General features: G+C 40.7%; 4 protein-coding genes and 1 pseudogene across 8 annotated transcripts; all 5 read right to left on the bottom strand.

Annotated features, from left to right (window-relative positions):
* Positions 1-325: 325 nt before the first annotated feature.
* On the bottom strand, positions 326-10,150 carry BAAT (bile acid-CoA:amino acid N-acyltransferase). 3 transcript variants are annotated; one of them, XM_087714865.1, is made up of 5 exons: positions 9,735-10,146; positions 8,500-8,984; positions 7,032-7,234; positions 6,237-6,360; positions 905-1,083 (listed from the first exon to the last, which is right to left on the bottom strand). In XM_087714865.1, the coding sequence occupies exons 1-5, from the start codon at positions 9,902-9,904 to the stop codon at positions 1,037-1,039; spliced, it is 1,029 nt and encodes a 342-aa protein (XP_087570991.1). In that variant the 5' UTR covers positions 9,905-10,146; the 3' UTR covers positions 905-1,036. The 3 variants fall into 3 exon arrangements, with proteins under 3 accessions (XP_013908004.2, XP_087570991.1, XP_013908003.2); XM_014052529.2 differs by lacking the exon at positions 6,237-6,360 and having other exon boundaries at positions 326-1,083; positions 9,735-10,140; XM_014052528.2 differs by lacking the exon at positions 905-1,083 and having other exon boundaries at positions 4,056-6,360; positions 9,735-10,150.
* Positions 10,151-24,029: 13,879 nt separating this feature from the next.
* CCDC86 (coiled-coil domain containing 86) lies at positions 24,030-31,144 on the bottom strand. Its single transcript, XM_087714845.1, has 4 exons — positions 30,786-31,144; positions 29,632-29,761; positions 27,320-27,394; positions 24,030-24,623 (listed from the first exon to the last, which is right to left on the bottom strand). The coding sequence occupies exons 1-4, from the start codon at positions 31,016-31,018 to the stop codon at positions 24,504-24,506; spliced, it is 558 nt and encodes a 185-aa protein (XP_087570971.1). The 5' UTR covers positions 31,019-31,144; the 3' UTR covers positions 24,030-24,503.
* Positions 31,145-34,940: 3,796 nt separating this feature from the next.
* LOC106546211 (membrane-spanning 4-domains subfamily A member 12) lies at positions 34,941-46,850 on the bottom strand. Of its 3 annotated transcripts, none has more exons than XM_087714829.1 (7): positions 46,597-46,850; positions 43,067-43,248; positions 41,949-42,065; positions 41,337-41,393; positions 39,466-39,612; positions 37,843-37,959; positions 34,941-36,689 (listed from the first exon to the last, which is right to left on the bottom strand). In XM_087714829.1, the coding sequence occupies exons 2-7, from the start codon at positions 43,244-43,246 to the stop codon at positions 36,681-36,683; spliced, it is 627 nt and encodes a 208-aa protein (XP_087570955.1). In that variant the 5' UTR covers positions 43,247-43,248; positions 46,597-46,850; the 3' UTR covers positions 34,941-36,680. The 3 variants fall into 3 exon arrangements, with proteins under 3 accessions (XP_087570955.1, XP_013918492.1, XP_087570962.1); XM_014063017.2 differs by having other exon boundaries at positions 46,642-46,847; XM_087714836.1 differs by lacking the exon at positions 46,597-46,850 and adding an exon at positions 46,246-46,386.
* Positions 46,851-56,795: 9,945 nt separating this feature from the next.
* Positions 56,796-57,585, bottom strand: LOC148049508 (olfactory receptor 9G4-like; annotated as a pseudogene).
* Positions 57,586-58,530, bottom strand: LOC106547170 (olfactory receptor 9G4-like). Its single transcript, XM_014064238.2, has one exon. It carries the CDS (start codon positions 58,525-58,527, stop codon positions 57,586-57,588), a length of 942 nt encoding a protein of 313 aa, XP_013919713.2. The 5' UTR covers positions 58,528-58,530.
* Positions 58,531-60,948: the final 2,418 nt, after the last annotated feature.

The raw sequence follows: 60,948 nt of genomic DNA, 5'->3' as shown, positions 1-60,948 counted from the left end.
TGGACTTAAAATGTAATCTTTTTGTAAATGTAAATCATACTAAAATAGTAAGAAGGTAAAAAGGGAAACAAGTGATTGAATAACTTTATAATGCATGTAAATCAGCATCCCAATAGAACCAAGCATGGTTTACGTATGTCCTACCCTGAGATTAATTAGGAATCCTGCAGGTGGTAGCTGCTTATGAAACAAGCTATTTATTACAATAGATGCAACACATTGAGGTCAAAGGATTCATTTCAAAGCCAACATAATTATAATTAACTCATCATTTTATTTGAAATAAAAATTTATAGAAATACTCTGAAATTCACAATAGACCCAAGGCAATCTTTTTCCATTTCCAGAGTCTTGTCATGGCACATGATTCTTACTCTCTCATTATCTTTATGACACCTGCATTATGAGAACCTAATTTCTATCTTCTGAGTAGGCTTTTCTGATAATATTTGTGCACCCAAAGAACCTATGAAACCTGCATTTTTTCTGATATCATAACTTTCTAGCAGGGCCAAGATGGAGCTCAAAAAATTTGAGGATCTCCTTCCAGGAATGTTCCTCAGCTTTGGCATGAGGCTTCATCTCCCCTCCCCATATTGTGGGTATAGGACTACCCCGGATAGAAGAGATAAAACAAATTGGGGATCCCGGTGGTTCTATCATATGTCCAGCCCCAGGGTAGGGTAATAATCTACAGTTAGTTCTCCCAAACTTCTTTGCACGGCCCAAAGACACTTCAGCAAATTTCCTGCTGTTCAAGCTTTGGTCAGCTTCTCCTACCACAAGGAGAATGTGACCCTGGGCTTTTTCCACGGGAATGGCAGAGACTTCATGAACTGAATCCAGAGGATCTCCCATGACACTGAAACTGGACATCAATTCCATTTCATTGATAAGAATTGCCTCTGCCGAGTAGGGAACAGCAGGGATGTTGATATCGCGAAAATGGAGGGGTGCACCATTCATACTTGTGGCACCATTGATGCAAACTGCAGCTGCTATTTCCTCTAAGAAAGTTCCCATGGCTAATGCAACTTCAGCTCCTTTGGACAAGCCAATAACTCCAATTTTGGGGCCTTTTACCTGGGTGGATAAGGGGAGAAATAAACACATAGGCAAGGTTAAAAATAGTTCATGGAAGCTTGAAAAGTGGTTATGCAAACATAACCCAGAGGAAATGGAAATTCTTAATCCTGATCCAAACATTTATCACAAAAGCCTAAATACACAGAATGAATTTGTCAATGGAAGTGATGGAATTTTACCGGGCAAAATATAAACCTGCCAAGTGTTTGGTTTTAAAATGTGGCATTTAATATGCCTTTTCTGCCATCAAAATCCTCCTGTCTTGTGTAGTCATAAATAAGACTACCCGAGACTCTTGTGAAGATAACTGGGTCTTGTTTGAAGATTTAATCCCTTTTAGTATTTCCTGCTTAATATGGCTGAGCAATTATTGATAAATATTCAAGATTTTACAATCAGATGGACACACTTCTGTCAGTCTGAATCTGTTCAGTTTAGTCCTGTGGTGGCTATGACATTGTCCATAGCACTGTCCAGTCTTGAAGTGCCCTCAACAAGAGCTCCCTGAAGTTCCCAATCTGCCTTTACTAGGCAATTCAATTCCACTTGACTCACTAGCAGTGTGCTAAATCACATCTTTCTCACCCATCTAAACAAAGTTGCTTCTCTCTCCTTATTCTCACTGCTGCCAACTGGTGGAAAGAGATGCTGCTCTAGCAAGCCAGTTATAGTTAAACTGTATTATGTTTTCCATTAGAGTATACTTTCCCAGATTATTAGTGAGCAGAGCCAAGCAGCCACTGACTTAGTTCTGAGGGACCGCAGGAGAGTGGTAGAGCTGACCGTCAGTACTTCACAGAGGTTTTGTTGCATTCTAAGGCTAAAGCTTTTGAGATTTGTGTACATTATCTCTTTAACAAACTAACAATAGGATGAATTTTAATTTTCAGATAACTGAAATAGTATCTACAGCAACTTTTATGTTTAGATTGTTCATTCTCATAACTATCTGTACTCTGTCTTCCCGGGCACCTAAATAAATTATAGAATTAAGATAATAATGCTATGATTCCTTAAAATAACTATAGTTATCTTAATTCTATTTTTTTTAAAGACATGTATCCAAATATCCCTGTTCATGCTCCACTCTTGTTCCCCCCCCCCCCCCAAAATCATAATTCTTAAAGTCCTGGTTTCAAAACTGACTGCCTTATCTTGATACTTTAAAGTTCATTGTGCAAAAGGAGGAATGAAAGGACAGGAAAAAAATAAAAACATTTGGCCCATAAAAAAACAAAGACTCCTTTGAGTTGATCTTGACTGCCAATGACATAAAAGACATGTTGATTAATTTTCTTGGCAATAATAATAGAAGCATTCACCATTGCTGTATTATCTAGTATTTTTCAACTTCCGTTTAGCCTATAGGTGCTTAGTGACCATTCAAAGTTACAACATACCCCTCCTCCCCAAAAGGTACTTACGACTACAGATGGGAAGGCCTAGAAAAAACCTGGAAAAATTGTGGGGGAAAGGTGTTTGGAAAAAAATGGGAACCCCCTCCCCCCCTGATCCCCTCCTAATTTTCCCAGGATGTTATCCAAGCCTTCCCATCTCTACTTATGTCTTGGATTTTAAGTTCCAATGACTCCCCCACCACCACTCCCCGTAGTTATGTGATCACATTTTGGGTACTTCACAATTGGCCACTATTTATGGCTGTTTACAGCAACCTGTGCTCTCATGAGGACAATTTATGACATTTTTTTTTTGCCAAAAACTGGGATTTACTTGCAATGTATTAACTTTTTAAAAATTTTATAATTGTAATGTACACTGAAGACCACATTTAATTGCAATGACAATAGAATGAACTAAACTAATGGGTTCCCTTAATCACTGCAATTTTTTTTTTATAAAACTAAGTTTTTCATGAGATGACCTGCATGATGATTGGCACAATTTACAATCATAATTTGGGCTCAGTCACAATCCTAGGTTGAGGACTATCTGCGTTGCCCTGAATTTTTTTGATTGTCTCCTATTTAAGTATTGAACATCTTATCCTGCTTAGCTGCTTTTTTTTTTGAGACCAGCCAAGGTTAGCTAGGTGCTGTCATCTAAATGGTTTAGTTAGATACATCCAGTTCTAAATCACACCCTTCAGAATAATTTACAGTAACTGACCACATTTCATTGATAATCCCAGGTGTTCTTGATGCCATTTTTAAAATATGCAAATCTGGGAGAAAAGCCTTGAATGTGTAGGCCTATTTCCAGAAGTCATATATTTCACTCCACATTTGTGTGACAATGGTCAGTTTATTTTTTGGACACCTAGTATGACTGATATTGGCATCTGTTGGCCTCAAAAAGAGGCATGCCCCATCTTCAAAACATTTCCTTAGATATTTCCATTTGGGTACTAATCAGGTCCAACTTTATTTGGCTTCCAAGGACAATTAGTGCTGCTACTTGTTAAAATGAGAATTGATCCACGCAATGAAATAGATTCTCCTAATTTAATATAAGATATGAAGTTAGCTTTGGGTTCAGTTGAGAAGCCTTTTTTTGTTTCTATTGTAAGTGAGGCTTTCTTTTGGATAGGAATATGGAGGGGGAAATTACTGACTTCATTTTACAGTTGAGCACTTGTACTAAAGAAATACCAATCAGCATGAGACAAATAGAAACCTGGAAAATCTATCTATCTATCTATCTATCTATCTATCTATCTATCTATCTATCTATCTATCTATCTATCTATCTATCTATCATCTATCTATCATCTATCTGTCTGTCTGTCTGTCTGTCTGTGTGTGTGTGTGTATTTCTGATAAATAAATGAAAGGAGACTAGTATAGATCTATTTCAAGCTATTTAGCTCTCATCAACTAGCCATACCCTTATTGGGATTTGAACTTAGGCTATTTTACATGTCAGGCAGTTATAATGAGCCACAAGCTCTCCTCCCTTTTCTATGTTCTATGGCTAGCTGATGAGAGCTAAATAGCTTGAAATAGATCTATACTAGTCTCCTTTCATTTATTTATCAGCAAAACAAATCAATACAAAAATGGTTTTGGTCTGGAAGGCTCCTAGGGTGGAGCTGAAAGGCAAAAGGGAAACAGTATGTTCCCTCCAATATTTGGGGCATACCAGGTGCCTTAACAAAACATCTCTCTCTATGTATATTATTTGCCCTTTACTACAAAGTAATATTTCTAATATGTACTTTACAGAATAAACCATGTGATAAGGATATTCTCATCTCGGGATGGGTTGTATCCAGAATCGCAGGAGGATGAGCTCCTTCCTCAGGGGCAGAGACAACATAGCGTTGAATCTCTGGTATGTAGAAAAAGGACAAAGGCAACCCCTCCCTGGCAGTTCACAGGATAAATCTAATAGTCACACAGAAAGTGTTTCAGTCTGGAAAAATTTCTGTCTATTGGTGAGTAACAGTAAAGAAAGTATTCTGAAGTAGTGTACTCAGTGTCAGTGGAGATTCTCAGTCATCCAGGTCATACTTGTCTCAAAAATGCTTTTTGAAAAGGCAACTGGACTGGGTTTTTTTTCTTGAGGAAGAATAATGAAATGTTTCATTTCTCCTGAAACATCATCATATGTGATGGCAGGGGGCGGGATTAAAGGATAGGTACTGACAGTTGAGACTGGATGTTAGTGGTGGGGGAATGGAAAGGTAAGTTCTGACCAGATGGTGAAGTACTCTGAATACTCCTTGTGTCATCCTTGGTTCCCTGGGGCTGACAATGAGTTCCCACATCACACTAATAAAATCCAAGCAAATCACTTTTTGTTTTATCATGGTTTGTATTCTGTGGTCCTTAAAAAGGTTGATAGTTTGTATTCTACGGTTATTGGCATTTTATGTTAATCAGGCAGCAATGGCTTATCCAACAAACTATGGATCAGTAAACCCTGTGAAGGCTCTTTTTGTGGTTACAATTACTGCCAAAATATCACATTTTCAGATGATATTAACCTGGTTGAGAACTGAATAGAAATAAAATTCAGAATTACCTACATAAGTCAAATAAACCACTGGTAAAAAAATATTTTTAAAAGAAACAAAGGTGAAATTAAGCATTTAGAAAGCAAAATTCAGATGCATATTTATGGGATGGAAGATATTTGATTTGATACTAATATCTCCCCCCCCCAAAAAAAACCCAATCAAACCCCCAGCTTAGAATAGTTGTTGATTGAAAACTGACATAGCATTGTGACGCTATTTTAAAAAAGAGCAAATGTAATTTACTTTGTACCAGAAGAAATGTAAGTTCCAAATCTGAGGAGGAAATGTTCCACCCTTTAAGAATTCACACAAACTGTTTTAATTTCAGAGAATGGCAAGTAAATGTTATGAAGGTAAAATGAAGACTGTTGACCTGTGGAGCGTTATGAAAAGCAAACGATGGATGGAAGGATGGAAGAGCATTAGGAAGCCCACAGAGAACACTAATGTCTGTTTTCTTCCCAGACTGTGGGACATGTAAACATGTGAGGCAGACTATTTGAATGTTCTGAAAAATTTCCTAACACCAACAGCAGTTCAACAATGGATCTAATTAGTTGAAGAACTACAGGACTCCCCTTCATCTAAAGGTTTTAACTTTAACCTGCACAGAGTAAGAAAACTGGAGTTCATGGCCTCAATGTATCCACCCAACTGCATAATCCCAAAGGAAACTAAACAACCGGGCCTTTCTTTTATCATAAACTGCTATTCTGAAGTGGCCCAAGATGAAGCTTAAAAAAATTCAGGATCTCATTCCAAGAGTGCTCCTGGGCTTTAGCCTGGGGCTTCATTTCCCCTCCCCATTGGATTGGGATGGGAGAAAACCGAAGTGGATAAGCATAGCAAACTGGTGATCCAGGGGGTTCTATCAGATGTCCAGCTCCTGGATAAGACAACAGGCTACAATTATTGTTTCCATGTTTCTTTGCTCGAGCCATGGCTGCTTCAGCAAACATCTTGCTATTTAAACTTTGGTCAGCTTCTCCCACCACAAAGAGGATGTGTCCCTGGGCCTTCTCCACAGGGATGGCAGATACTTCAGGTGCTTGATCCAGAGGATGTCCCAAGCAATAGAAAGTGGATGCCAATCCCATTTCATTAATGACAACCTTCTCAGATGGGTAGGAAGTTTCAGGGATTCTAACATCATGAAAGTGGAGTGATGTACCAGTCATTCTTGTTGGACCATTGATGGACACTGAAGCCACTACTTCCTTTAAGAAAGTACTCATGGCCAATGCAATTTCTGCTCCTTTGGATAAACCAATAACTCCAAGTCCCGGACCTCTTACCTAGAGGAGCAGAGACACATACAAAAATTTAAATTAGTTTCTTCTTCAAAACAATGACAACAAACAATATTGAAACTATAAAAAACAGTCTTTTAGTGCACATGCTATTTTACTGCAGTTCTACATCATTCCAAAATGAAAAGTTGGTCACCTTCTCTTTCGGTCAGCCAGCCAATATGTGAGAAGAAAATACGACAGAGAGGAAGCCTGACAAAAATGTTGTTGCTTTTATGAATCAGCTTTTTAAAGCAGTGCACTTTTAGCACGACTCTCAATCACATGTTTTTGCATGTCTTTCAGCTACACATAAAGAAGCCTAAGGAAAAAATGGTATGCTTTAATGAAAACCAAGTGGGGTGGATGTTATGGGTGTCCACAAAATGAGCATTGCAACATTGAGGGGTCAGCCCTGCACCTTTTCTATGTGTATGGGATATCACATTGCTCATACAAAAGGTGGCAATGCAATGCTGCTCTCATCATTGTGCCCTCAGGAATAATGCTACTGATCAGTGCTGTGCTCATGATAGACCCAAAATGCCTTTAGCTTGTCATATCTTATGGGTACCTAGTTTGTATGAAGTATTCTGCATAGCAAATAGAGAATAAACTCTAGGATCTTTCCTGAGTCTCAACAAGAAGTTTAAGAAAAGATACAATCTCAGGCATACCTTAGGATTTTTCAAGAGTAGTCTGGATGCTTCCTCAAAATACTCCAGATCTATTACTTCCAAAGTCTGTGGTAAATCATCATATGCAAAGAAAGCCAAAGCCAGAACTGCAAAGCCTTTACTAGCCAATAAACCAGCTCGAAATTCTATTAGTCCTCCAGCTCCACCGAACATGTCAATCAGTCCTGGAAATGGCCCAGGGCCTGGTGAGGCAGAAAGGGAGAAAAAACAAGGATAAGTAAAGAAATGAAAAACGAAGAGTAATATCCTTTTATCAAATACATTATTTTCTCTGATTTGGGAATAATGCTTTTAATGATGTCTAAAACTGTTTGCTTTTTTTTATAACTATGTCATACTACTGGGCCACATTTAATTTTCACTCAGTTACTGTTGCAAAATCTTTTTCATAGGTACCGTTAGCAAGCTTTGTATCTCACATGGAACAACTTGCCTCCAGAAGTTGTGAATGCTCCAACACTGGATATTTTAAAGAAGATGTTGGATATCCATTTGTCTGAAGTGGTGTAGGGTTTCCTCCTAAGCAGGACTAGAGGTTGGACTAGAAGACCTTCAAGGTCCCTTCCAACTCTGTTATTCTATATCTTATTTGTGAGATGCATGAAAGACTTTTCGTTGTCTCAATTAAGTTTCTTTCTGTCATTTTTGTTCCTTTTCTCAAACTACTACATCCATGTTCAATTTTATCGGTATCTTCTAGGGCATCAGCTATTTCACCTAATTCTGTGTTATCTGCAGATGTGAAGAGCATTCCTTCTACCTCTTCATCAAATCAAAGACATTAATAAAAAATATTGACACAGGATGAAGTTTGCAGCACTGAATTCAGTATCTCACTTTAGTTTCATGAAGAATCATGATTAAATGAGCATCTGAATATTATTTTTGAATTACTATATATCCAAACTGACGTGTCACTCAATCGCAATCATCCTGCCTGCTGATGAGAATGTCATACTTTGTCAAATGCATTGGTATACAGTGTTGTATCTACAATATATTCATAATCTATGAAAGACGTTAATAGAAAGTAAAGATTAGTCTGATACATGCTAATGTATAGTAATGGGTAATAACAGACTCTCATAACTGGGGCAGTGTACAAATATTGTAAATTAGTACTACTGAAAATATATAAAGTTTAAATATTTCTCCAAGATGCTAACAAATTCTTTCATGATCTACTCTAGAATCTTCCCAAATATTGATGCCAAATTGACTGATTTGTAGTTCCTCAGTTCCTCCTTTCTGACAGTATTTTTGTTCTTTAGTCATTTAGTATTTCACATATTCTCTGAGAGAATTTCAAAGATAATGATTTAATGAATGCTCGCTAGAAAGTCTGGGCACTACCACCTTAAATACATTTGGAGGCACCATCCATTGCAAGCAAGAGATTGAGGCAATAAAGAGAAGTGGGAGAAAAAACAGAATTCAGTTTCCTTACCTGGAGGCAAGAAGAGGGCTCCCCGGACCCGGCCGCACTTAATGGAGATGCGTTCCACTCCAGGGGCTGCATACCATCGTTCCACAGTGCAAGTAGCCAGTGGTTCATGCATTGGCAAGGGCACAATCACAGTAGAATTGAAGAGGCTAATCTGAACATAGAAGGGGCTGCCTGTCACATCACGTTTGAGCAGCCTGTGGAACATCTTCTCAGCCTTTAGAGTGTAAAAGAGGCCCATGGGCCATACACCTGTATAGTTACCTCCCAGAGCAGAAGCCTGTGCCACATCCACTTCTCCATTCTGATTGGCTTGGTAAAAGGCTCTGGCTACAAACTTCATTCCCTTTTCATCTGTCAATGATGCATGTAAGGTCACAAGCTGGGAGGGCGCCAGGCCAGAGGCATAAATCTTCACTGGCAAGTCAGCGAGGGAGACTTCAGGAGTGACACTGAGGTGGACCATAGCAGCCAGTTCTTGAGAGTATCTGGGGAAAGTCAGGTTCCTAATGATATAAATTTGCGACTTGTCTCCTTACCACTCCCCTCTCAAACCATGCTGGTCCTCAATCTGTGGTCAAAACGTCATCTACATTGCTCTGCCAGTCCTATGTTACAATGCTAAAGTATTCCAGAGGTCTCTGTTTCATTAACTTGTTCAGACAGCTCATAATCTCAGAACCCAACTCTGGGACCAATTGGAGGATTTTATAAATGCTCCTAAGTTTTTGTGTGGGATGACATCAGTTCAAATGTAGATTTAATCTACTTTGGATATCTTTTGTGAACCTGCGTCTACAATTCCCTAGTTGGCATCAACAGGTTTGTAAGATTATCAAAGTATCAGATCAGTTTGCAAGATTATCAAAGTATTGTTAAAACCAGCAGGAGGGAAAAGGAACAATAAGCTGCTTTGGATATACACCTGAGTGCGATCATCTTTCCAAAGGCAATTCCTAACTTGATATTTTTGCAGTTCACTAAGAATACATCAAGACAATTAAACAAACATTCCTTTAAGCTAACTCCCTCCCATCAAGCAGAAAAGGGAAGGACAAAGCAAAGCTTGCCAGCATTTTGCATGCCCCTCACCTTCAAGTTCCTGCTCCTCAAAGTGAGCCTCTGAATTTGCCAGATTGAAGAACCAGCCTCATGTAGCCACTTTCTTTCTCTTCTCTCAGCCGTAATGGAAAGGCACAGTGCAATTCTTTCTCTCTCACCCACTTCAAATACAATACCTTTCAGCTCCAAACTTCTTCAGAATCAAGGCTTGCTGTGTCAACTGACTGCTAAGGAAAAAATAGACTTTGGGCAGAACTCCGAAGTCCTTTCTGCTCTCTACACCAAACAGTGGCTTAAAGAGGATCCAGTGAAGATTTTGGAAAATAAGGAGCTGGATCCTCACCATGTGACTTGAACTAATTCTCAGGGTGATATAAAAGTTGGAATGGAGTTTAATAGACTGGAACAAGCAATTTGAGAAAGAAATGGGAACATACTGTACAGTATTCTATTTGTAACTGTTTTTTCCCAGAGTCACTTTACAAAGTGTTTAAATAAATAATGCCTTCTTTTAATCTTTTAATGCCTTTAAATATGCAATAACTAAAACAAGAAGGCATTGTCTGAAACACTTTCTGTAAAACAGACAAAACTCTGCAGTTATGTGCATCAAGAAAGCAATGACTCCAAAAGAGCTCACATTTCAGTTCTGGTTTCACACAAAAATCACTATTTTAGGAAGCAGTTAGAAATATTACCTCCCACCCAGCCACACCAATGAATCTCAGCAGACCCATAGTGAACCAGAAAGCCTTTAATGCCAAAAGAATCGAGCTTACATCAGGAAACTATGGTATATTCTCAGTTAAAAAAAATGTACTGTCTAAAAATGATCCATCTAGCCAAATTAACAACATTTATAGTCATATATAATAAATGCCATTGATGAAAAATGTTTCAAACATCCCATGAAAACAAACATTTCTATCAGGTGTTGTAATATAGTTCCTTGTGTAGGTATAGGTCACCCATGGCCTAGTTCATACTAGGGCTTGCAGAGTCACGCTGAATCACACAGTTACATGAACAGTCAACCGCTTGCATGGGGAAAGATCCCTTCTGCATGTCCAGCGATGAAGAAGGAGATGCTGCCTTTTAAAAAACAAAATCATTCCGGGTGTGTGTGTGCAGGGCAGTTTCTGCTGTCTGAAACACACATACACAGGGATGCAAAAATATCGTACCAGAAACATTCTTCCGGCCTAAACGACCAGGACTCACTATGCAGCCTCATGTAACATGAACTATGTGAGCCAGCTACTCCCACACATGCCCTTTCTCCCCCCTATGCTGTGCTGTAACTTTCTATTCCCTCTTTGCCCACCCTTTGCCATGATGTGATGTGTAGAATGCTGTGATCAGCCCTGTCAGATGAAGAGGAAAAGTCTTTTTGACAAAAAGAAAATAAAAAAGTAGGAGATGTTGTAATATAGTTCCTTGTGTAGGTATGGGTCACCCATGGCCTAGTTCATACTAGGGCTTGCAGAGTCACGCTGAATCACACAGGAGAAAACAAACTCCTAGAACGCCATAACATCCTGATAGCGCATAACATAACATTCTGAGATGTGCCCTACCATTGACGTCCAGGATTTAACCATATATAGACTGAGCAGTAGATTAGAAATTGTACTTTTACAGGCTGTTTTTAACCACATGCTATTGCTCCTCCTGCCTTTGTCCTATCTCAATAAAAGGGGCTCTCAGACCCCCAATCTGGGTCGCTCCATCCCGAGAAAGGTTGTCTCCTGTCTTTTCTCAACATTGGCCTCATGGCCTCCATCAATAACCAAGAAAGAAAACTCCTAACTCCATTGTTTGTAGAATTAAAATACTTTTACTGGTTATGAAAAGATAGCAGCAGAAAGTAAAGCAAGATCTGAGCTAGAAAGGCGCGAACAAATACATATCAAATGTTAACCCAGCCTCTTCCCTCCAACAACCCCACCCCAGTGTCCAATCTGCAACTCCCTTAGGTCTCATGTGGGGTGCATCTCCAAAAGGCATCATCATGTTGGTATGCAGGACAGTTGGCCTTGACCAAGTCCAAACACCAGCCACCAGCATGTGCAGAAGATGATGAGAAGAAAACTCCCTTTTTCATATCATTCCTGTACCATTTATTTCCATCCCAAATACCATTCCCCCACCCTCCCCATTTCTATGGCAGCCAATAGTAAGTAAGCAAAGCAGAGGCTGACAATTCCCCAACATATTCCAGGCAAACTCCTATATTTCCAAAATTAGAACAGAATGACCCACTTCCCCACCCACCAAACTAAACAATTTAACAGTAAATCACAGTAATAGGATGCATAAACCTTCTTTGGAAAACTGTATGTTTTGGAAATGTTAGAAGAAATGCCCATATGGGTTCAGTTCCAAGTGGGTTAAAGACACTGGATTCATGGAAGTTGTTTGGAAAGGTTTATTGATGATTGACAGGATAGTTTGAAGTACTGGGGGAAAAGGGAAGAGAAGAGTGCCCTGGTTTTATGCCCTCTCTGGGCTTTTGAATTTGAGCTTGTATTCTGACGGATTGTCAGACTCCCATGGGGCCATGCAGGGGCAACTCTGTAGGCTGTCCTGAGTCCCAGGCTTGGTTGAGCCTTTGCTGGGTGATGATGTAATGAAAGGGCTTTGGGATTCCTATTATGGCTCTGCCTAAAAGAGGTACATGTTTCTTATGTAGAATAGACTGGCTCAGGCCTTAATGGTCCATTGACAAAGGTGGGGGCCTGAGTTTCTGCCTCCCTTTTAGGGGAAACATTCTGTCCTTTTAATATTTCCTAAAATATTTCATTTTTCTAGGAGAAGGGTGGGTGCTAATTTCCTACAGAAACTATTCTGTAGGAAAATCATTATCTTTGAAATTCTCTCAGAGAATATGTGAAATACTAAATGACTAAAGGACAAAAATACTATCAGAAAGGAGGAACTGGAGAACTACAGAAACTATTTGGAATAGTACCCCACTCAGCTAAAACAAATTCACTTTTTAGATAAGAATGTGACCATGTTGAACTATCACCCAAAATGTTCAAGGGCACCATGGTTTTTGTCATGTATTCTAGGCAAGATAACATGATTTGGTGGGTGTTTTTTGTATTTGTTTTGATATATGAAAGTTTGCTTATAATGCATAAACAGAATCTGCTGTTCCAGAATGTTTTGGTCATATTACTTCCAGTACTGTGCTTTTAATGACTGTTGAGTTTGGGCAATTATGAAACCATCATTTTACTTTGAACCTGAGTGGGAAGCAAATTTCATTCTTATAGGACTTGTACTTTCTTGGACTTGTACTGTAACTGGTAGTTTTGGTTGGTTTGGTTGATTAGGAAGTTGGCATTTTGCAGTTTTCTAAACAAAATTTTGCTTGGAATTGGGTTTGCATTGAGCTAATTGGATAATTTTTATCTTAAGATCTACTTCAGGTTTTTCCCCCAGGTGAGCAATATTTCACAAGTTGACTGAGATAATGATATTCCTATTGAAATTCTAGTTATTTTGATCCTAATGTTGGGTGAGCTTAAGTCGCTATGACATACAATTCCTTTGTTTCCAACATTTTAAAGAATGGAGTGATTAATGAAGTTCAATTTTGTTCCCATTTATTTTCAATATATTCAAGAGCATCAATCTATTTCAGCTTAATTTGCTTTTAGGCTTGCTTCCATGTCATCTCTTTCTGCTTCATTTGAGGTTTAGAGCCATAGACAAGCAGATTAACAGGAGGAGAAATGGTTCTGGATTATCAATTCTCCCCACCACATCTCCAGACTAATTTTTTAGCTTCCCCAAAAATCATCCATAATCAAAAATTGCATATCAAGTGGTGGGATTCAATTTTTTTTTTACTACCAGTTGTGTGGGTGTGGCATGGCTTGATGGACGCGGCTTGGTGGCCATGACACGGGAAGGATACTGTAAAATCTCTAATCCCACCCCACTCCCGGGGAAGATTACTGCAAAATCCCCATTCCTTCCCAATCAGCTGGGACTTGGGAGGCAGAGAATAGATGGGGGTGGGGCCAGTCAGAGGTGATATTTACCGGTTCTCCGAACTACTCAAAATTTCCGCTACCAGTTCTCTAGAACTGGCCAGAACCTGCTGAATACCACCTCTGCTCCTACCTGGAAAGGTTTAAATTCATCTCTGTAGTTAATGTTGTAAAACTGAGAATCTATTCCTATTTTTATAGTATTCATGACATTTGATCATTCTTAATCTCATTCTGAGGAGAAAGGAATATTGGGATGCACCCCATAACTTCATGTTTTCTAAAATCCAGAAATAGGCCTAGAGGTCCAATTTTAATATTTAAAGGGTGCGGAAATAAGTGAAGTATAAATGAGGAATCCTGTATCCCTGCTATGTAACAGTCTTCTCAACAGATTCCCTCCCATGCTTTTTTTTCCGTAAAAATTATTACTGGCATTATTACTGCTGAACATTTTTTTTTAGATAGCTTCTTTTATGGCGTTTTGATTTCTATCATTTCTGTTCTACTTATGGACCTCCCTGAGGAAAGAGAGATTTCCTTGCCTTTTGAGGTAATATTCTCAGACATGACCATTCTCCAAGACACTATTATTGCATCTTTATATTGCCTCTCCATATTGCATCCACATTGCATCTCATCCCTCAATTTCCATGGCCTCAAACGTCCCAAATCCCCTGGTCTCTAAAATCAAGGTTAAGCACGCCTTTTCTGTTTCTGTTTCTGTTTCTGAAGATACCCCAAGCTGGGTACTGAATGGCTTGTACAAAACCGCTTCTTTCTATTGTACTTTATCGCTGATTTTTATTACATTTTTTAAAGCTTGAGGGATGCTTTCCTATCAGAAGGTGTGGGGGAGTAGAAGAAGAGAAGAAACATCTTCCCTAAACACTTCAAACTTTTTAATGCTGCCATTCTGTTTGCAATGGATACGTGACCTGGCTTTCAGTTTAACATTAACAACATAGATTGCAAAACAATATCAAGTAAATAAAATGGAGCAACAAACTCTCTTGTCTGTTTAGCTTAGTGGTGAAACCTCCCCAGTGAGATTGAGATACTTCAGCAGCCACCCTCCCACTCAAGCACTGGATGTTTCTTTCACTCTGGAACATGAGATACTATGATTTTTTCCTCGGAGTAGCTATTGGCTGTACCGTACATGAGATCAATCACTCAATCTGCACCACAAAAGCTCTTGCCATGAAAAAGCAGTTGCCCGAATGGTAGGTAAGTTTTGACAAAGAGCCTCAAACTCACTTTTCTCCAGCACTTTTCCACAATTCCCACGTTTCTCTGCTTGCTTCGTTTGCTTGGGATCCAAGCTCTTTTAAACACCACTTTATAAATTAAAAATCCGAGAATGAGATCTTGATTAACATGGCCTGTTTATATTGGCTTATCAAAACTGACTTGTGGTAATCATTAACTGAAAGACATAAACTATATCTAATCCACCCACTGTAAAATCCAATATGACCCTGCGGACAATGGCCTTTCCTTCTTAAATGTATCATTTAAACTTAGCTACTCCTAGATCCCCACTTTTTTATAGCTCTGCTTGAACTATTTTTCCAGGTCATCATATTTATGAGAAAGCAAACTGAGAAATAAGAATAGGTGTCTCTATACATCCTAGATAATGTTGATTACATCATTTTTTTTACAATTTTTTTATTTTTATTAAACAAGCAGCACACAAAAAAAATAATCATCTTACATTATATCTTGTAGAAAGTGTGACACTTGGTTACAATTAGCTTTCGTGCATCTCTTCCACAGTCATTACTTACATTCATATCAAATGTCAATATACATCATTATAAAATGCAAACGCTGCATTTTGATTGGCTAATATCTAGCAGTTGATCTGGATCTGGAAGTCCCACGGTATCTTAGCCCTTTTATTCCCCATGACTTTCTATGAAATCTCCCATCTGGTGTTCCTATATAGAATACCAGCTACTTAGTCATGCTGTTCAGCATATGTTGCTCAGTGGTAGGATTCAATTTTTTTTTACTACCGGTTCTGTGGGTGTGGCTTGGTAGGTATGGCACAGGAAGGATACTGCAAAATCCCCATTTCCTCCCGATCAGCTGGGACTTGGGAGGCAGAGAATAGATGGGGGCGGGGCCAGTCAGAGGTGGTATTTACTGGTTCTCCGAACTACTCAAAATTTCTGGTACCGGTTCTCCAGAACAGGTCAGAATATGTTGAATACCACCTCTGATGCTGTTCCTATTTTATACTCTGCTAGTTGGATTGTCTTTGAGGCCTCTCTACATAATCAGTATTTCAGTCCAGCCGTTTTGAACCACTGGGAGGATTTCCCAAGCAAACTCAGCTATGATTTGCAGGATCTTGTGCCACACCCATAATGGATGCATGCACGAACAGCCCCCCCCAACTCTTGGGCATTTTTTTTCGCCCTCCCGAGGCGCGAGGCTTTCTAGGAGCCTGGGGAGGGCGAAAACAGCCTACCCCCCCCTCGATGCCCTCAGGAGGCCTCAGGAGCTCCCCCCACCCCCGTAAACCAGACAGGAAACCTGACCAGGCAAGCCACTATTAATATAGTTTATTGTAAAACTATATTAATAGAACCTTGCCATTCTGAAAATACGAATCTCCTTACTCGGTTGTTTTTTCTTCGTTACAGTCAGATCAATTTAGGGTGGGTCCTACCTAAGTTTCTTTCTCTGATGTTAAGCAGCTTATCTAATACCGCTTTTGGCAGTCTTTTCTTTTCCTCCTCCCTCAAAGTGAATCACTCATACCATTACAACATAAAATACAAGGGGAGAAAGGCTGAAATAAAAGATCATTCTTATTGTATAAGAGCCAATTGGGTGTAGTCGTGAAGTTGTTGGCCTGGGAGACTGTTTACTCCAGTAGTGCCTTAGGTATGAAATCCAGCTGCATGACTTTGGACTACTCACTCTGTCAGCCTACCCACTTCATGGGGAGGGGGATAGGAGGCAGGTCTTAGGTGGGCTTGCTGGCCTTGTTCTCAACTTTCATTTACCGTAGCTTAAAAAAACGGGCAATCAACTGGACCTATAATTATTCCCTGATAAAAGAAATCTTAGCATGGGAGTTGCCAAACTGTGAAAAGCAATGTGTAAGAAGCAATTACTTCTTTTTCCCAATGAAAGGGGTATTCTTGTTCTTGTTATTACAACATATGAAATTCTGCAGGTGTGCCTTAGCAAGCCAAAAGAAGCAAGTTAAACTGGTTATCATTTGAATTTAATAGCTGGTATGAACTGGCACCAGATTTCTAGACCTCATTTTTAAAGTCTGAAAGGTACAACTAGTATTTGCTCCCAGGCATGGATAATTTCTTATTTTCAGGGAAACAGTTCAGTAATCTGCATTTTGTTTTGATATTCTCATTAACTTTCATCCTTCTAGTATAAAAAAAGTGCCATACTTATCTAGAAAATGTTATGTATGAATTCATTCATTTATAGTTTGGCCATTCTCAGACAACAATCTAATCTTTGTGCAACATCTTCAAATACTCAAAAAATCACCTTCGCACTGCACGTTTTGTTTATGTAAAAACCTTTGTGTTTGTTCAGTCTAGCATGGCCCAGCCTATAACATTGTCACAAGTAGATATAACTTTTTATTCTGAATAATGTTCAGAATAATCCTTGTAATCCAGATGATGTTGTAATGCTTTATTTACAACAATTGAATCTAAAATTTCTATTGCTAAGTTGAGTTTTGTCTCATTTTACTTTTTTTTGCCACAAAGTGAATCACTGCTGTTGTTAAATTAGCAACCGAGTTGTTAAGTGAATCTGGCCTCCCCATTGACTTTGCTTGTGAGAAGATCACTAAAGGTAATCACATGACCCCGGGACATTGCAAGTGTCATAAAAACATGCCAATGTCCAAATTTATGAATTTTGATCATGTGACCATAGGGATGCTACAATGGGTCATAAGTGTGGAAAACAGTCATATGGCACTTTTTTTGATGTTGTTGTAGCTTTGAACAGTCAGGACTATCTCTAAAAGGAACGATCCTGAAAGTAATTATTTTAGTATTCTGTCTTAAGAACTTGCAGGAAAATTTCAAATGCTGTATATCTCATAGGCAAAGCCAGAAGAAACATCATATGATTTATATACATAGATTCAAATAAATATTAACCAATATAACAATTAGTTTTGTTTTTTTAAATTGATAAAAACAGGTGTATACCTCCACCTTTATACAGCAATGGTTATAACCCAGTAAACCTTTTGTTATAAAACTGCTTCCTTGGTAAATAGCTGATAAGGAAGTGCAGGATTAAAAAGAAAATGAAGAATGTGATATGGATTACATTTTCTCAGAATACTCAAATGTCTAGTCCTTAGAAAAAGAGTCAGTTGTAAATGTTATCTCTATATCAGATTTCCCTTAATTAAGTATATATTCTTCACATTTCATTATACCTGCTATAGAGCAGAAAATGTTGAAAACATTAAAATTTGGATATAAATGCAGCCAAAAGCCTCTACTCCCCCTCCCCCCGATTCCCAATGTGCTTTGCTGCAAGTTGAAACTGACACAATTAAGTGACATCCACCATTCTCTACGCAGGTAGTCCTCGACTTACCAGTTCATTTAGTGATGGTTCAAAGTTACGGCATTGAAAAAAAATGACTTGTCTGTTTTTCACTTACAACCATTGCATCATCCCCATGGTCACGTGATCAAAATTTGGACGCTTGGCAATTGACTCATATTTATAATGGTTGCAGTGTCCCGGGGTCATGTGATCACCTTTTGCAATCTTCTGACAAGCAAAGTTAATGAGGAAGCCAGATTCACTTAACAACTGTTTCTAATTTAACAACTGTAGTGGTTCATTTAACACCTGTGGCAGGGAAGGATGTAAAAGGGGGCAAAATTCACTTAACAAATGTCTCACTTAGCAACAGAAACTTTGGGCTCAATTGTGGTTATTATGTACTCCACAGAGTAAGCACATTTTATTTTACCAAGAAAAAGAAACCTAACATCTTTTGTTTTTCCTGTAGTTTCGGCGGGAGGGGCTACAACAGGGTTTAGTCACAGCCTGATTGGTCCAGAGACTGAGGGATTTTTCTTAAGTATCCGCCTTTCCCTCTAGGCTTCTAGTTTCCCTCAGTCTTTGGTCCAAGCACTAGCTGTGGCTCCAGCGAGGTACCATTAAAACTTGCTGTTATTTAATTCAATTAATTGGATATCCTAATAATAAAGACTGACTGCGGCCAGAAGAGACTGTCTCCAGTCTCACAGGGGAAATGGAGGGGCTTGCCTCCTACCCTGCGGCCAGTCAGAGAGGTGCCTGATTCCTGGGAGTGCAGGGATGGCAGTTTCTCTAATAGCAGTCTCGGCGGCTTAAACATGGCTCCTGGCGATTTAAAGATCAAAGTTTTTCTGCCGCTATTCAATTCTGCTTCTCAGCGCCGCCGCCAGAGCTTCGCCGCGGCTTCAAAGAGCTGCCACAGCTTGATTAATTATCTGGAGGGCGTGCCTATTTAAATTCGCCAAACGGTGCGGTGCGGCCCGTAAAAACAGGACTGCGAGTCTGGGCGCAGGAGTCTCAAGGGCTTGGCTCATCACAAGGCTAATCCCTCAGAGCCATTAATCCGCGCGCTGTGATCGCCAGAGTCATCGCCCCACAAGGCACAGTGGCCATTTTTGGTGCGACCTCGTGGGCGGCGGCCAGTTGCCGCAACACCAGCAGTGGCCTGCTAATCTAGGCCCGCAGGCTATCGGGGCATGGAGAAATCACGGCCACACTTGAGGCTGGTGAGACAGTGCTCCTATCCAGTACCTGCAGTGCGGTCAGTTATCGAGGCTGGCAGGCGCCCCACAGTCCATCCAGCAAGCACGTGAGGCATGGCTTCCACAGTCCAGAAACCCATGCAGGTCCAAGGAGATCTAAAGGAGGAGGGCCAGGGCAGACATAGGCCCAGGGCAGCAGCCTCCAGGCCTACAGCCAACCATCGCCCTTCCAGAGCAGCCACTAGAGATGAATCCAGAAGACAAAAAGCCTTGGAAAAACAGGTGGCTAGGGCGGAAAGACTGGGTCAGGCGGTTAGGCCTGAATCCCCCAGCAGATCTAGATCCCCAATTGGGCCCCGCTCTCACAACTCTGGATCGCCCCCTAGGGGCTTCAATCCTTCTTCCCCCTCAATCTCTCCTGCAAGGCCTTGCAGGAGGGTGGCCTCTTCTTCACCCCCCATCTCACCTAGAGCTTATAGGGAAGGGGTAGAGGACCCAGGAGAAGGGGGATCTCGGGACTACCTTCCAGCAGCCCAACTTGCCCCCTGGGGGCCTCTGTCCCGGGGCCTTTTCAAGGAAGATTTGGAGGATTTGGACCGGATGCCTGATAGTATTAGGAGATTCATCTCTGCCACTATATCTAGGGGTATTTCGTCGGGCCTATCCCAGAAGGACCATTCCTCCCAAGGGGTGCCCAGGCCACCCGCAGTCTCCGGGCGCAGGTCCCCTTCCTCTTCCAGGGGACAGGATACTCCTAGACCTCCTTCCCCTTCAGTAGTCAGCGAAGGTTCCATCTTGAAGGAGGTGACACACCCAGACTTGGGGTTTTCAGAGGATGAGGATTCAGTTTTTTCAGAACTCCCAGCATTACCAGGCCTCTTTCCTCCCCCGGCCTTCAAACCTATGTTACATAAGGCCAAAAAGACTACCGAGATTGGCACTGGGGTCCCTCCAGTCTCCCAGATAAGGAGGAGGTCCCAGCCCCTCCCATCTTCCTAGAGGTGGTCAAAAATCACTGGGCGAGGCCTTCCTCCTTGCCCAATCCGGGGAGCAATGATAGGCGTTGTTACAATATGGAGCAGGCCTTCTCTCAGGCCCTGCAACTTCCCACGGTAGATGCCCTGGTCGCCCTTCTTGCTAACACATTTACAGTAGTCTTGGGCGACGTGGAAAACAAATGGAAGCCAGAGGACAAGTGTGCGGAGCTTACTCTCCGTAAGAATTTCAACACTTCTGTCTGGGCCATTAAGGCGGCCGCAGAAGTGCCCTATTTCAACCGCACGAGGGTCCTGTGGCTGCAGCAATTGCAGGACCGCATCCCTATACAAGATGAGCATCTTCACCAAGACCTCACTAAGATCATCTCAGCTACCCAGTTTTCGGCAGATGCCACCATGGATTCCATTAAATTCATGTCCAGGGCTCTCTCCACCTCTGTAACTGCGACGAGACTCCTGTGGCTCCGTAATTGGCAACTGGACAACAAATCCAAATGGAACTTGGCAGCAGCCCCCTTCACCGGTCTTACCCTTTTTGGGGCCTCCCTTGATCCTATCCTTGTGGAGAACAAGGATAAGAAGGTCCTACCTTCTAATTCTAAGAAGCCGGACTCCCATCCGTCCTCGTATCATAGGCCTTTGTCCTTTAGGCCGCCTGACCAAGACTACTGCCAGCAGTGGTATGCTCCCTACAGATAAGACAGACAGAGTCAGCGGCTGTTTTACCAGGATAGGAATAGGTATCAATCCAAATGGCCCTTTCATGGAGGGGGCGGCCATTCCTTCTGCAGGGGGAAATGACTCCAATCCGAGTCAACCCATAGGTGGCCACCTAGCATCCTTCGCGGATCAGATCACCTCAGATGCCTGGGTCAGGTCGACAGTCAGGGAAGGTCTCCTCCCCTCCCTCGGTGCTCTTCAGGATCTTCCCTCCCTCCAGGGACCCAGAACGGTGTCACCTAATGTTTCTGGCGATCCAACGTCTGCTAGACATTCAGGCGTTCGAGCCGGTCCCACCGGAGGAGTACGGGCAAGGCGTGTACTCCAACCTCTTTGTCGTCCCGAAGGGGATGGAGAGCGATTCTGGAGCTGAAGCGCCTGAATTCACACCTGATCTACCGGCGCTTCAAGATGTCTTCTCTCAAGTCCTTATTACTGGAGATCCAATGGGAGGACTTCATGGCATCAACAGAGGCATATCTACATATTCCAATTCGGTCAGCCCATCGCAGATTCCTCCATTTTTCCCACAGGCGTCGTCATTTTCAGTACAGGGCCCTTCCATTTGGCCTGGCCTCTGCCCCCCACACGTTCACAAAGGTCCTGGCGGCGATGGTGGCTCACCTGCGCCTCGACAACATGCTTGTCCTAGCCCATTCCCAGAAACAGGCAATTTTGGACCTGGAAGTCACCATCCAGGCTCTACAGTCTCTAGGGTTTTCCATCAACTTTCCTAAGAGCCATCTTTCTCCATTGACAAAAGTCCTACCCTTAGGCACAGTGATAGACTCGAGATCAGGGCTAGTTCGCCTTTCCCCAGACTGCCTGACAAGCCTACAAACCTTGGCACGACACGTCCGTGCATGTTGGTCAGCTTCCATCCTGAACTTGGCCTGCTTACTGGGCAAGATGATGTCATGCATAGGTATTGTCCTGTGGGCCCGTCTACACTCCCAAACACTTCAGTGGAGCTCATTCCATTGCAACGACAGCGGATTAGCAACTCCACACGTTCCATTCCACTGTCACCAGGTCTCCGCTGGTCCCTGAGGTGGTGGCTGTCCCCATCTTTGAACCATGGGGCCAAATTCTGGGAGCCGGACTGCAACTCCATCATGACGGATGCCAGCCTCTTTGGCTGGGGGACTGTGATGGAGGCCAGCCTGGCGAAGGGCCAATGGTCGAAGTCCAACCTGTGCCACAACATTAATTGGCTGGAACTGAAGGCGGCTCACCTGGCCCTTCTTCACTTTCAGGACTGGATAACTAACCGACATATACTCCTCCTGACAGACAATGTTGCTCACATAAATCATCAGGGGGGGACTCATTCCAAAAGCCTGTGGCAGGAAGCTCAGAAGCTCGGTCAATGGGCAGAAAAGAACTTGGTGTCCATTATTTCAGAACACATCTCGGTTATCACCAATCACCAAGCCAACTGGTTGAGCCGGATGACAGTTGATCACAGGGCGTGGCAGCTGTTTCCAGAGATATTCCACATGATCTGCTTCCCTTTCGGCAATCCACTGGTGGACTTGTTCGCCAGCCCGAACAACGCTCAGATTCCCTGATTCTTCTCCTGCTTCCCTGCACGCAATGCGGAGGGCACGGATGTTCTCAGAAGCCCGTGGCCCCCCCCGGTCTCCTTTACGCCTTTCCTCCCCTTCCCTTCATCCAGGGAACCCTGAGGAAAATTGTGTTGGAAGGGGCCCATAACATTCTGGTGGCCCCGTTTTGGCCGAGGCGACCTTGGTTCGTGAATCTAGTCCAACTATCCATTTCTCCACCCTGAAGGATTCCCCAGGAGGCTGCCCTGTGCCAGGGGGTCTTGGTTCACTGGGAGCCCCAGTGGCTCCAGCTGATCGCCTGGCACTTGAGCGGCGCCTCCTGAGGGATGCTAGCCTGTCTGCTATCGAGGCAGCCAGGCAACCATCGACCACTCAAATTTGTAATTCGACATGGTCAACATTTGTGTCCTGGTGCAAAGGTTCCACATATCCTTGGCTTCAGCCTCGGTCTCCCAGGTCCTCAAATTTCTACAGCATGGTCTAGGGTTGTCCTGAGGCTCAACCCGACCTTTCTTCCAAAGGTTAACTCCCTATTCCATATGTCACATGAGGTCATTCTTCCAAATTTCTGCCCGTCTCCTTCCCACGAGGGAGATCCTGTGGCACCGCCTGGATGTCCACCATGTCCATCGCATTTATCTAAGGCGTACATCTTCCATCAGGCGATTGGAGGCCCTGTTCTTGTCCTACCACCTAGTACTCTAGGTGCTAGGGTTTCTTTGGCCATCATGGAGGCCTATCGGGCCATGCATCAGGTTCCACCGCTGGGAATTACTGCCCATTCCACTAGGAGCACGGCTATCACGGCCACGTGGGCTACCAGGGCTCCACTGGAGGATATTTGTAAGGCAGCCACCTGGGCCTCACCATCTCCCTTTATTAGACATTATCGCCTAGATAGTTTCGCTTCGGTGGACATGGCCTTCGGGTGCTCCAACAGGTGGCGACCTCCCCCCCCCCCCCCCCAGAGTCAACAACCCGCCCTGGGACTTAGCTTGGGTATGTCCCTGTTGTAGCACCTCCTGCCGAAACTACAGGAAAAAGAACGTTAGTCCTTACCTGAACGTTTCTTTTCTGTAGTAGAGGCGGAAGGGACTACTTCCCGCCCATAGATTTGATCAGATGGGGTCCGGGCAGTCTCTCTATGTATGTGGTGTGTTTTCCTTACATAATGCATTCAGCTTCTCAATTCGACTTTTGAAACTGGGAGCCTAGAGGGAAAGGATACTTAAGAAAAATCCCTCAGTCTCTGGACCAATCAGGCTGTAACTAAGCCCTGTTGTAGCCCCTCCTGCCTCTATTACAGAAAAGAAACGTTCAGGTAAGGACCAACGTTCTTTCTAGCTTAAGCGTGTATTACTTATATGTATTACATAATATATACCTTGCCCTTATCTAGTAAAGATCTGAATTCTGTTATAGGATGAAAGTCATAGGGAGATGCGAACTACCAAGATTTTACCAAGTCCTCCACAATCAACATAACCCATGAAGAGATTTGATGTACCATATATTTTTCCTCAAAGTGAAGTTTTTTTAAAAATTATTTTCTTTTCATGGTTAAAGAAGAAAGGTAAATTCTGGAAATTACAAATCATCCGGAAGTTGTAGATTTTGCAATAACTCCTTTAGGGCTTTCCCTCATTTTCAAACAAATATTCCAGCTGTCCTCCCCACATTTGTTCTTTTAATACCAAAGCTATGAGATGAGAAATTATTGGAATACATGAACATATTTTGCAGGGAAGGTCCTATTGCTGATTGGAAGAGGAACCAAATAAAAAGTTGTAATACAGCAATGTCTCTTCGTACACTAGATTCTGTCTCTCAACTTTTGCACTTCAAGAAGTCTTTCAATGTGCTACAAAAGGGACTTCTGCTCTTTTATTGCTTGGCTGCTTTAGGTTGTGCCTTGGAGTTCTGCAGCAAGGCCAGTGTGTCTCGCTTCTCAATGCGCCGCAAATGTTTCTTCTTTGCACGCTTCAGTTTCAAGGGATTTCGAATCTTAAAAAAAAAAAGAGAGAGAAATATGGTCTTATCTCATGCTCATTTAAGACTTAAAAACTTTTTGAATGAACTTTTTGAATGAGCCAAGGTGGCGCAGTGGTTAAAAGCAGCACTGCAGGCTACTGCTAGATCAGGAGGTCAGCGGTTCAAATCTCACCGGCTCAGGGTTGACTCAGCCTTCCATCCTTCCGAGGTGGGTAAAATGAGGACCCAGATTGTTGGGGGCAATATGCTGACTCTCTGTAAACCGCTTAGAGAGGCCTGAAAGGCCTATGAAGCGGTATATAAGTCTACTGCTATTGCTATTGAATAGCAATCAATCAAGTTAGAGGCTTCTAGAATGTTATTGCTATCAGTTTACAAAACTTCCATAACAGAACCAAACACAGGTTTTCCATAGAAACCTTGTTAAAGGCGCCTAAATCTAAAGAAAGCAACAGATTAAACTCTACACATGTAAGAGGAAGATAAAGAAAATGTGGAAGTAGGATTGGCACGTGCCTACACCACCACAAAAAAGTTCCGTCGTTTTGTTATCTGGCAACAGACATTTCATTTGTCAACAGTAAATGGAAAAACAAGAAATACAGCCAGCCCATCATCTCCACACTTTTTCTTTTCCTGAAATAAAAGGTACCTCCAAACAGCTACTATAAGACATTGTAAATAAATAGCATACCATATTTTTCGGAGTATAAGATGCACCGAAGTATAAGATGCAGCAAGGTTTTGAAGAGGCAAATTTTTAAAAAAAGTAGGTAGGTAGGGAGAGGGAGAGAGTAGGTAGGTAGGTAGGTAGGTAGGTAGATAGAGGGGGAGAGAGAAATACAGTAGGTAGGTAGGGAGAGAGAGAGTAGGTAGGTAGGTAGATGGAGGGAGGGAGAGAAATACAGTAGGTAGGTAGGGAGAGAGAGAGTAGGTAGGTAGGTAGATGGAGGGAGAGAAATACAGTAGATAGGTAGTAAGAGAGAGAGAGTAGGTACGTAAGTAGTTAGGAAGAGAGAATAGGTAGGTGGAGGGAGAGAGAGAAATACAGTAGGTAGGTAGGGAAGAGAGAGAGAGTATGGAGGTAGGTAGATGTTTCCAGGTGTATTTATCCATGTGTTGGAGAAGGAAATTGCTGACAACCTGCAGCATCTAAGACATGCTTCTGCTGGCACAGCACTTGATCAATGTAATTCTCATCAATCACTCTAACTAAAGAGCTTTCCGAAAGGGAAAAAATTAAGTTTTTGCACTCTGCAAACCTCCTCAAAAGCCCCGTTTTTTGCAAAAATGAGCCTGTTTTTTTTTTTTTCCAAATAAAGGCATGAATAGTCTTGGGGGGGGCTTGCAGAGTGCTCCTGGTGGTGGTGGGGAATGAGCAAAAAACAGGCCTGTTTTTTGTCAAAAACAGTAGCACGCACAGCCTTATGGAGGCTTATAGAGTGCTGCTGGTGGCTGGAGGGGGCCTCCAGCAGCTCTCTGAAAGCCTCCACAAGGGTATGCATTGCCATTTTGGTGAAGTGGCGGTGCTTCAGGAGGCAAAAAAATGCTGTATTCGATGTATAAGACACACCCAGATTTTTAGCCTCTTTTTTGAGGAAAAAAAGTGTTCTTATACTTTGAAAAATACGGTATATCTTCTTTCTTCGCTTCTAATTTTTTATGCAGAAAGCAGAGAAAAATCATTTAAATATATAAGAACCTGAATAAAAACTAAAATAGAGATTTACAATCATGTTCCTATAGTTATCAGCCTGCCTATGACGATCCACTTTTACTGGCATATGATTCCCCATGTTTGTATGCCTCTGACTTTTTCCATGTTGCAAAGTTGATAGTTATGATCTCCCAATAGCATAGAAATCTGTTCTTGGTGGTAAAGTATTAACATTGAAACATAGCTGTCGGCTTGGACTCTGAAACTAACTTTCACTTGGATCAGAGCCCAGATAATTGAAAGAAAGAGCCAGATGAGCTCTACTGACACACTATCATCATCAATTCAATTCAATTCGAGAAGCAGAAGTTCTCTATAATAGATCTTATCAAATGCCCTTGAAGTTCCCTTATTCATGGCTTGGTCCAAAACCTAGCATGTATCTCTCATGTTGGCTCATTCTCAAAAGGAATCTCTGTGGCAAAAATGTAGAAACTTGGTTCAAGCACATTTACATACAAAGTTAGCAAATCACATTTGCATTTAAACTCAGGCTAGGTGACGAACCTATCTCCAGGATCCTATCCACCTTCCTAATGCTTTAAGCTGGGGAGAGGCAAAGTCCTTCTATCATGGCTGCCAAAACCCAGCAGCACATCAATATCTTGATTCCAGACAAGGAAATCTATTTAATACAACTATTGTATAATTTTACTTGTTTTGGATTGTCTGTACTTAGGCACTTGTGCTCTCCTTCCACGAGAAAAATTAAATGCAGTTCCATTTCATCAAAGGACTTCCCATCCGAGGCAACAGAGAGTGATATAAAATTTGTGTAGTTACTGGATCAATAATTCAGCCTCCAATTCTCAAATGCTCCTCCTTAATTGCAATGAAGAAGCATAACTTTTTATACATTGCTGCTGATCCAAACATATTATAATATACTACCAAGTTAAGTAAAACATTAATTATGAAATACACTCCACTCTTCTTCAACCAAGGAAAGAGATTTTCTTTTTAGATCAAAATAACTTGAGCCAAAACTCACCACTTGCACAACCTCTGCTTTCCTCTCATTTTCTAGTCTTCTTTTTAAGTTATCCCTCCTCCGCTGCTTTTTCTCCTAAAAGGAAAAAAAAAACTTTTATGCATGCTATATATCAGTCCAGTCAAAAATATGACCAAATAATTCCATAAAAATACAAGAATACAAATACGAACAGAAAAAACAGCATATGCAAACAGCTTTATAAACCCCAAAGCTGAATTTATTAATAATTCTCAAAAAGAAATAAGCAAAGTATGTATCAGCAGAAGAATGTTTTATTGAGTTGCTTATCACTTTAAAAGTTCTCACTCATTGAACATTTCCAGACTGATAAGCTGGAATAAAAGTTATCATTTTATGAGGTCTTCTCAAAAGTTTAAGCAGAACATGATGTGACTTTAGAATCTATGTGTTGAGACCTTCACTGAAATGAACAGAATATTTGTGGGATTTGCATAAGACAAAGGCAGCTGAAACCAGCAACATGAATGAATTAACTTTTGTGAATTAGCTAATTATTTTATTTGAATTGATTCAATTGGGAAAAATGAGGGGGTATTTTTTCACACTGGCACATAGCAGCATCTAAGTAGCAGCAATATCAAATACAGAAATTGTGGCATGACATCTAATGCAAGTGTCGTCATTTATCTATCTTTTCCCCATGGGTGGCCATGTTGTTTATTATGTCACTTTGTTTATGACATAAATAAAACAAGCATCAAAGTCTGGTATTACATCTTCACTCAATCTTTCTTAATATATAAGTAGGATCCTCATGAAGCTCTATTAACGTTTAACAGCAAAGATATGCAGAAATTCATATTCTGCTTTACAAAATAGTAGCATCATCAAAGTTATTCATTTATGCCAGAATAAAAGGGTAGCAATCCTATTTTAAACTTTCAATAGAAGAAATAAGTACAAAACCTTTTACCATATTTTTTGGAGTATAAGATGCACCCTTTCTCCTCAAAAAAGAGACTGAAAATCTGGGTGCCTCTTATACACCGAATACAGCATTTTTTTGCCTCCTGAAGCCCCGCCCCTTCACCAAAATGGCCGTGCATACCCTTATGGAGGCTTTCAGAGCTCCTGGGGGCTAGGGACGGCAGAAATGAGCAAAAAACGGGCTGTTTTTTGCCACCACCACCCAGCTCCCAGCAGCACTCTATAAGCCTATGCATGCAATTTTTTTGACGGAAAACGGGCTGTTTTTTGCTCATTTTTGGCCCCCCCACTCCCCCAGGAGCACTCTGCAAGCCCCTCTGGCTATTCATGCCTTCTTTTTGAAAAAAAACAACAACGGGCCCTTTTCACAAAAAAAGGGCTGTTTTGGGGAAGTTTGCAGAGTGCAAAAACTTCCCCCCCTTTGAAAAGCTCTTTAACTGATTGATGAGAATTACATTGATCAAGTGCTGTGCCAGCAGAAAGTCTAGGTGCTGCAGATTGTCAGCGATTTACTTCTCCAGCACATGGAAACATCTACCTACCTACCTACTCTCTCTTTCTCTCTACCTACCTACTTTCTCTCTCTCTCTCTCCCCATCTATCTACCTACCTAACTACTCTCTCTTTCTCTCTCCCAACCTAACTACTGTATTTCTCTCTCTCTTTTTCTCTCCCTCTCTGTCCCTCTATCTACCTACCTACTAAATTGCCTCTTCACACTCTTGGAGCGTCTTATATTTCGAAAAATATGGTAGATGCCAAATTCAAAATAGCTACAACAGATCAATCTGCAGGCCAAAGCAGAATGCCTTTGTGAATTCTATTCACAATTCTTGTACAGTATCAGAACAGAGGGTATGAGTTCAACAAACTTAGCACTAATTCTTTCCTACTAATTCAGTCCATAACCATGATGGCGAACCTATGGCACGTGTGCCACCTGCGAGCATTGCGCATGCGTCTCCTGCCATCCACCTAATTTTTGGGTCTCTCCTGTGCATGTGATTGGGGGGCATGCGGAAGACACGCACACATACTCTGGGGGAGCATGTAGGGGTGCTATGGTCTGTTTTTGGTCCCAGGAAGCTTCAGGGAGGCCTACTCAAAATGTGGCGCATGGGGAGGATCACGTGCACATGCGCAGGGGAGTGTTGCGTGTGCACTGCATTATGGATGTGGGTAGAATGCTTTTGGCATGCGACGATAAAAAGATTAGCCATCACTGGTCCATAGTTTAATTAGAGTGACAAAAAAATATCAGTGAAGATGATATCTGGAAAGAGATGCTTAGGGATACCTTATAGTTACTTAATAATATTATGGACGTATTGCTTCCATTGAAATGAACATATTTTACTTACCTCACGCTCCCTTTGTTTTTGTTCCTTCAGCTCCTGGGCAAAATCTTTGATCAACTTCTTTTCCTGACGTATTTTCATTTTTTGTTGCCAGGAAGTATGTAAAGGCTTATCCTGGATCATATGGGAAAACCTGGAGTAATGGGGAAAGCTAAAAATAAGTGCTAGAGTTTCAGCACTAGATGGTCTCACCTTACAAGACAGCCATAGTTTGCCTTAATAAAGCCTTACTGAATAACTAATATCAAATTGGTGCAATACACTGAGCCATATACTGCAACTAAACCAAACAATCTTAATAACATTTAGCATATTGTCGGAAGCAGATCTAGGATAAGAGTCCTGCGTACTCTTACTTGGCAATGAGTTCCAAGGAAACAAAATGCTTTTGCATATAAAAAACATTACCCTAATAAATAAGAATATTAAAAGCACACTATGATTTTAATTAGGGTGTGACACCAAAGTACAAACTCTCTAAAATTTACACTCAACTTGAACTGAAGATGAATATTAACATTTTCCTTTTTTTTTTGTAACATTGAACACTGGATTGGCATGAAGTGCATAAAATAAAATCTGTCTAGGAGAAGTATGAAGGGGATGCAGTGGCTCAGTGGCTAAGACACTGAGCTTGTCAATCAGAAAGATCGGCAGTTCGGCGGTTTGAATCCCTAGTGCTACATAACAGAGTGAGCTCCCGTTACTTGTCCCAGCTTCTGCCAACCTAGCAGTTTGAAAGCACATAAAAAATGCAGGTAGAAAAAATAGGTGGGAAGGTAATAATGTTCTGTGCGCCTTTGGCGTTTAGTCATGCCAGTCACACGACCACGAAGACGTCTTCATGGCTTTGAAACGGAGATGAGCACTACTCCCTAGAGTCAGCAACGACTAACACATATGTGCCCTTTTACCTTTAGGAGAACTAACCAATATACAGTATTTCTGTCTAACAAAGCGGTATAAAATACACATAAACGGCAACCCATTTCTCTTTAACTCAAAGAAGCTTTAAGATGAGTGGACTTCAACTCCCAGAATCCTTGCTGGGAATTTCTGAGAGTTGAAGCCCATATATCCTAAAAGTTGCTGATGTGGAGAAAACTTCCCCCAAGATGCTGCGTCGGATCACCTGGCGACCAAGATCGCATTCTTACCGCTTTTTGCCGGGGTCTTTCCATACCCGCCCAGATTTAGGCCTTCCTTTGGGAATAGGTGGTGCCTCCTTCCGCTTCTTACCCAAAGCAGTTACTTGCAGCTTCCCAGATCCAGCTTCCACTAAAGCGACAGCCCCTTCCTCGTTCTCCAGCTGCTGAAGTTGCTCACCCCGTTCCGGCTCTGGAGACAGTCGGTCGGCTTGCAGTTGCTCCTCGGGGATAAGCGCTGCCATTTCCTTCCTTTTGGTCTCTTCGCTACACACTCCCAGCGAAAAAACATGTGCTCTCCCTCCTTCCCCGCCACCCCACGAGGAAGACTCCAGTAGGACTCTTTCGGATGACGTCCCAAATGCGACGGACGCGGTTGCGCAGAATTACGAGCGACATAACGTTCTTTGTGGCCGTCCTCAGCAAATGCGGTATTCATTGGAAGTTATGTAAGCTAGAGCGGTTCCTTGACTAGAAAGAGGGAAAGTTTCACTTGTTCTTGAATACAACTTCCGGTATCCTCTGTCCATATGCGGGGCAAGAGTGGTAAAATTTCAGTACAATGGTCTTCGCTATGTAGTACCCTGTAAATATTTTGGGAACAGTATGGCCAGAATTCCGAAATGCATGCTGGCTGCGCATTATGGGCTTTGCAGTATAAATACACCTGGAAAGCGCTTAGTTGGGAAAGATCCATTAAAAATACCGTTAAGATACTCAATTAAAGCTGATAGTTGAAAGTTTTCGGTTTTCCAGGGTTTTTAAACAATTGTCTAGGGGACTTTTGATAAGGGTATTGCTTATTTTCTCCCTTTTTTAGAAGAAAAATATGGTGAAATATTTTTGGTGAATAGGTAATAATCGAACAGTGACAGTACTATCAAAGTTAATACACAACACTGATTAAAATACATTAAAAGCAGATAGAGCCATATAGTAGAATATAGTATTAATGTTCTATATAGTATTAATATAAAGTTCTACATAGTATTAATGAAACAGATCCTGTTTTCTGTATCGAATATAAGAAATGTATATGTGAACTTGTGAAAAGAAAATGAATTTAACATCATTTTGATATTCTAATATTTCAAATGCTCAGTGCTTAAAAATAGCACAGAGACTAAAGAGAAATAAACTGATAATTGTATAAATTTCTATGGATCAATGGTCCACAATATGAGATGCATGTATTTGTTGTATTGTTACATATTGTGTCTAATTCCCTGGAATAAAGTTATTAAGATAACTAGAAGTATCTTTTAATTTATTTTCGATTTTTATCCTATCTTTGTTTATAGCAATCTAAAGTTGTTTTACATATTAAAAATAGAATATACAATAATGCAATCAAAATAAAAACTAAAACTAAACTATGTATCATTTACTATTTCCTTGAGAACCTTTAATCATGTTTCTGACAAACAGAATTTTCAGAAATGTGTTTTTCATTGATTTAAGTAATTGATTAGATTAATTAAGAGGCAATTGCCTAAACAATGAGCCATTGAACAGTAAATTATGATTTGTCAGATTATCAGATTTCTTTCCTTATTTGAGATAATCTATTTTTGGTTTATTGTAGCACATTCTGGTACATTAGAATGGTTTATAAATGCAGCTCAGTAAATAAATAAAATTGTAGCCATAAGGTAGTATAGAATACATGCATATATTTAGTTTATGCATTGTATGATAGCTGTACCTGGTATGCAAATATATGCATTAGACACCTGCTGACAAAGCTTTTACATCAACTGCAGTTACTGGATGCTTTTTAAGGTATAGTAGTTGAGATGTATTGTAACAAAGCTAAGTAAAACAGACTCAACTAGAGTCAGCTGATACACTGGTACTTATATAAATATATTCTTTGATGTCACTATAACCTCTAAATTCAATGATAGTTATAGTGATTTAGAACCTTTAATCATGCTCTGGCAAAGAGAATCTTCAGAAATATGTTTCTCGTTGATTTAAGAAATTGGTCAGATTAATTAACAGGAGAGGCAATTGCCTGAATAATGAGCCATTGAAGTATACTGGGCCTAAGATGGAACCTTCTGGTACTCCACTGCTACTTTCTTCCAGATATACCATAGTATCATTAAGACCTACTTGTTGAGTAGTTTGTCAGCCAATTACAACTCCATGTTGGTGATGGAGTCTACCCTACATTTTTCTAAGAAGTAGGTTGTGGTCTACTTTGTTGAATGTTTTACTAAAATCTAAGTATACTAAGTCCGCAGCATTTCACTAGTCCACCCCATAAGCTGTTTTACAATCCTCAGGTAGTTCCTTGATGCTCCAGGATTTTTGAAAGGTATTGTGTAATGGTTCCGAGATAACATCTGCCAGCTTCTTCAGATCTCTGTGATGTAATCTGTCAGGTTCCGTAATTTATATTCATCAAGATCAGATAGGTGTTCTCTTACCATTTTCTTGCTTATTTTAATTTTTATTTCTAGTCTGCCTTTTACGGTTATGTTTTGGGTAGGTTGGACTATAGTTTCTTTTTGTGTGTGGACCAATGCAAAGAATGAGTTAAGCCACTCTTTCTCTCTACAATCTGTATTGTCCTTGCAATCTTCTTGCTTTAGTGGACCAACTGTTTCCTTGACTTTTTTCTTGTTATTTATATGTTGAAATAAACTTTTTTATTATCTTTGACTTTTGTTACAAATCTTTGTTCATTTTGAGCCTTTGCTTTCCTGATTTCATCTTTGCATATTTAGGTTATCTGTTGTTATTCTGCCTTAGTTATGTTTCTCTTTCCAATAATATAAGTTAATGATTGAGTTAACACAAGGTGTCTGTCTCATCCCATTAAAGCTAATTTAATGGCTACAGATTGCATTCTTGGGGTAGGGAAGCAGCAAATTTCCCCAACATGCTGAATGCTTTCATAAGGTGTTAAAACACTGTAGTGGACAAGACAGAACTCTGAAGCACCATGGATCAATTATCTAGGCCAGCTGTCCCCAACGTTTGCAGCTTGGCTGCATGACTGGGCAGGAAGCAGTTTCAGGAACATACTCTAAATACCCCTTTAACTGAATTTGCTCTGAAAATAAGTTTCAAATGTATCTGGAACTTTGGGGCTCCCACAGTCTCAATTATCACACCCAAGAATAGAATATTTAAAATTGGTCTATAATTATTATAAGAAAATCTTTTTCACATATTTTCATATTCTTATAGCTACCTCTTTTGAGCAGTTAGGAACACATTCCACATTCTGACACATTGGTTGCCTGTCTTAATCAGGGTGTCTGAACTAAGTGGCCAATTAGGAAGGAAGAGTTAAGCAAATTGATAAGTGCCCCCCCCCCCCTCTCTCTATCTATTCTCTCAATATCCTCAAAAGCTGCAAGCTATATGAACGGGGCAAGTTGTCAAATTTCCCTGTGATCTAGAATGCAAATTTAAAACCAGTTGCACAAATCAACTGCATAAATCCAGTTGATTTAGCTTGCAAATAAAGATGAAAATTGCTTACAATTGGCCTCTGAAAGTTCTAGCTCTTTCTCCTCGTGACCCGAAAATCGCGCTCGACGAAAGCGCGCATTTGACGTCATCACAGAGCGACGAAAAAAATTAAAAATTGAAATAAAAATAAAATTAAAGCAAGCCGATTCACATAAAGGTAAAGGTTAGGTTTAGGTTTAGGTTAAGGGTTAGGGTTAGGTTTAGCGTTAGGTTAAGAGTTACGTTTAGGGTTAGATTTAGGGTTAGGTTTGGGGGGGTTAGGGTAAGGTTTTTGCTTTATTTTTACATTTTTCGATCACAGCGTGATGTTTTTGTCGCGCTGTGATGACGTCAAATGCGCGCTTTCGTCGAGCGCAATTTTGTCCTCCGCGATTTTGTGGTGGAACCCTTTCTCCTTACATCTTGCTGGAGATGTTGGGCAGTGTGAAAAACACCAGTGGCCTGTTCATCTATATATTATGGAGGCAAATAAGCTCTGCATGCACTACTCTGGGTTGGGGCTTTAAACGGGTGTAAAAAAGGGTCCATTTTCTATTCAATTTGATTCATTACAAGAACCCCTTATGTAGTTACAATCTACATTACAAATGCTCTTTTATATTTGAGCTATTATGATCAATATGATTGGGATATTATTTTGTTTAAAGCTCTCTCTACGAAGAAACAAGACGATATGGATTGCATTTCAAGATTTATTACATGGTTTGAATTTTGTAGCACCAGATTTCATCGTATGGCTGTAACAGGAATTATTGGGACATGAGCTTGCATAGAGGGGGGAAAAATCCTCGGGAAGTTTCTACCTTACATTTATTAGCACACTTACTCACACCAAGAAATTTGGTTTTGTAATATGAATACAAAAAATCAAACGAACACTAAATGTAATACAATTAATCAGAAATAGTATATAGAAACATAGGACTCTACAGTACAAAGATCCCAATTCAAAAATGCCAGGGAGATTACTATATGTAGCATGTACAGAGCTCCTGCTAGGAATATCGTAAAGCAACTATATCTTTGTTGGGTCCTGCTGCCCCTGTCCATAACTGATACACAAACCTGGGAAAAGATTTAATTTATAGTATTCCCAGCAAGTGTTACAAAAGCAGGCACGTTCAATAAATCACGTTTTCCTTTCAGAGCTGGATCTTTACATAATCCTAGTAAGAAACTAGAAAATTGGCAAGAAAGTACAAGAAATATTTCAGATAATTACATATTAACATACATTATCCAAAGTAGTATTAATGCAACTGTTAAGAATAGTTATTTCAATGCAAATATCAATGTGAACATGGCAAGTTATATTTACATAGTTTAGAAATCTAAAGGCATTTGTTTCATTTTTTCCCATTACAATAAGCACCCATTACTCTATTTTTAAAAAACCCATTAGAAATGGAAGTACTCATAATGTTTGTATAAGCATTACATGCAGCAATGCAGTCATTCTGGAATCTGTCTTATTATAAAAGAGATCTACATAAACTCCCTAAAATTCATGTTTTTGAGTTGAAGCACAGATTATTTGGTGAAATGGCTCTTTGTTTACACAGCTTTAGGAGTAAAGCTGTAAACATAATAAGGTCATTTTATCTGCACCAAAGTGCTTGTAATGTCATGAAATCTAGGAGGGAAAGGATGCAGTCTAGAGGTGTTACGAGGCAACTCGGTCCAAATATTACGTGTGAGAGAAAGAGGGTGAAAACCCATGACTCTATAATCAGAAATAATTTCTATTTCTTTTCTGCAATTTTTGTATGCTTTTCTTATTTCTTTTCCTTCTTCCCTTTTATTCTAAATGTTAATTCTTAATAGTTTATGTCATCTTAAAATTGTAGTAGTTACATATAAAAAAGAAAAGTGAACTTGAAAAAACTCAGAAAGCCTACTTAGAAAAAGCTCTCTCTCGTACAAACGCACAGAGGAAAATATACAAATTTAAGGCGATTCCAAATAGATGGCCTCTTATGGTGGAGGACAGGGAAGAACTTGCAGATAATCTGTTTCTTCTTCATTAAGACCCCAAAGAGCTACAAGTGGAAGGGAATGATGGTAGAGCCCTTGTATTATACAATTTAGAACCGCCAGCACACATCTGATTGGTGCTTTTCAGGATATGAACATTGATGAAACTACAGAGGATCTTTCATAATACAGGGAATGTAACAGACATTGCATTTAGGATAAACCTGTGGTTGCCCTGTATAGGAGAAGCTGCTCATAAACAAATACAAAACTTGTTTTCCATTTCTTGGTTGAGGCAGATGTTTGGGATTTAGCAAGGGAAGGAAAGGTTTACTGGAAAGGTAAAGATAGGAAGGTCACACTCATAGAGCTTCAAGCCAAGGAAGCATATATAGTAGAGTACAATTCACCATTGTGTGACAGGACAAGAGAAACCACTTGTCTTCATGATGCCTGGAAAATACACACAAAAAAGATTAGTCTAGCATCTGTAAAGGTTTTTAACCATTTAATTGCTCAGGAATAACAAGTTCGATTTTCGGGCATAATTCCCAAAATAATAGAATCAAAATGCCTGGAGAACATTTGGAAATCTCTAAACGGTAACAGAAAGAAGTTCAGGATTTGAGAGTCCCCAGAGTTTGAAAATCAGAAGGAAGTTCTGGTGCACCTTTTCCAACTAATATATTTTATCACAAGGCATAAGCTTTCCTGAGCTGTGGCTTATTTCGTCGTGTGTATAGAGTGATGTGGATTTAATAATATTTGTTAGATATGAAAAATACTATTGGACTTTTCTGATAATTTTTTTTTTTGCTATTATGGATTATACAGAATTCCAACAGAGTTGGAAAGGACCTTCGAGATCTTCTAATAAGAACCTGCTGCTCAAGCAGAAAACCCTTTACTAGAACCTTTTTGTCCTCGTGTGCCAAAATTGTGCATGTGCATTCAATAGCACATGTGTGCGTGCCTCACACCCACAATGCAATGCGCCCCGCCCATCTGCGCATGCAACAGCCACCCCTGCACATGGAAACAAACTTCTAGGTTGCTCATTGGGCCCATTTTTTGCCCTCCCCGGGCTTCGGAGGCTTTCCTGAAACCTGGGGAGGGTGAAAACTGCCTTCCTAGACCTCCCGGGAGGCCCTCTGAAAGCCAGAAATGAATCGTTTCCGAAGTTCCGGTTGGCCTGTTGGGCCCGTTTTTCACCCTCCCCAGGCTCCAGATACTTTCCTGAAGCCTGGAGAATGCGAAAACAGCCTCCCCTGGCCCTCCAGAAGGCTGAATATCAGCTGGCCAGCACGTTCATGCGCGCTGGAGCTGACGGCTCACATCCTGGCAGATATGGCTCCGCATGCCACCTTCACCATCACGGCCCTATACCATTTCAAACAAGTGGCTGTCCAACCTCTTCTCAATAACCTTCAGTTTTATTCTCACCGTCAGGAAATTTTTCTTTAGTTTTAGGTTGGGTCTCTCCTTGATAACAGAGTTTATCTAGCTCATTGATTAACTTGGCTCTCCTCCTTTATAGCCTTCAAACCTCATGGTTTAAGACTACATTTGCTACATTAGTAACCCAGAGAAAAGTTTTCATTCTCACCATTGGATGATAGGTCTGTTGATTTTGAGTCTTGAGCCTAATCATGGCTATGATAGCTAAGGATACTTCAAGAAGCACAAAGATGAGGAACACAGAGTTCAGGCCAAATGACAGAATCTGTGGGCAAAATCACATGCAAATTACCACCCTCTACCTGATTGTAAATTCCTCTGTTATATAAACCACAGAACTGAAAACATTATCATTATAGTTGCTTGGAACTACAGGAATTCATATCTCAGTGAAGAACAATTAATTAACTCAAAACCAAAATATTACTCAATTATTTAATTTAGTTACACTTGATATACATTTAGCTTACTTTAGCATATGTTGGTAACTTGGAGCTTATTTGCTCTTTTTGTACCACCTCACTCCAGGAGTATTGCCTGAGCCCCTTTGAAATAAAAAAGGGGGGTACAGGTGAAGACTACAGGAGTCACCTACTGTGATTCTCAAAGTCAAAGGGGATGGGCTTCTCCTTGTCTCAGCTTCATCCTTCCCATGCAAGACATGAGCTTTTCCAGAATTTTGCCTAGGGTACCACCTTGCTTGAGTAGCCAAGATTGGAATGTAATGTAATGGCTTCATTCACTCAGGCCTTATCCTTCTCTTGCGGAAAAAGGCAGGTGATGACCGCATTAGGCTTCATGTCATCTTCGGTGTTTTTAGTTTCTTTTTATAGCAATAGCACTTAAGACTTATATACCGCTTTGCAGTGCTTTACAGCCCTCTTTAAGCAGTTTACAGAGTCAGCCTATTGCCCCCAACAATTTGGGTCCTCATTTTACCAACTTCAGAAGGATGGAAGGCTGAGTCAACCTTGAGCCTGGTGAGATTCAACCTGCCAAATTGCAGGTAGGCAGCCTGCAGAAGTAACTTGCAGTACAGCATTCTAACCACTGCGCCACCACCGGCTCTTATGTTAACTTTTTCCTTGTATTTCCAGTTTTCTTTTTTTGTGTGGCTACAAATCTATTGAACAAATTTTTATGATGAATATGAAGACTGAAAAAGCAGTAAGACATCAGGATGCATGTCCCTCCCTACAAATGAGATCTTTTCTGTCACTAGCAACTGAACAGTGCAGGCAGCAAAGAGTTGCATAGAACATGCACGGTTATACTCATAATAATTACTGCTGCATTCAGGAGATGATAAGCAGGGAAGTGTTGCACAGAAATAAATGCTAAGATGGGAAGGCTGAATAAGTCAAAATTCAAGAAATGATATCACAAGTTTCTCAATCAATATAGAAAGTATGCAGTAATTGGATTTAGACACTATACTCAGAAATAATGTTTAATTTTGACTGTGAACCCAACCACTGTGAATTGTTAACATTAATTTGTGACTTGGGGTGTTGCATGTATTTGGATGTACTATGTTAACTCAGTCAATGTCTTTGTTTCCAGTTAAAAATACCTGTGTAACACAATATAATTATAGTTCTGCAAAAGCCACAAAAACAGTACAAAACAAAATAAATATCCTAATAGAGAACAGGGCTCATATCTATACCAAATTTAGACAAGTTGAAGAGTCTTTAAAGGTCTGACTCTTACTATGTCAGAATCATTTCAATTGCTGCTACATACACATGAAGGAAGGTCAGGAATTTACCTGATGATAATTTCGGCAATAATGACTGTGGTTCGAGTCACATGGGTTTCCTTCTTTAACAGTTTGTGCAATCTCAATACCATGTAGGATTATAGCAACCAGTCCAGCTACACAAAATATCACGTTGGCAAAGAAAGAAGATTTCACCTACAGCAATATATTAGATAAAGGTTAGTTGTTACACATCTTGTTTAACTCTTAGAAGCATCTGTCTATATACTACTAAAACTCTTGTCATGATCTTTAAAAATGGAATAGAATAGAATAATTTATTGGTCAAGTGTGATTGGACACACAAGCAATTTGTTTTCGGTGCATAAGCTCTCAGGGTACATAAAAAATACATCCATCAAGAATCATAAGATACAACACTTAGTGATAGTCATAGGACACTAAATAACCAGGCAAAATGGAGCATCATAAATTAACCAGGCAAAATGGAGCATCATAAATTAACCAGGCAAAATGGTGCATCATAGGGCAACAATTATTGAACCAAGGTACCTCAAACCGGCTAACTTACAGAATGAATCAAAAATACAGGACTCATGACTCCCAAATAACATTTGAGAAAGTTGAAGTTGCTTCATGGCTGCTGCTGTAATGATGGGCTGCAGCTCCAGTCACATGATCTTTATTTTCAATATTCTGTGACAGTTTTCCAGACAGATTTGCAATCCTTTGCTCCCCGCCCCCTCCCGGCAGCTATTTACTTGTCTGTTGAGATGGGAAAGGGGAAGGAAGGCAGGGAGGGAGGGAGGAAGAAACCCCCCCACAAACACTTTCCCCAGCCCGCCCACCTGTATTTTTCCTGAGCTGAGCTGCCCCCTCAACACCTTCCATGACCCACACCATCCTTCTCTCGCCTTCACATGGCATTTGGCTCCTTTTCTCCTGCATATTGCCTCTCCTTCAGAGGTGGTATTCACCTGGTCCTCTCCAATTTGGGCGAACCGGTAGTGGCTGCTGTGGGAGACTCCGCCCACCCGCCCCAATGTAATGCGTGACCTTCTGTGCACATTTGGGAACCAGTAGGGAAGATAAGTAAATCATATCACTGCTCTTCTTGCCTCTTACAAGCTAAAATACTGAAATGTAGCATGTCAGTAATTCTGATTTCTACTAGCAGGAAGGAATTATACCACTCATAAGCTCATTGGAGCAACTATAATTTAAAGGGAGAAAACAATTTTGCTCCAGTTTCAACTAAAACAATGCAAAGCTAGGAAGACATTGACCTAGTCCCCCAAAACAGGTTGGCATATGATCAAATGTCAAGAGTTGATTCTAACCTGGTGCAAACTCTTCATGCAGATGTTCCTTTAGTTATCTTGGTCAAGTGTGAGTCTTTTCCCGTTTGAATCTAATTGCAGCACAAAGAGACCAGTGAATCCCCACCCCCTCTCTCATGATATTGCTTTCAAATAGCCTCCACCTCAGATGTGAGGCAGCCTTGAGTTTTCTTTAACTATACTGGTATCCCTTAATTCAATGTAGATTTCCCTGTAGATACAATCTAACGTGTCACTAACCATTCTCTTGGTGGCATATTCAGATAATTCCTTGAATTTGCTTAGACACTTTATATTAGTGTGGGCAAGTGTTTTTCCCTCTGTTCTCAGGCACTGTCCTCCAAGATTATTTTCTTTTGGGCTGCAGGACGATCCAGTTCTTTCAAGTGGCCTTTCCTCAGTACTTATTAACTTTCTAAGTCAATCTCCATCCCAGAGACCTGAATCAGCCCAAACAGGAATGAGAGCAGTGAAGTAGTGAAGCCAGCTCTCTCTTTATTGCTTCATGCTAAAGTGGCTTTACCCGAGGGAGAAAAAAACAACACAAAGCCGGACTGATAAATCTGGCAACATACTCACTAGCTGCTTGGATTGTCTTTTCTCAACTTCTAACAACAAGGACCCAGCGATCAAGAGCTACAAAAGCAAAGAAAAACAAACAGCAGGTATAAAGATGAGCCTATTTTACATTGCAGAACCAGTGTTCCTAGAATCAGGCTGTTCCTACTAGTCATTTATTAATTAACTTGATTTACATCCTTCTTCCTTACTCAAGCACTAAATCCTGAAGGCAACTAAAAGATGAGAAAAAGCCTATTCCAGTTTCCCTTATGGGTAGGTCAAGGCATGCCAGTTGAATTTGTGTGGAAAATGCTCAGAAACTTAAAAATCCTCCACATCAAAGAATGTATCCCTTAACTTGGCGTCTTTGGCTTACATTGGATTTTAACTTCACTGCTTTCTAATCAGCACTGATATTATGGGAACTGAATTCTAAGATATCTGGAAAGCACCAAGTTGTAAAAAAAATGTGTAAGGAAAAATTTGTGTTGAACAAACATATTGTCTACTGGGGGAAGGGGAGAGCAGGTTCTAGATCTCTCCCTGGTTCTGAAACTATACAGCACCCTGCAGAAGCTTCTACAGACTGAAGATGGGTAAATCTTTGTGCCTCTCAAAAAGTTTGCTTACCAGGATCCCAGTCCAGAAGTAAATGCCACTTTGCACAGTGACGGTGTAGCTTCCTTGAGCTGCTGTCAGGGCAATGCCAAAGCTCAGATGGGTAACTCCAAAAGCAATCTGCAAGATCTGAAGGAAAAAAGAAAAGAGGGTGCCAAGTAATATATTTAGATGTCTAAAGCATTAACATCACCACCTAACAAACCCAAGGAGTATTTTGTGTTATGCGTTGTGCTATGTCAAAAGTTTTAATGAGAAGTTTCCTACAACATCAAGTTTTTCCTCTATTAGAAAGAGTATTTTGGATAAGACAGTAATATTAAAAAAAGGAGGGGGAAGATGAAAATCACACTCAGAATTATAAATGAAACCAGTGCCATCATTTCAACTAAATGGTTAATAATTAACTCCTTAAATATGTTCTTGGGATTTCAGCAAATGATTTGCAAGTAGCTGGAGAGGGACCATTCAGTGCCCTCCTTGTGCTGCCTCCTCCTCCTCCTTTGCTTTGCTTTTTCTTTTTTAAATGCAATCCTCATTTTTTTTAAAAAAAGAAATGTAGAATGAACTTTGAGCATTGGTTAAGAGGAGTCTAGCAATACTAAACCCTTTAGGGATGCCATGCTAAAAAGTAGAACTTTGTTTCCCAGGCCCTCCAAAACCAAAAATCTTTCTAGGTTTGCAAGGAGTCCAAGGTTATTCTTATATATCTGATTACCAACAATCCCAATAGAAGTAGTACAATAGCAAAAATATCTGCTAAAACTATATTCACACAAAATAACTGTAATGTCTTTGAGGTATGAGCTTCTTTGCATAATCAGGGATTATGCAAAAAAATGTAGGTGTAGCAGTCCAGGTAGTAAATTCTACTAGAATAGAACTGGGGAATCGGGAGAGGAAGGATTAAGCCATGTTCTCCCTCTACATAAGGATCGCCCAATAAAAATTTAGCGTACCTTTCAGTCGCTAGCATAATCACATAAAAATGAAAGTCTGTGATTCTACTTATAATTCAATTTGTTAACAAGTCTTTCTTGAATGGTCTTGAGGACCTGAGTTGTCTCACAAAGAAATGCAGAAGTTTTCACAGACTTTGGGCTTAATTGGAGAAATCTGGAGAGCCTTACCCCAATCACATTGAGCAGGGTATTCTTGATCTTTTTCTTATGGGTTAGTAGGAGCTGAGATGTTGCAGAACCAGAGTCAATGAATCTGACAGTAGCTGCCGGTGTTGGCAGAGAACCTGTCTGTGGGACTGTTTGAGTGAGGATCCTCACATTTCCATGTTCTGTCACAGTGCTGGCCATTTCTAAAGAAAACCAAATGCATAATTAGCAAGAGCCAAAATGAATGTGTTCCAGTTTGAGAGACCGCCTCCTGCCAATTACCTCCTCTCGATCCATCAGATCTCACAGATTAGGCCTCCTCTGAGTGCCATCTGCCAGCCAGTGCCGGCTGGCAACTACGCGGAGGAGAGCCTTTTCAGTAGCAGCTCCGACCCTCTGGAACGATCTCCCCGTGGAGATTCGTACCCTCACCACCCTTCAGACCTTCCGCACAGCCCTCAAGATCTGGCTATCCCGCCAGGCCTGGGGGTAAAGAGCATAATCCGCCCCCACCCGAAAGTTGAATGAATGTTGCTCGATTTTTAATTATATATTGTGTTATATGTCATTGTATGTTCCCCCTCCCATATAAGTTGTTAGCCGCCCCGAGTCCCCTCAGGGAAAAGGGCGGCCTATAAATAAACTTATTCTGTTCTATTCTATTCTATTCTATTCTATTCTATTCTATAAGAATCTTGGTGAACCAATATTTAAAATGAATCTGACCAATTCAAAAAATAGTGGAATTGTTTTCCCATTTGATACATTACACCACTTTCTAGCCTGGTGCCTTAACCACTAGACTAAACCGGGAGTCCCCAACCTTTTGGACCTCAGGGACCATTAAATTCATAATTTTAAATCCAGTGGACCACTAATATGATCTGCCTAATGACTGGCTGGGTGGGCATGGCTAGGTGGTCATGTGACTGGATGGGCATGGCAAACTTGATGTCATTCATGTTACCTCACTGGCCTCTACTCACCCCTTTCCTCCCAGCCACTCGTCTCCCACCCGCCCAGACTCCTTAGGGCCCCAATAGGAAGTTGTGGAGGTAAGCAGCCACCACAAGAAAGAGTTGGCAAAATAGCTATCTCAGTTCAAATTGGATCTGACCAAGGAGGCTCAAAAGAAGCATCTCACTCAGAGGGAAGACCTGTGGGAGTGCAAGGCCAAGTACTGGCACCCGGAGGCTCAGCGGGCTGAGATGGTCAGCCAGTTCCAGGCCATGATACAGTCCCACTGGAACAAGCCCTGCCAGCTCTTTGCCACCAGCGGTGCTTCCCTCCATCCTTTGGCCAAAGCCCCACACCAGGAGGTTGAAGGACACCTCAAGTCGGAATTCCTGCCCCCCTCGGACCTGCACAAAAAGACCCCAAAGCGTCTCTGTAACAACACAAGTGTTCATTGCATATATTTGGCCCAGGGGCTATAGTTTGAGGACCCCTGATTTAATGCAATATAAAAAATGCAAAAAAAAATTCTGCAGACCACCACAATTTTCTCATGGACCACCAGTTGGCGACCGCTGGACTAGACCAAACTGGCTCAGATTCCAATTAACTTCTATTCCAAGAAATGTTTCACAAATACTGTTACCAAGCTTAATACCCCCCTCCAAATCCTATATCTGTTTGTTTGATTTCTATTTCTGAGAATTTTGTACTGGTTTTCATTACAGAAAATACTATTTTATTATTTTTTTAGTCCATTTATCTAACCTTACCTAGATGATTTTCAGTTTTTTTGAGGGGGAGATATATAATTATATATATATATATAATTTTTTGCATCATTTACAAATTTGATAAGCATTTCTGCTACTTGTTTACCAAAGTCATGGAAAGAGTGGTAGGTCCAGGACTAAACAGACGCTCAACTTAATAAGCCACTTGAGTTTTGCAACCAAGTTTTGCAACCTAAACAAGAAGTACCAGCTTCATTAAACCATAGTAGCAAGTTCCAAAGCTGATCACCAGTTAATTACTTTTAGGAGTGATTGGTTATTCCAATCAAAAGTTTTTATTGTGCAATTTCTTGCATTCATAGGAATCCAGACGGTTTCAATATTTCATTATTTTCCATGATCCACCTCCTTCATATAACTATATGTATCGCTTAACAACTATGCATAAAAGATTGCAAAACAGAATGTGTCTCGCTTCATGACATCATTTAGTGAAGACATTCTAGTCCTAATTGTGGTCATAAGTCAAGAACTACCTGTATTGAATAAGGGGCAATTTTGTGGGTTCAGAAAGCACGCTAAGCTCAAACTAAGCATTTTGGCTTAATGAAATGTAGGAATCCAGCCTATATTTATGGTGCTTCCAATCAAAAGTTTATTGTGCAAATTCTTACTGCATTCATAGGAATCCAGAAGGTTTCCATAGTTAATTATTTTTCATGTGTAACTGACCCACATCCTTCATATCATATTCAGAAGGCCACCATGTGGAAGTTTAGGAGAATTACAGTGTGTTTCCTAGCCTTATTAATGATAAAGCAAAACAAGTTTTAGAAAGAACATTTTCCATTTCTTCTACTTTAGGAGTTGATTTCACCATCTCCACAGACATTTTCATGTTTCCTTTTTTGGCAGTAAAGAAAAATGTTCCAGTCAGCCTGTTCATCATGTATGTGAATTGCTTGCTTCATTCTTGCATTGTACAACTGGAAGGAAATGAAAATAGCAGCATATGACTGGAAATGTGGCAGAATTTTAGGGTCGGCCTGGAAGAGATGCTATTAACACAAAGAGCAACTACATCAATGGACTTTTCAAAGCAAATAGCAAGACCCAATCCAGATGGACAGCCTGGGTGGGGAATAGAGGACCCCACCAGGGCTCCAAAATGGAGCTAGAACCTCACACCTGCGATATCTTTAAATTTTATATTGTTTTTGTTTGTTTCCTAGTATAATTTGATTGCTTATGAGTAACCTATGACTATCACTAAGTATTGTAGCTTATGATTCTTGATGAAAGTATTCTAATTTATTTTTCTTTATGTACACTGAGAGCAAAGACAAATTCTTTGTGTGTCCAATCACACTTGGCCAACAAAAAATTCTATTCTATTTATTTCTATTCCTATTCATTTCTATTTCTATTCCATTCCCATTCCTATTCTATTCATCTACCTTGGTCCTCCGAAGCACAGCGATGATGACCAGATTTTTAAAATAATCAACCTACCAACAACCTTGCTGCAAAAGTCCACCCTCGAGGACAAAGTGAGAAAAATTAAATTCCTGTCTGGATACTTGTGTGCAGAAGGCGAAACGCCTTTCCCCGTTCAACTCTGACGCCAATACCACCGGGAGCTCTGCGCTTTTGCTGACTCCTCTCCCACTCCGAAGACAACTGAAATCCGTACTCCTTTTCCACTACACTCTTGCTAATACCAAAAAAAAATAATCTAATAAAGAAGATCACATCTGAATGTTTAGGTGCGTGCTCTGACTGGGCTTTGCCTCCAGGGAAGCAACACAGTTCCCTGAACCCGCGTAGTTTCTTGTTTTCACCACGCCCGCTCCTTCCTCTCACCGAAAAACACAACGCCGGTGCAACAGGAGCCGGGGAGACACTCACCGCTTCTTCCCTTCTCTAAGCTTGCGATCCTTGGCCGGCAGTTGCCGCTGACCCAAACCTCTTTCGTTCCCCGCGTCCGCTTCCCAACCCCGAGAACAGGCAGCTGCGGTCGGTACCCCTCGCTGGCAGTTTCGCTCGCATCGCCTTTCCAGGAAAGAAAGCGGAACGGAAGCCAGCAGGGGCGGCGAAACGCCGAATCTGGACTCTGCGCGCGCGCAAAGAGGTTGCTGTTGCTTCCCGGAGTTCTTCCGTAGCGGCTAATTTGGGGACGCTTCTTAGAATGGTTACTAAATGCAGCGTCGCCAAAGATTGTAACGTATCGATAGAATAAGATGAAGATGCGGGAAGCAGCTGTTCCGATTGAGAAATGATTATTCCTAACAAAAGTATATGTGCTATTTTAGGGAAATGCTGCTTTAAAAATGTATTTGCTTTTTTATGTATGTATGTATATATGCTATCTATCTATCTATCTATCTATCTATCTATCTATCTATCTATCTATCTATCTATCTATCTATCTATCTATCTATCTATCTATCCATCCATCCATCCATCCATCCATCCATCCATCCATCCATCCATCCATCCATCCATCCATCCATCTCTTAATTTCCTAGTTCTTAACCACCCTCTCTTTAGGAGAGGGGCTGTATCTACAATATAATTAATAAGATTAACATTAAAATCAGGCTTACTTTAAGATTTAAAAGTTTTAAAATTACAAAAATAACATTACATTACAAAAGGTGAGAAATTCCAAGAAGGAGGGGTGTGTGTGTACTAGCAGTTGTTAATGGGGGAGGGGGGAGGAGTTCTCCTGGGGTCAGCCAGCTCCAGAGTTGTGTGGGTCTCTGTATCCCTCAAGCAAGGCCCTCCAGCCACTAAGTGTGTCATTTAATGGGGTGAAAATTAATTTTTGATTTTTTTTCCTGGTGTGGGGTTCTAAAAATACGTGTTTTTAACACCAAGAATTCAAATCTGTTATTTTTGTAATTGCACATTTAGTTCATATGAGAAAGCCACATCTGATCATATACCCCACAAATACTGTTAAGTTTATCTTCTCAAAATTATATGTTGTGCAATGGTGGGATTCATTTTTTTTTTACTATTGGTTCTGTGGGCATGGCTTGGTAGGCGTGGCAGGGGAAGGTTACTGCAAAATCCCCATTCCTTTCACAGCCGGCATGAACATTTGTAGAATCTCCTCCAATGACCATGGGGATGCTGCCACGGTCATAAGTGTGAAAAATAGTCATGACTCACTTTTTTCAGTGCCATTATAACTTTGAATGGTCACTAAACAAACTGTTGTAAGTCAAGGACTACCTGTACTTTTAGACTTGCAAGATTCTGTTTATGTAGCCTTACATAAACTACCTAGGGAAGCTGATACATGTGAACCATAGGACATGCTGTAACCATCAGGGATGGCTAACCTTTTTATTGTTGGGTGCCAAAAATGCAAGGGTATGCACCTGATAGCGCAGGTGCGTGCTTGCACCCATCATGCAAAGCACGATCCCATATGTGCCTGCACGTACAACCCCCCACCCCATGCTCCCCCCTCCCTGTGCGCTGCACTGCTCACTTTCAAGCTGACCTTGGTATTTCCTCGGGGGGGGGGGGCAGAAGAGTCTGTTTTCACCCTCCCCAGGCTTCAGGAAAGTCTCTGGAGCCTGGGGTGGTTGAAAAACTTTGGTAGGCTTGTTGAGCCCATTTTTCGCCCTCCCCAGGCTCCAGAGGCTTTCCTGAAGCCTGGGGAGGGTGAAAATGGCCTCTTCCGCACCTCCGGGAGGCAGAAAATCAGCTGGCTGGCAAAAAATTGCACTGGAGCTGATAGCTTGCCTGCTGGCAGATATGGCTCCATGTGCCACCTGTGGCACTTGTGCCATAGGTTCGCCATCAGGGTTCTAGATCTAATCAGATGTTTTGCATCATTGAACAAGGCAGTCCTGCAGAGATCTAGGCCATTAGCTTTGAAAGGCCTTAAGCATTAATCAATAATGAATTTATTCTGTAGATACATTTAACATGGCTTTACATGTTTTTTAATGAAAAGATTCATAGTCCCATCCTAGATATAAGCCTTCTGCAACTTGGCATTCTTGAAATGTGGCACTTCCCAGCCAGAATGGTGAAAATGTTTATTATCTAGCAATTTGAACCACTGAGGTCTGAAAAGATCTGGAGAATGTTCTGCTAAAGAAATTTGGAATATGCATTTATTGAGAAGTGAACCCTACTGTTTATTTATTTATTTGTATTCCACCTTTATCATATTTACAAATAACTCAAGATGGCGAACATATCCAACATATCTTCCTTCTCCTATTTTCCCCACAACAACCACCCTATGAGGTGAGTTGGGCTGAGAGAGAATGACTGGCCCCAAATTGCCCACCTGGTTTTCATGGCTAAGGCAGGACTAGAATTCACAGTCTCTCATTTTCTAGCCTGGTGCCTTAATCACTCAGACTGTTGCTCGGAAAGTGCTTTCTAATAATTGGTTTAAGGACATTCCAGAGAAATCTTTCATTGTTCCATTATGTAATTTTATGAGGAACTCAGATATGGCTCAACTGTACAGCGTTAAATATTGCATGAATCTTATTTATATTGTCCTGATATACTTCCCTTCGTGAGAAGCATTCAATGCGCCCTTCTGCTTATTACCTCTGGAAGACAGTCCGTCTGAGGGATATTAGGTTACAAAACAGTGAATGACCCAAAGCTCCTAGTCACTGAAGGATGGTTTGCCCTGCTACAGGGAATCTTAATAACACCATCAAAGTATTGCAAGATATTACAATATTGCAATACTAGATTGTATTGCAATACAATCCATATAAGAGAATGTCAGTACATGTAAGAGCCAGTGGTGGGATTCAAAAACCTTTCCCAGTTCTGTGGGAGTGGCTTTGTGAACATGGCTTTGTGGGTGTGGCAGGGGAATGACACTTCAAAATCCCTATTCCCTCCCCACTCCTTGGGGAAGGGTACTGCAAAATCCCCATTCACTCCCCACCCCACTAACCTGCTTTCCAGCTCTGTTCTCCTGTTCAGGACAACAAAAGAAGATCAGCTGGGAGGCAGCGGAGGTGGGGCCAGCCTATTTCACGATTCTCTGAACTACTCAAAATTTCTGCTACCGATTCTTCAGAACCTGTCAGAACTGGCTGAATATCACAGAACCCAGACTCTGAAATTCAGGAAGAAAATCAAGAAAATCCTTGATGCATTGAATTGTCTTTTCATACTACATGTTTCCCTTTAAAGAGGCAAACAGTGGAAATGAGGTTTGCAAAAACTTGGATCCAATACTATATTCTTGGGTGAAAAGACCTGCTGTTTCTTACTGCTGGTTGGTTAGATTGGGGGTGAAGGGAGTTGACCCCAATGGAGTTTCAAGAACTCCAAGCTGCCTCTTTCAACAGCAGAGATCTCAGAGGGGGGTGGGGAGATTAAGTGGTTGCACAAACAATGAAAGTGCGTGAGAAAAGCGAAGGGAAAAATCAGCAAATTTCTATTCCTCTTTCTGAAAAGCATCCAAGTAAATTAACAAAGCTACTGTCCAATTTACCCTCTTCTGAAGGTATTCAGGAAGATTTCTCCCTACACGACAGACTTCTTTTCCTTAATCCCGAATTTCCTTTCTTTCTCCAAATAATATAAGCCTACCTCTACACAATGTCCTCAAAATCTCATATTAAGATTGAGTTTATACATTTTACTATGACATGGTTTGCTTGAAGATGGCTTGTTGAACCCCCGCTCCCAAATATATTAGTTTCATAAGTGAGCAACTAGCTAAACTAACTTAACTAAATCTTAAGCAGCTACTTTCTCATTATACTTTGGGATGTTTTGTGTGGATCAGATCCCACCAGGGGGATTTAGAGAGAAGTCACATTAAAACAAGAAACAATAAAGTTGGCCGAACTTGCAGAGGCAAAAGGGGAGCATTGCTAAAATCTGTGCTTGGTTTTCCCCTTTTGCAAAGCAGCTAATGCCTTCCCAGGCAAGCAGGAAGTGACTTTTGAAAGCATTCTTACTTTGCCTGTGCAAAATCCCACTGAGCTTGAGCAGAGCCACCAAACTGGAGAACTCTGTGACAGATGCTTAAAAGGTCAATGAGTTTATTACTTCCCTAACTGTATCCCCAATACACCAGTTTTTTTTTTGCAGCGTTTGTCAGTTATTTTAACCCCCACATGTGACTTTCTCTTCCCTTCCTTTCGGAGAAACAGAGAACTATGACTCAGACTGAGCTCCAGAGGACTCTACTGCTTCTTAGGCAGGGAGTGCTGATGAAGAGGAGGCAAAGAACCTGGAAGAACGGGTTGTTTTTTGTTTGTTTTTGGTGCCCCAGCCCTCAGGAGCAGTCTACAAGTCTCCCAAAGCCTATGAATGCCCTGTTTTTTTAAAACAAATGGGCCCGTGTTTGTGAAAAGTTGGGAAAAACCCTAACCCTGCGCATGTGTGCACCGTTCAATGTAAATTGTTCTGCGCGCATGTGTGGAACAATTTACAGTGAACTGCACACATGCAGTCACTAAAATTCAAAATGGCAGCACCCAAGTGGCAGCGAGGAAACCAGTTCGGGGGGAGGGGGGGTGTCCTGCCTGGATCGCTGCCAGTTCTGCGGCCCAGGCCTGAATTCCACTACCAAGTCAGCCAAATCGGGGTGAACTGGCAGCAACCCACCTCTGGTTACCTTTGGTTTCCAGACTTTCTTCACAGGAAGGAAGGAAGGAAGGAAGGAAGGAAGGAAGGAAGGAAGGAAGGAAGGAAGGAAGGAAGGAAGGAAGGAAGGAAGGAAGGAAGGAAGGTTAGTTGACAGACACTGGAATCCAGAGGTTAATTTCCTCATCTGCAATCTACTCTAAACAAGCTGAAAGTACAGATTTTCTCTAGGGACATCAAATTTACCTGAATGAAGGAAATTTAACTTTCCTACTAAGTATGTTTGGACCAGCCCATATATCAGCCTATATGGGAGTTTAATGTTTTCCTCAGTAAGATGACAACATCATTCCCTCAAATGAGGCCATCTAAATTCTCTGTGAAACCATTTAGATTAAATTGTTTTGATTATCCAAAATAGCAATATTACTATCATGCCAGAAGTTTTTTCTAATTCCCCCAAAGGGAGTCTCAACAGAATAAAAGGGGGGGGGGGGGAAACGCTGGTCCCTAGGGTTTACTCTGAATTCTCTGAGTAAACCTTTCTACCTTTGAGGGCACTTAGTGTTCAACTGCAATCACTTGTTTCAAGGACTTCACTGGAAACAAAAAAAACCTCTGAAAGACGGATTTAATAATGTTGAGTAATGTACACAACATAGAAAATGTGTATGTGTAATATTTATCTAACAGAGGATACGAAATGTTTTTAGCAGAGGTCTAATTATCTATATTTTGAGCAGCATTTCCAAACAGCCCAATCAAGATGGTGTCCAACATTAATCTAATGTAATATCTCTAAATAATTATACAACAGAACCCTTAAAATAGCAGTAAGTATAATACGACAGGAAGAAGTATTTAAGATGCAATTTAAAACGACTAAAGCAATTTAAAACTCAAAATAAAAAATAAATTGTGCCCACTCTTGTGAGGGAAGATCAAGAGACACCATTGGGAGCTGCAGGACAGCAAGGGCTCTATTATTTCTTCATTTTACAAAGAGATATTTTCCAGAAATAAGCTAGCAAGCAGTTATGATAAGAGCGGTTCCTTCATTGTCTCTACCTGCAGGATGCCTTTTCATTGGTGCAAAAGGTTGAGAGCATTAAATTGCTACTAGTCTTGCCTAGCTTCCTCTTTGACCATGATTTCCCCTCTTGAATCAGATTTGACTCATACAAATTACACAAATAAATCCCTGTAATCATCTAGACAACATTCTCAGAAATGGCTTTTTATTTTTTATACTTCCCAAAGTATTCCCAATTATCCTGTTTATACTTCATCTGCATACTGATTAACTCCTTCATTTAAAAATATCCATGATGTTCCAAGATTATTGGACCATCCAAACTACCATGAAGGAAATCTATCCCAGCAGACCATTTTTCATGCAAAAATCAAGGATTCTCCTCAGGAGCACCTATAACAGTTTGTGTTGGGATCTGTTTGATTTCTGCTTCAACAAAAGGAGTCAATAAATCAAGCTAGCTACAATTAATTTAGGTACTCACCGTACTCTGTCAAATATTTGCTAACAAGATAGATGCTTTGAAATTGTTATTGTTATACCGTTGTCTTTTGTTTTTAGTTATTATAAGCACATTCAAAAATATCAAAGACTTTGCTGTTCCAATAACAGAGATGGCATATCACCCAAAGAATTTTCAAAACTTTACTTTATTGCTACTACATGTGTTGACTGAGAGACAAAGCAAGGAATAAAACCAACATTCTCCTTCTTCTTACATTACCTTTTAGTATTTAATTTTTGTTCTAGGAAGCCATGGTGATGGATGTGGAAGTCTCCCCTCATTTTATCCCTACAACAAGCACCCCAAATAATAGGTTAGATTGAGGTTGACTGAATCCAAGTCACACAGGGAGTTACATAATGTTAGGTTTCCTGTGTCCCTTTCATATCTTTAATATTTCCACCACTGTGCCTCATATGTCAGCATTCCCAGGAACAGCAAAAGGTGCCCATCTAAATCAATGGAAAAATCAATGATTTCTTTGGTTGGGATTGGTCATCTATTTCTATATTCCCCAAATAAAATTAAAGGTAAATGTTCCCCTCACACGTATATGCTAGTTGTTCCCGACTCTAGGGGGCAGTGCTCATCTCCATTTCAAAGTTGAAGAGCCCGTGCTGTCCAAAGATGTCTCTGTGGTCATGTGGCTGGCATGACTAAATGCTGAAGGCACATGGAACACTGTTACCTTCCCACCAAAGATGGTTCCTATTTTTCTACTTGCATTTTTATATGCTTTCAAACTGCTAGGTTGGCAGAAGCTGGGAAAAATAATGGGAGCTCACCCCGTTACACAGCACTAGGGATTCGAACTGCTGAATTGCTGGCCTTTCTGAGTGACAAGCTCAGCATCTTAGCCACTGAGCCACCACTTCCCTTATTCCCCAAATAGGTACAAGAAAAAAGGATAAAGTTCCTCTGGTTGCTTGTTGGCTATAAACTAGTTTAAAAATAATTCATGTAATGCAAATTTCAGAACAAATCCATTCATTTTCATAATTTGAGGCCATAGATTCTTGGATTCTTCCTCTTTAAGTTGTCATTTTCCCACAAGCATTATGCATCTTTTACTTGTTGGTCCCTTTCCACCTGAGTTTATATATTTAAATAATATTTAAATAAGACACTCACAAATAATTTCTGTTGGAGTGGCTTATAAGCCTTGTAAAATGAATGAAAGGAATGGATGGATGAATGGATGGATGGATGGATGGATGGGTGGCCGATAAGTACCGTAAGTAAGATACCATATTGGGGAGAAAATGGATTGACACAAGTTTGTGCTATGTCTGGTATTAAAGATGCAATTCAGGTACAGGAGACTTTCTTTTGTCTTTCACCAGAAGGGAAAGGGAAACTCATGGCATCTTTTTTCCTCCCAGTGAAACTGATAAAAGTCATTGCAGAAAAATGGAACAATTGTGACCCTCTGCTGATGCACAAGTGTCTCCCTCATCTTCCAGTGAAGACCACTAGATTATAGATCTCTCTGTCTTTGCAGGGACACGTATGTATCTTTGTAGGTAATGAGAAGGCTATCTGGATATATGTTTGTGCATAGAGATCTATCTCAAAACTCCCCAAGTTTACCTACTCAGAATTAGCCCCATCTTCTTCAGTATATCCTTCATGTGTTTAAAGATGCTATCAGTTTTCATTTGGTATCTCATATTCTCCAGGCAAATATGCTTTTTCCAACATTTCCTCTTAAGTCCAGTTTTGGAAACTTTCAAAGCAATGATGCCCACCAATAGACATCATTGGTCTTTGTAGTGAAGTTTGATCTAAACAGAGTAGCATTGTGTCTACACTGGCTATTGATTCACTTATTTATTCTGTCCTTTCATTCTGGAGCTCAAGACAGCATACATAATGTTCTTCCTCTTTCTCTCTATGGACACTAGTCTCTGTGAGATGGATTGGGCCTGGAGAAGATGGTCCAAAGTTGTTAAGTAAACTAATATATTGTTTGTTTGTTTGTTTGTTTATTAGGATTTATAGGCCGCCCTTTTCCCTGAGGGGACTCAGGGCGGCTTACAATCATTAGGGAGGGGGTGCAATTCAAAAATAAACAGTATGTGAACAAAGTAAAATAATAAAAACACAACTTGCATTCAACACTCAACACTCGGGTGGGGCAAATTAGAAGCTTATCCCCAGGCCTGTTGGGATAGCCAGGTCTTGAGGGCTGTGCGGAAGGCCTGGATGGTGGTGAGGGTGCGTATCTCGACGGGGAGGTCATTCCACAGGTCGTTCCATATTGCTATTGCAGAAGCCCCCTATGGTTAAAACAGACACTGAACATGGCCAAAATATTTCTACTGAAAACTTTTTACTATAACCCAAATGAAAGAACTTATTTGCCACATTGCTTCCTTTTTGTGGTGTTGTGGTGTTGATTACAATAGTGTTTTCATTGCATCATGCTATTCAATTATTCTGAAGGAACTGCATTATGCAATTGTTAAATATGAAATCTTGCTGTTTGTAAAGTTCTGCCATTGTTCAACTTTATTTTATTATTTCATTTCATTTCATTTCATTTCATTTATTTTATTAATTTTATTGACATATGGTGATTTGGCCCATGAGTGCTTTAGAACCCAATTTATGAAACCCCAGGGCGCCCCTGACCATCATCCCATTGGAGTTCAATAGAATTGCACAGCTATAACAAATTTGAATAAATAAATTCCCCAAATGCATCAGCATTTTTTGCCAAAATTGTCATTTTGACTCATCAAATCATTGAGAAAAAGCAGTGGGTTTAAAGTAGTTCTATATAAATGAAAAATCCTTCTTCCCAAGAATCTACAACAAAAAATTGTAGTTCTTTTTGCCCACAATGCTGCATTCACTATATCCAATCATACACTTAAAATTCAAAAATTTTCATATATTTTAATAGGATTTTAGGATTTAATTTTAAGATTTAATAGGATTTTAAGAAGACTTGCGGCATCCTGCTACGAGAGGATGTACAGGTGTGATGAGCCTCTCAAAGACCCATTGCTGGTGGAGTTTGGGGGAACAAGCCAGGATCCCTATTGCTCCTGCTTTCCTTGCATGCAGCCAAAAGTTTACGAAAGGCAGTGAGGTGAAATTCCAAGCTCAACCTGTACCCATATCCTGCGTATTAAGCCCACTTTCTCAGCCTACGACCCAAGCAACCCTCCCCTCCTGCTGAGGCTTTAGGAATACTTTGCAAGTGAATTCACCCATATCACCATGAGCCACCCCGCTCCTAATTGAGGGCAAAGCTAAAGCAGAAAGAAGTGACCACTTGCATCGAGTGACTGCCAGCAGCTGCAGAAGAAGTTGGGCAGTGATGTGATAGGTGTAGGGTGTGGGAGGCCTGGCTACAACATTCCTAAAGTGAGTGAGTGTGGGGCGCATGGGGCAACTCCTCCCCCCACCTCCACCATAGCTTGATTTTTAAGGCTGCACCTCAATCCCATCTCATACAACCAGATGGAGGGTGGGGATTAATCAGGTCTTATTTTGGGGGTAGGACTTATTTTATGCACAGGCATGAAAATCAGTCTAAGGCTTTTTTGGGGGGTAGGTCATATTTTTGGGGAAACACAGTATTATATGAGAGGAAGGAAAGAAGGTGAGTGAGTGAGGGAGGGAGGGAGTAAGGAAGGTGTCAGGGTTCCAAGTAATACCTCCAATGAAGACTCTGAGGCTTGGATTTCCTCAAAGTTCCATTTTATTAGAGATGTCATATTGGCACATCTGGAAAAATGTTATTTTGACTATATATCACCCACACTCTATATAATCCCCCCTCCCATTTTCCCACAGTAGAAAATGTTGCAAGCCTGAAGGCCCAAAGGTAAAAGATGGCTTGCACGTCTGAGGAAAAGGAATGAAGGGCTTACATTTTCTGTAATCCAGTCTAGAGAAATACAGTATTGGTAACATTCATTTGTGTGCTAGAAATCTCCTCCAGACTTTCTTGAAGGCTGCCTTCACATCTTTGTTGCGTAAGCTGTAAATGAAAGGGTTGACCAGAGGATTGACTACTGTATAAAACAATGCATTTGCCTTGTCCCAATTTGGAGTGTGTTGAGAGTGAGGTCGGCAATACATAATTAGAATGGAGCCATAGAAGAGAGTGACTGAAACCAAGTGAGCAGAGCAAGTGAAGAAGGCTTTGTGTCTCCCTGCAGCTGAGCGGATACGCACTACGGCTGCCCCAATACCAATAATAGGAGCTCAGGATGACAACTGTGGTTACTAACATATTACTACCAATAAGAGTAGTCAGAATGAATTCATATACTTGTGTGTCATCACAGGCCATCTTCACAAGTGGCACCACATCACAAAAGTAGTGGTTGATGACATTTCCCCCCCCCAAAAAAAAACGTAGTCAAAAGGTGTTACTAGTGTGTTCAATGGCATTGGCAAAAGCAGCTACGTAGGAACCTACCACCAGCTGGATACAGAGCTTCTTAGGCATGGCAATGGCATAAAGGAGTGGGTTGCAGATGGCCACAAAGCGGTCATAGGCCATGACGGCCAGTAAAAAGCATTCACCGAAGGTTAATCCAGCAGAGAAGAAGAACTGGGCTGCACAACCTGCTAGGGACATGCGGTTGTTCTTGGACACACAATCAGACAAGATCTGAGGAGTGGAAAGCTGACAGTATAAATTGGGGCTTAATTTTTCCGTAATCTAGTCTGGAGAAATACAGAACCTAAATGACATTCATTTGGGTGCTGTAAGTCTCCCCCAGATTTTTTTGAAGGCTGCCTTTACATCTTTGTTGCGTAGGCTATAAATTAAAGGGTTGACCAGAGGATTGACTATTGTATAAAACAATGCATTTGCCTTGTCCCAATTTGGAGTGTGCCAAGAGTGAGGTCTGCAATACATGATTAGAATGGAGCCATAGAAGAGAGTGACTGAAACCAAATGAACAGAGCAAGTGAAGAAGGCTTTGCGTCTCCCTGCAGCCGAGCGGATACGCACTATGGCTACACCAATACCAATATAGGAGCTCAGGATCACAATTGTGGTTGCTAACATATTACTACCAATAAGAGTAGTTAGAATGAATTCATATACTTGTGTGTCATCACAGGCCATCTTCACAAGTGGCACCACATCACAAAAGTAGTGGTTGATGACATTTTCCCCACAAAAACGTAGTCGAAAGGTGTTACTAGCGTGGGCAATGGCATTGGCAAAACCAGCTATGTAGGAACCTACCACCAGCTGGATACAGAGCTTCTTAGGCATGGCAATGGCATAAAGGAGTGGGTTGCAGATGGCCACAAAGCGGTCATAGGCCATGACGGCCAGTAAAAAGCATTCACTGAAGGTCAATCCAGCAGAGAAGAAGAACTGGGCTGCACAACCTGCTAGGGACATGCGGTTGTTCTTGGACACACAATCAGACAAGATCCGAGGAGTGTAGACTGTTGAATACCAAATATCCAGGAAGGAAAGGCTGCCCACAAAGAAGTACATGGGTGTGTGCAAGTGGAAGTTCAGGTAGATCAGGGCCATGAGACCCAGATTCCCAATCAGTGTTAGGGTATAGGAGACCAAGAAAAGCACAAAGAAGGTTATTCGTAGAAATGGGTCTGTTGTAAATCCAACCAAGACAAAACCAGTAATGGCTGTTTGGTTGCTTTTCACTTCCATTGTTTTCAGACGCACAACCTGTTTACAGAGGAGAGAGAACTAAGAATTTGGCAGAAGTCAGTCCAGGAATAGATAATTCATTCAAAACCTTTGAAGGATGTGTTGAACCCCCAACAGCTTTGGTACAATTTTGTTTCTGCTTTTTAAATGTTCTATAACTATTTACAGGATGCAGGTCAGAATCATAGGCACTCTGTGAACTTTTCCAACTCTTTCTGAATATAGATCAGAGTGATGTTATTGACTGTCTGACCTTTAGGAGACTTGGTTATAAGTAGAATTTCGAAACCATGCCAACAAAGTGTCTATAACCAAGGCTATGGTTTTCCCAGTTGCAATGTATGGCTGTGAAAGTTGGACCATAAGAAAAGCTGAGCACCAAAGAATTTAGGCCTTTGAACTATGGTGCTGGAAAAGACTCCTGCGAATCCCTTGTCTTGCAAGGCGATCAAATCGATCAGTCCTAGAAGAGTTCAACCCTGACTGCTCTTTAGAAGGCTAGATCCTGAAGATGAAACTCAAATACTTTGGCCACCTAATTAAAAGTCAGGACTCACTGGAGAAGAGCCTAATGCTGAGAACTACTGAGGGTAAAAGAAGAAGGGGATGACAGAGAATGAGGTGGCTGGATGGAGTAACTGAAGCAGTAGGCATGAGCTTAAATGGACTCCAGAGAATAGTAGAGGACGGGAAGGGCTGAAGGAATGTTGTCCATGGGGTCGTGATGGGTCAGACATGACTTCGCAACTAACAACAACAGAATTTTGAGGAAGACTAATCTGTGAAATTAGAGATACGTCGTAGGACAGATAATGTGTAGCCACTTTTACATATTTGCCAAGATAACTTGCTCATGTAAACATGATGAGTCAACCTGGAGTTGAAGGAAACATTGGCTTTTCTAAAAGGACACAGGGAAATGGAGGCATATATTCCACATGGATTCCTTCTCCTAAGGGATATAAAAAAGGTTGGCCAATGATTTCCCATATTGAAGTTGTGTCTGGATTATTTAAGGAAGAATAAAGTGTAGGAGTTTCCTTGATTGACCCAAGACATTTCAGCTGATTTGGAGATGGTTACATTGTTATATGATTAATTGAAGAAGCCCACTCAGATCTTTGGGACTACATTGCCTTCTGCTCAAAGATTAGAATTGAGAGGCAATATTTTTCTTCTGCTTGGCATTCCTCTCTAACCAAGAGTTGGCTTTACAGCCTGTGAGGTGATAAATTAGGTTTCATATATACTACCTATAAAATAAACTCCATGGTTTTACCAAGGCTCGAAAGAGAGAGAGAATGTAAATCTAAATGCCTTCCCAGAATTAGACTCCTGCTCCTAAGAAGACTAAGACAATGACAGGTATGCAGAAAATAAAGATATGTTTGCAACTACAAAAAACTACATTTTAAAAAAGAGAATGGTTTAAATTATAAAATCACATTTAAATCTATGTAACCCAGATCTTTTTAATAATCTATTTGCTATGGGCACACATAGGAGAAAAGAAAAGAACAAGAGATTAAAATGATCCAAAATCTACCATCCCAAATTAAAACAAAGAAAAGCATCCTGGTAATTTCTATTAGTCTGAGATGATGAAATATTTTTAACACTTGGCAAAAGATACAGCAAACCCTAGAAATACTTTTACTGCAATGCTGATCAGGTGAGGGTTGGGCTTCATAGTTAGGAGACCAAGTAGAACACTGTTTAAAGTTTGGACTCCAGGCAGGATGAGGCCACTGTATTGTAATGGGGGAAGAGTACATGTAGTAAACCTACATGCTGTTAACATGAATTGCAAGTGAAAAAAGGTCATACGTAAATACCTGAAAATCTGAAGTTTTGCACATGAAATTTTGAACATATGGATTTTACAATGATAGATCAAAGAAGGGAAAATGAGGTATAATTTTTCATATCAATACCTCACAAAGCAGGTTTAGAGGGGCCTAGAATAATTCAAATCTAGACAAAATATTTTAAATGTTGCAAAAATAATTCAATACTATGCACTCAGTCAACTGGCCATCAGAGGAAACATTTCTTCATAATTGTCAAGGAATTGCTGCATCCATAGTGTAAAATTTTAAACAGAATATCTTTTTAGAAAATCTGCCTCTTGCTAAATTATGGTAACTTGTATGGCTCATCATGCTAACTGGGAATTCTTATTTTTTTTTAATTTAACTGTTATTAATGTCTTTTCAATCTGGAAATAATTCACCATACTTTGGTTCCTTCTCTATATCAAAGATACTAGGTCACATATGAATTGTTTCACACTCAACGAAATTGGCTGGAGGACAATTCCCTCAAAGCAGAATTATTTCAAAATAGAAGAGAGAGAAAGCTTAGGCTGGCTGGAGCTGTAAAACTAAAACATATAGCAGAAAGTCCAAATAGGGAAATAAA

The sequence above is a fragment of the Thamnophis sirtalis genome, unplaced genomic scaffold (genome assembly GCF_051295495.1).
Source record: "Thamnophis sirtalis isolate CommonGarterSnake01/CBP01778 unplaced genomic scaffold, rThaSir2_p1.2 scaffold_1, whole genome shotgun sequence".
Lineage (NCBI taxonomy): Eukaryota > Metazoa > Chordata > Lepidosauria > Squamata > Natricidae > Thamnophis > Thamnophis sirtalis.
Note: the sequence above shows the minus strand (reverse complement) of the source record. Positions and strands in the feature narration are given on the sequence as shown.

Excerpts from the sequence above, each read along its gene's own strand:
- BAAT (XM_014052528.2), bottom strand. The coding sequence starts at position 9,904 with ATGGTGAGGATCCAGCTCCTTATTTTCCAAAATCTTCACTGGATCCTC. Across the intron at positions 7,235-8,499 it reads AGCCCTCTTCTTGCCTCCAG|GCCCTGGGCCATTTCCAGGA; the intron begins GTAAGGAAACTG and ends CTGCCTCACCAG. Across the intron at positions 6,361-7,031 it reads TACTCTTGAAAAATCCTAAG|GTAAGAGGTCCGGGACTTGG; the intron begins GTATGCCTGAGA and ends CTGCTCCTCTAG.
- CCDC86 (XM_087714845.1), bottom strand. The coding sequence starts at position 31,018 with ATGGCAGCGCTTATCCCCGAGGAGCAACTGCAAGCCGACCGACTGTCT. Across the intron at positions 29,762-30,785 it reads AAAGACCCCGGCAAAAAGCG|GTTTTCCCATATGATCCAGG; the intron begins GTAAGAATGCGA and ends CCATTACTCCAG. Across the intron at positions 27,395-29,631 it reads AAAAACAAAGGGAGCGTGAG|GAGAAAAAGCAGCGGAGGAG; the intron begins GTAAGTAAAATA and ends TTTTCCTTTTAG.
- LOC106547170 (XM_014064238.2), bottom strand. The coding sequence starts at position 58,527 with ATGGAAGTGAAAAGCAACCAAACAGCCATTACTGGTTTTGTCTTGGTT.
- LOC106546211 (XM_087714829.1), bottom strand. The coding sequence starts at position 43,246 with ATGGCCAGCACTGTGACAGAACATGGAAATGTGAGGATCCTCACTCAA. Across the intron at positions 41,394-41,948 it reads ACTTCTGGACTGGGATCCTG|CTCTTGATCGCTGGGTCCTT; the intron begins GTAAGCAAACTT and ends TTGCTTTTGTAG. Across the intron at positions 37,960-39,465 it reads ATTGCCGAAATTATCATCAG|ATTCTGTCATTTGGCCTGAA; the intron begins GTAAATTCCTGA and ends TTTTGCCCACAG.